The sequence below is a fragment of the Lycium barbarum genome, chromosome 1, assembly GCF_019175385.1.
Source record: "Lycium barbarum isolate Lr01 chromosome 1, ASM1917538v2, whole genome shotgun sequence".
Taxonomy (NCBI): domain Eukaryota; kingdom Viridiplantae; phylum Streptophyta; class Magnoliopsida; order Solanales; family Solanaceae; genus Lycium; species Lycium barbarum.
This window is the reverse complement of record NC_083337.1, coordinates 8,793,733-8,865,821: the sequence shown is the minus strand read 5'-3', so window position 1 is coordinate 8,865,821 and position 72,089 is coordinate 8,793,733. Positions and strand designations below refer to the sequence as shown.

The following is a 72,089-nucleotide window of genomic DNA, read 5'->3' as shown; positions in this document are numbered from 1 at the left end:
CGGGTTGGCCCAAACTGTGTCCACCCCTAGTCAGTATTCTTGATCCATAAATACTTCTATTTCTAGAGGCGAAATTTCAAGTGGGAGGATGTGTCTTCTGACTCCACCAGACAATAATACTGGAACTTAAAGCAGTTAAGATGATACAGAAGTATCTGAAAGGCACAATAGAATATTCCTTATCTTGTCAAGGAATTGGACCAGGCCACCCATATGGGTCAACTCGGATCCATGTCATATTAATAAGTTAATATTTAAATATATAATGGTTATATATTTGAAAGTAAATAAAATTGGGAAGGGATACAACGGTAAGAATCTTCTTAACTGTTGTATCGTCACTCCTTAACGCTTTTCTCCTTCTCAAAAGTTCACAGAAAACTTCTTCTCTCAAATTCCATAAGTTCTTCTAAAATTTTTTTGTGCAGATTTCTTCTCCAAAAAGTACAGGAACGACCTTTTGTAATAGGTACGACCTTAGACTGTGGCTATTTCGGTGTAGTTCGTATTTCATAAACATGTGATTATACTAGTCGACTAGTGAAACAAATATATAGATCTTGGAAGAACTGTGTGTTCTTCTATTTTTCTTTTAGATTTTAATAAGTAGACATCCACCAATGTGTCTACTGACCTCACGGTTATCATGTTACCATAAATGATTTCATTGGGCAAATTTGTTGAATCACCATTCTCATTCTTAGAGCCTGTTTGGATGGGCTTATGCCTATAAGCTAAAAAAAATAAGTTGGGGTAGTCTAATTTTTTTTTTTTGGCTTATAAGCTGCTTTAGATAAGCTAAGTCAAATGAGCCCAATTATTTTTTTGAGCTTATTTTAAGCATAAAATGACTTTAAGATGGCCAGCCAAACACTCAAAAAACTGAAAACAACTTATAAGCAACTTTTAAGCCAATCCAAACGGGCTCTTAGTCCCAATTCCATCAAAAAGTGTAGTCGGACGAATGAGATTTCTTTATTTTAATCGAGGCTCAAGTTCGAGTTTGAAAATGAAGATATCCCTAATAAGAAGTATTTCTCTCCTTTAATAAGCTTCATACGACGCAAATATGAATTAATCGGATTAGTTAATACACAATCCAGATAATTATTTGCACATAAGCTTTTAAACATGCTATTTAAAGCATAGTCAGTTTTTATGATGTATTTGAAGTTTAGCCAAATGGAATTATGCAAACTTCAGACCGCTTGTTTGTGCCTATGAGCCCGTTTGGATTGACTTATAAGTTGCTTATAAGTTGTTTTCAGCTTTTTTGAGTGTTTGGCTGACCAGCTTAAAGTCATTTTGTGCTTAAAATAAGCTCAAAAAAATAATTGGACCCATTTGACTTAGCTTATTTAAAGCAGCTTATAAGCTGAAAATAGCTTATAAGCCAAAAAAAATAAATTAGACTACCCCAACTTTTTTTTTTTTTAGCTTATAAGCTGTTTGCAGCTTATAGGCATAAGCCCATCCAAACAGGCTCTATATCTAATCCTTGAATATTAGGAATCTGAGATTCAAAGTTTGAAATTTGAATTTTAAATCTTTGAGTCCAAAGATAGGTTTGACCAGTTCTCGACTACGGACCTCCCAATTGAAGTTGAACTTTAAAGTGTGAAATGTAAATTTCATATCTTCAAATTTGGAATTAGATTTAGCCAGTTCCCATGTCCCAACTTAAAATTTTTCGATAAAAGATTCAACTTTCAGCCTGAAAGTATGAAGTTGGAAACTGGCCAAGCTGAACTTCAGACCTTTGTCTGTAAATTGAACTTTCTGAACTTAGGCTTGGTCAATTATCAATTTGAGACCTGACGGACTGAAATTGAAACTTCAAAACTAAGGTCTCAAATTTGATTCCGGCCCGAAAGTATGAAGTTTTTAAATTTTGGCCCGAAAGTCTGAAGTTGGAAACTGGTCAAGCTGAACTTAAGATGAAAGCCTAAAGTTTGAACTGTTTGAAGTTAGGCTTGACTGATTCTCCCTCTGGACTCGATGGGTTGAAGGTGAAACTTTACAACTGAGATCTCAAATTTGATTTCGAGATAGCTAAAATTTGAATAATTTATAAATTTTGACTACATCTTAAATATCGGTCCTTCAAAGGTTCAAGTAGCTATTTGTGCAGTTGACCCATAGAAAAGAAGTTCCTAGTGCCTCGTGCCAGAGAAGAAATTCAGATGGTCAACCAATCGGAATTTAGTAATCCTTCCGGTTATAAAAAAAAGTGTACATTTAATCTTTATTTTTTGATTAAAAAAGAGTATCAACTTACTAAATCAAAAAATAATTAACGTTACGTTTCCATATCTGCCCTTATTAAGTATTAAACAACCAAATCTCAACACCTATTTAATTAGGGGCATTTTTATCAAATTATTTATTTTTGCCCGAGAGTTACTAGTATTTTCTCTCTTTTTGAAACGGAGGGAGTAATTACTGTATATCCCAGTAGGTATTAGGTATTACAATATTCTTCTAATTGGCTTTACAATATTACAATATTCTTCTAATTGGCTTTACAATTCTACACACAAGGATCACCCAAATGACCATTTTCGAATTTACAGAGCTAACCTTCCGCACAAGCTGTTCTTATCTTATTCCTCAAGAAAATGAACCGACCACATTGAACAAATTCTGTGTTCTCAACACACACTAAACAAGAATAAAAATAAATCAGGTACATATAAGTACGTACATGTTAACAAATATTACTAGTACAAAATCCCCAGATCAAGCAATAATTAGTGTTGAGTAGAAAAAAACCAAAGTGATGGTCCTCCCAATATTGACAAAGTTAGGAACACTTGCTTTGAGAACTTTAAGCAAACCAATTGCTGCTAGGCTAAAGAAAGAGGCTGGTTTGCACCCCAAATTTCGTAATTTAATCATCAGCATTGCCCAAGTAAATCATAATAAACCATTCAATAATATTAATATGCAATAATAAATGTATTTTTTTTTTTTGTTATTTAAGTTTTGCCCCAAGTTCCGTAATTTAAAAATCACCATTTCCCAGGTAATCATAATAAACCTTTGAAACAATATTATGTAATAAATATTTTATTTTTTCTTATTTGTGATTCAAGTTTTGTTTTTCTTGTTTTTTGTCTTTCTGTATTTTGGTTGGGTTGATGACTGGATTAATCTAATACATGTAAATTTAAATCTAATTGGGGTTGATTAGATCAATCTTTTAAGCTATTTCGATAATAAGAGGATTTGCCTCATTCTTTATTCGATCTTGGGTCAACTGTGCTCAGAGGCGAAGCCAGGATTTTAGTTTATGGGTTCTGGATCATAATTTTCTTTGTTTACTGAGGTTTGGATGAATTATTTGTACATATTAAACGATCTTTTTAACGCAAATACAGAGTTGATGGGTTGATGATTGTATGTTAATTTGAATTGCTTGTGTGGTGATTTCCTTTCTGGAATCTCCAATTAAATTCTTGTTGTTTTTTCCTTTGTTGGTTCACTGTCAAGAGATTGTAGGTTTTAGAAGAGCTCAAAATGTAGAAGAATCATGCTGTTTCTCTGTTAATAGACAGGACTATATAGACTAATTTTCTTCCAGCGTGACATTCAATTATTTGTAGCTGAAATTAGAAATATAATGGTTTGGGGAGTTGTAGTTACCACCTTTTGTTGGTTCTGATCCACACTTGGCTTTTCCAGAAGGCTGGATCATCTTAGAAGGCTCAATGTTTTAAGTGGGGAATCAAGATTTTCATTAAGGGATTATAAAGTTTAATCATACGAGAAGCCAAGAGAATTCAACATCTACTATATATATACATAATTTTTTTTCAACCTTATCACATTACAGTTTAAAAAAACACAAAAGAAAAATCACTACAAAAAAAAAGGGTAATTTGTGGAGATTGAAAGTTGTAATTCGCAAGGGTTTTAGCCTCCTTAAGCAAGTAGTGGAGGATAAAATCCCCACAAATTGCAACTTTCAACCTCCGCAATTACCCTTTTTTTTTTGTAGTGAATCTAGCCAAAAATAAGAAAAAAAATAGACACTACGGGGTTTATGAGGAGGCGAAGCTAGGGGAAGGAGGGGTTCTATTGTAGTTTTCGATCGTCTCTGCCCGAGCAACGAGGAGTGCAGCGAGAATCCTATTGATTCTCCTATGCCATTGCTTGCTCTTATTTTTTTTGCCATCAAAGCAATATGACGAGAATTCCAGAAGTCACCCTCAAATCGTCACACAACTTGTCTTAGCGTAGTGATGTTAACATTGTCAGCTGCTACATTCCATAACAACTAATTCTTTCGAGTTATTATAATATATATAGAACCAATGCAGAAATTTAGTATAATCTATATGATGCTCATAAATCTATTATATAGCTAATAAAATTATTATAGACTACTTCTGGTAGTGTCATCTTCTTCCTTTTGGACGAACACCTGTTGTAATTAGATCTGAAACCATGTCAAATCTTAACTAAATTGCTTCAAATTTCAGTTATGAAATCCCTTCGACGTTGCAGTTCTTTTGAGATATCACCCACTCGAAATAGAGTTTGTTTACCATATTCCAAACTTTGATATTATTCAACCTTGAGAGCTGCTGTAAATCGATCCAAAATCATGTCAAATCTCAACGAAATTGCTTCAAATTTCATATATGAATTCTCCTCGATATTCCAGTTCTTTTAACGTTTCAACCACTTGAAACGGAGCTCGTTTGCACTAACGCAAGTTTTTGAACTAGAGTTTTGAAGCATTGTTAATGAAAGTCAATGCCAACTCCTCCTGCACGTTTTTCAGCAACCAATATATAAAATGAAGGAATGAGAGAATTAGGGAGTGAAGGAATGATTTTGGGGGAAGAAGAACATGGAAGAAGAAAGGGGGAAAGAAAGAGAAAAAGAGTTGTTTTGAAAAGTTTAAAGAGAGCCCCAATTTTTTTAAAATTACAAAGAGACCTCCCCGTGTTTGCTAGTGGCAGGATTAGTATTTTCTGGGGTAAAAAAATAGCAAAAAAATAAAAAAAGGGCCTAATCCCTAAAAAAAAAAAAAAGGGCTTAAGGGCCATGCCATCCAATTTTCCCAAATAACTAAGGGTGTGTTCGATATGGAAGAAAATATTACCAGAAATTATTTTTCAATTTTCTCATGTTCGCTTAGTCAAAATTTTTAAAAATAAATAAATATTTTCTTTAGAAAACAATGAGAAAAATGACTTTCCTGATACAAATAGGAAAAACAAGTCCCACAAGTGACATTCCATATTAATTGTCTCGTCCCACCCTATAACTCATCCCCACCCTCCGCCACCTCCAACCAACCACCACCTTGAGCGTTGCATCTCATCTTCACCCTCCGCTAAACCCTAAACCCACCCCACCCCACTACCCACCCCCACCATCCCAACCCAACCCCTCCACCACACCACACCACCACCCACTAGTCCACCACACCACCCACTACAACCCCATCACTCACCTACCATCTTCCCCCTTCCAAATTTTCTATTTCATATATTTTATTTTACTTTTATATAATTTTTATAAAAATTAAAAAATTTCCTTACCACCCATCACACTGCCCTGCTCCCCCCGCCTTTCAATTTTCTATTTCATATATTTTATTTTACTTTTATGAAAATTTTATAAGAAATGAGAATTTTTTTCTTACCCCTATCCCAACCCAACCCCCTGGGCTGGGTGGTGGTGTGGGGGTGGACGGTGGGACAAGTATTTTCTGAAAAATATTTTCCACTAATCAATGAAACATGAGAAAATAAATAAGAAATTCACTTATTTTTCAAGAACATTTTCAGAAAAACTCTTTCACGTAAACCATTTTCCATCATACCGAACATACCCGAAATCTTAAATAATTTGTAAAGTTAGACAACATCTTAAATATGTTCACTTGTCCCACCGCGGTACAGGAAATGAGATCTGTTACGCTCTTCCCCCTCGTGCTAGAGAAGGAGTTCAAAGAGTCAGCCAATCAGAATTACTACAAGTAGTCTACTTATTATTTTATTTCCTTATACAATATTCTCCTAGTAACTAGCTTTACAGTTTTCGAATTTCCAGAGCTAACCTTCTGCACACGCAGGAATAGCATTTAGCCTTTTCCTCAAGAAAATGAACCTACCACACTGGTCAAATACTTGGTTCTCAACCAACAAACAAGAATAATACTTAATCATATTATATAAATAAATACACGTATACAAATACTAGTACTAAATTCCAAGATCAAGAAGTAATTAGTGATGGTTCTCCCATTATTGAAGTTAGGAACACTTGCTTTGAAAACATTAAGCAAGCCAATTGCAGCTAGGCTAAAAAAAGAAGCTGGTTTGCACCCCAAATTTCGTAATTTAATTATCAGCATCGCCCAGGTAATCCAAAATAAACCCCTTCTTTAATATTTTATTGAATAAATGTTCTCTTTTTCTTGTTTGTGATTCAAGTTTTTTTTTTTTTTTTGGCTCTTTGCTTTACTGTATCTATCATCAAATGTATGTAAATTTAAACTAGTTGGGGTTGATTATATGAATCATTTTTCCCAGGTAATCCAAAATAAAACCCTTCAATAATATTATGTAATAATAAAATGTTTTCTTTTTCTTGTTTGTGATCAACTTTTTTTTTTTTGATGACTGGATTAATGAAATAAATGTAAATTTTAAACCAGTTGGGGTTGATTATATAAAATCTTTTGGCCCCAGGTAATCCAAAATAAAGCCCTTCAATAATATTATGTAAGAATAAAATGTTTTCTTTTTCTTGTTTGTGATCAAGTTTTTTTTTTTTGGTTGGATTGATGACTGGATTAATGAAATAAATGTAAATTTAAAACTAATTGGGGGTTGATTTTATGAATCTTAATAAGTGGATTCGATCTGGGGTCCACTGGCGGAGTCTGGAATTTCACTAAGGGTATTACAAAGAAGTAAAAGGGATTAAATATCTACTATATGTACATAAAAAAAAAATTGACCTTGTATATACCGTGTAATTTTTCATAATAAACCCTCCGTGAATATTATTGAATAAATGTTTTATTTTGGTTTGGCTGATATGATGACTAGATAATCAAATACATGTAAATTTTGTTCAAATTGGGGGTTGATTATATATGAATTTGTTTCATTATTTATTTGATCTTGGGTTGATGTTCAAATAGGAGTTTGGATGATTGTATATTAATGTGAGTTTATTCTGCCATGATTCCCTTTTGGAATGTCCAAATTAAATTCTTGTTAATTTTTTCTTGGTTGGTCTTGAGTTGTTCACTAGTCAAGAGATTGTAGGTTCTAGAAAAGCTCAAAATGTAGAAAAATCATGGTGTTCTTCTGTTAATGGCAAGGACCTATAGATTCTAGTTACATTCAATTGTTTGTAGAAGAACTGTTGGGGACTTTGCCACCTTTCTTGGTTGGTCTTGAGTTCTTCACTAGTCAAGAGATTGTAGAAGAGATCAAAATGTAGAAGAATCGTGGTGTTTTTCTGTTAATGGCGAGCACTTATAGATTCTAGTTTTGCTTCCAACGTGACATTCAATTATCCGCAGCAGAAATATAATGGACGGGGAGGTTACCACCTTTTGTTGGTTCTGAGCCTCTGATCCACATTTGAATTTTCCAAAGTATTGGATAATTTTAGAAGGCTCAATGCTTTAAAATGAGTCCGAGCAATATAGGTTTTAACACTTTGAAATTTTTCTTACACATGTCAACTAAGAGGAAATTTTTGTTCTGTGTCATTACAACATCTCATGCTCTAGCTAGCTACGAGTCGAGTTGATCATGGAAAGGGTTTTTATGAAGAGGGTATAAGTTTTGCTGTTTTTTTTTTTATTTGGTAGTACTATTAGTAAAGGCTAGTGTTAGTTTAAAAGAGTGTCCAATTCCAAAATGCTGGTTGGCTGCTCTTCGCTAGAGGCGGGGCGGAGCTAGGTAGAAGCAAGGGGGTTCATCCGACCCCCTTCGACGGAATATTACACTATATATACAAGGATTTCCCCCCCCCCCCCCCCCCCCCCCCCTTGACTTATTAGTGTGTTTACTTCATCATATTTTGAACCCACTTAGTGAAAATCCTGGCTCCGCCACTGGCTAGAGCTATACATTGAGTAATGGTCTTAAAAATGTGTCACGTTCTATCTTTCAAATGTTGGGGCATGTCTCTTCTCATGTTATTTTGCAGTGTAGACACATAGAATTGCAATGTCACCGAAAGAGTGCAAATCTTATTGCCATGCAGGGCCACCATTGCTTTGTTAGAATAACTCCAATTGCATATAACTGACTGCTATTAATTGTATATACACGAAAATGTAGAAACCAAAATGTGATCTAGACAATGACGGGAACATATTAACATAGTGATGACAAACTACAGTGACTAGCAGATGCAGTGGTTAAACATCACAAGTATGGTGGTCATTTTTGTGGAATATTGTGTCCATTGATGCTTGCAGTATCTCCATTAAGGGACTCTTATGTCATAGACGACTTTGCTGAATATGTCTCAATTTTGTGGTTATTACTGGATTGTATCATAGTTCATGAGTTTATCTGCAATTTGTTTTCCACGCAGTTCATTTCACATGTTTCTTTTTCCCATACCACTCCGTGTGGTTACACATGCAGAACTCCTGCATCCCTCTCTTAATATTTTCTAGATATGTTTCACTACATTCCGCTTGTTTCGTATCAGATGTGAATACTCTAGTAGCCTTCATCCTTTCAAAGTTATTCTCTATTTCTGTTTTTACTTTGAGTTGTTAAGAGTTTCTGCAAATATAAATCATCTTTCATTACATCCATTAACCAGGCGAATCACCGAATGACAACAACAATGCAAAGACGGATATATGGCCATGCAACTGATGTTGGAATACGACCTTTGAATGAAGAGAAAGCGGTTCAAGCAGCTGTTGATCTTCTGGGGGAATTTTTTGTTTTCTCGGTATTGTTTATTCTCCTACTTGATCTTTGGCAATAATGTCTTCATAGTTAGCTACCCTGATTCTTACCTATCACATGTGTTAATTTTTTGTGAAAGAGCAGACAGGCTTTGCTAAGTGATTAAATGACATAAATTCTAAGCATGTAAAAACTTTATATGTTCTCCCTCCTTATCCCAAAAAGAAAAAGGAACATGTTATGTTATCTCACTCAATTAAGGTAGAATCCATGATTTACGGACTAGCAATCAGTGCGGTTTTTTTTTTTTTTGATAATCCACTTAAGCCTCAAAGTTCACGATTAATAACATTTATCTCCCACTATAAGTTTGAGAATAACCTAATCCAATACAATCACTAAATCCTTCTCTGGAGAAATCCATTGACCCTTGATATACAAGCTTATAACCCTTGTGCGCAAGTTGCCTAGACCAATATGACTTCTAAATCTTTCTCTGTACAACTCCCTTATTGTTTATTCTACCAAAAAGCCAGCTGTGTACAGAAGGCACAAAGAGCCAAGAGACAAGACCACCTTATTTAGGAAATTCTCATACCTCAATATACATAGCAAAGCTTCGTGTATGTGCACAATATCCGAGTCTTGATAAGTGAAGAATTATTGCGTTGGCTGATTTGCTTCAAAGAAATTAAAGTCTCAGCTACCTGTTATGGCAAATTGGCAATACAGGTTTTGCCAGAGTTGTCTACGCTATTTCATGCATGTGCCGACGTTTAGAATCTCTAAATTAATTCCAAGATAGCATATGCAATAGACATTTATTTTGGAACTACATTATAATCTGATAGTGCAGTAATCCAATGCTTGTCAGTTGAGGAAGACACGAGAAGTGTTGGGAAGTTTTTAGGATTGGTTTTGGTTGTTTTTGAAGTTTTAACATTTCGATAAATGATTGGATTTATCTACTTGCTTGCCCAAAAATATTTGTTCAATGACCGCACTTAGTTCTTGAAAAAGAAAAAAGGCCCAAGTCTTGACAATTTTGTCTTGTTCCTGTACTTGCTGGCACAGTAAGAGTTGGCGCAAGGGTAATAGTTGCGCTGTATGACTTCCTGGTTATGGATCCAAGTCATGGAAACAACCTCTTTTAGAAATGCAAGGTAAGAGTGCGTACAAGAGACCCAGTTAGGCTCGGCCCTTTCCCGGGCATTGCACATAGCGAGAGTTTAGTGTCCAAGGATGCCCATCAGTTCTTTTTGCTACTAAAGCATGCATAGTATTGTATCACAATTTCTTACTTGGATGGTCAAGCAGTTTCTAAATTCTATGGAGCTAATGTGTTAATGAAAGGGGACAATGCAATGGAAAAGTTAATAGTCCAGCAGGCAACTGGCTGATGCTGCTATTATGTATCTCCTAACACCTGTTTCAGTTTTGTTGAATTACTTATTACATTTTTTGTCTTTCTGTTCAGTGGCATCCAATCACACACATGAATCCATGTTTTCAATCTCTTGAGACTTGTAGTTAACTTTTAACCCATAAAACATGACTTGCCTTTGCCATCGACTGCATATGAATCTTCTAATTAATGTTTGGGCAACTTTTGCAATGTGCCGAACAGGTCGCAGTTGCTGCTCTTGTATTTGAGGTGCAGAGGAGTGCTCGCTCAGAGGCTAAGAAGGAGGAACTTCGTAGGCAAGAAATGGAGGTAGTCCTATCATATTCTTCTTATTTTCTTCTCGGCAAACTCTTAAGTATGTCTTATCTAGTTATGACTGTTTCATTTTCACCTGCAAGTGTTTAACAATTGTCCTCTTGATTACCTTTACATTTCAAAAGAAAAAAAATTTGTCCCCTTGATGTTTCTCTTAAATATGTAATTTATCTTCTCTCTTTGAAGTTTTGCCTTTTAAATTCTAATCTTCCTAGATTAAATATGTGTTCAAGTTATATCTTAGTTGAACGGGTGTATTTCAGAAATTGAGGCAACGAGATGAAGCATTGGAAAAGGAGATGGAGGGCCTTAAAAGCAAAATTCAAGAGCTGGAACAGCTAGCTAGGGGAAAGGGAATTGCTGGTATGTTCAATTTCAGACTTCCTCATATTGGAGAAGGCAAGTCAGCGACACCAGCATGATCTGTTTGCTCAGTTTTGGCTACATAGGAATCATTTTTTTCCATTCTTTTGATCCAAGTCAAGGAAAGATCGGTCTAACCTTCTACCAACTCTCTGTAAATAAAGTTGAATCTTGAATTAGTCATTGTTACTTAGAACTTTGAATGCTAAAAATTGCCATTTTAGAATTTCGTGTATTTTTGCTCGATGTTAAATTTGGTGAAAGTAGCCTAAATTTTGCTGTGCCAACATTCGTTTCGTACCATGTCCTACTTAATTTACGATCATCTATCCAAATAAAAAAGTTGCTGTCAGACGACCTATGTAGCTCAGACACTTCAAAAATATCGCTGAATGTGTGTCGGATCCTCCAAAAGCGATGTATTTGTGGAGGATCCGACATGGATGCAACAACATTTTTGGAGGGTCCGAGCAACATAGCTGGCGACACACTTAAGAAACTATCATTTGTTTATAGAATGATAAGTTGTGAAACACGGGAAATTTGGAGAGTTTTTTCCAATCAGCATCTGATGTTGATGCTAGTGAAAAGTATGTCTAGATGCCCCCTTATCTGCAAAAATCATTATTGATTGTAGATATCAGTATCGATCCAAAAGGGAGGATCAAGAATTGACTATCATGGAATCTCGAAGACAATAGTGGGGAATACCCTTTATGCCTTCCTTGCCTTGTTCTTTCTCTCTTTTTATTATTCACACCACAAAAGGCCTTTCTGCTGATGGATCTGGATGCTGCTCATAAAGGGCTGAAAAAGAGACCAGTCTCTGATTACCACATCATCAAAAAAGAGTCCTATTCTGCACTTTGGTTCTTGATAAGAAGTGTCATGGGAATCATTTTTTGTTTTTGTTTTTTGATTTAGTGAAGTTGCAGCTCTTCAAGAGGGCCTTGGCAACAACTTGCAAGCTTATTACATTGCTTGTAGTAATAAATAAGGCTGTGTCAAGGAATCTGTCCCACTTGGTATTAGGCGTTTCACTAATTCAACTGTCAAAGACCTTTTGTTTATCTAAAAGAGAGGAATTTTTTTTATCTGCACTAGATATTAATATTAAATCGTAGTTCACGATTGTCAAATGATATTAAAAGACAACTATTCATTTATTTGGTGTAAACATCAGGCGCGGCTAATTTTTTTTTCCAAAGAGAGATTGTAATCTGTATTAAGAAAGGAATTTAACTTTCCCATAACACCAGTGAGAATCTCAACATGAGATATTGTAGTCCTTACACTTCATATTGGGAACAAGATTCTAATTTTGTCCTTATTCCTAGTGGGCGGAGCTACAAAGTGTCGATTTAGAACCTATAAAATTTAAATATTAGTTTAGTTGCTGACGGTCCCCCACCTAGGCCAGTCTCGGTAACTATATTTATTTTTAACTTTTAATTTAAATAAAATATATAACATAAAGGTATTATGGTATGATCTAAAAAATGATACAATCTATAACACTACTGTTGACCTATTAATCAAATGTAAGATAAAGTTTGTTTTATCGAATGCTTTGTGCAGCATACTGTCATTTTTTAATTTATTTATTTATAATGCATTTCTCATCCTCAAACCAAACTGAAATAGTTTAAAGCAAGCAGAGGCGAGATTTTTTAGTTATGATAAACCGAATCAAGTAAATTCATTTTATTTTTGGTTTTTATGCCACACACATTTAAGTTGTGATCATGCAACACAATTGTGGTGCAGCCATATTGTTAATGTCTTTTCATCCTTAATTAAAGTTTTCGATTTCGACTCTTCAAAGTAAAAGAGCTTTCTGATAGGGAATGCCTTACTTAAAAATTTAAATTAATCGAGTCAATAACTATTGAATATAGACTGCTTAAACGAGAAAATTGTAAAAACAAAATCTCATAACGATTGGTCTTGAACTTTTATCCTCACTTAATAATTCTTTTGAAAAAAGATCTGAACTTTAAAAAATTCATTGCCTATCAGGCAAAATTTTAGTTAAACATAAGTTAGTTTTGTGTATGAGGCAAGAGTTTAATACATTTCAATAAGTTATAGGGATAGAAGGTTGTGTAATGTGTTGTTACCTATTTGGCAGAATTTTTCAACAACATTGACTTATTTTCTTATTATTATTTAGCCAATGATCAAATTCAATTATATTTTTCCAACAATAATTTAACAACATATATTTCAATTAAAAAAGTGTACAATATTATTTTGTGAATTATAAAAATGACTCTTTATCAAGCGGAGAAAATAATTTAGAATAATTGAATAAAATCAATAACTTTTTTCAACATCATGATATATAAAATGAATATTAATAAATCTTATCCGTCTGTCATAACTTGTGAACACATGCAACTTTTACTATGAGTCAGAATTCACCGTCTCTGACCAAAATTTCTGCCTTATAAGGAAAACTAATTTACATCCAATGAACAACAAAAGTTTTATTTTCTAAAAACAATAGTTATTTTTAAGAAAATTAATTAAGTGGAGTCAAAAGTTTAAGGACCTGTTTGGCCATCAAAATTATTCAGTTTTTTCCGGAATTTTTTTTCACTTTTAAAAAAAATTAGTGTTTGGTTATAAAAATTTCAAATACAACTTGAAGTTGTATTTGTAATTTGAAAAACAAGAAAAACTTGTTTTTCACAGCCAAAACCTTGTTCAAAAAGTACATTTCAACAAAAAAAAGTATTATTTGCAAAAACTATGCCCAACTCCAACTCTAAGCCCCCGTTTGACCATAGAATTATTCACTTTATTCAGGAATCAGCATTTGGCCATGACAATTCCGAATACAACTCGAAGCTGTATTCCGAAATATCAAAAATCCAAAAAACTTGTTTTTCAATTCACCCCCCCCCCCCCCCCCCCCCTTTTTTTTTTTTTACTTTTTTACAACTACATTTCATCAAAAACTATGGCCAAATACAACTTCAACTCCAACTTCAAAATTTCATAAAAAAGTGATTTTTTTTTTGGTATCTATGGACAAACGGGGCCTAAAATTTACCAAAAAAAAGTGAAAAAGCTTTTGGTTTGTGTGGCCAAACGCCTACTAAGACGGGTCGGTCATCCTTGAATCTTGAGGGTGGGGTATAAAAGGAATTTAAAAAGTGAAGAGCATATATGCCTCTTGGCTCATGCTTTTGCCGCGTAGACATCTGATTAATTTGCTTTTATTCTTCTTTAGGTATACATACATTTTCCTTCATAGATAGGAACCACTAACCAGTCCTCTTCTACTTGTAAGTAAAGTAGAAGAAAGACCGAACAGCATTTCTATTATCTTATAAACTTATATTTCATTCGGTTCTTCTCTTCACCGACGAACAGCTAACTTGGTATAACTCCCCCTTTTTTTTTTTTTTTTTGGTTTACTTCTCTTTGTACTGATTTATGGCCACTTGTCTAGCTTTATCTGCTTTAAATATTTATAAAATTTTCAGTAGAATTTGATGCTTCTGATTTGGAAATTAGGGGATTTCAAGTTGTTGTTTTCCCACTTGGAGATCGTTTAGTTTTGTTGGGATTTTGTTATGATTCAGTTTTATTGTCTTACTTGGGTATAACCGGTGGTAGATCCAGGATTTTCAATCAGGGTGTTCGGAAAAATAACTGAACTAACTTTTGCATTTGTTTAGGGTGTTCAAAAGTGAATATATGTACATGAACACAGAAAATTTACTCTAAATATATAATGTAATTTTTTACCCAGGCTGAACACCCTGAGCCTTTACTACATCCGCCCCTGGGTATAGCCCTTTTTTGCCCCCCCCCCCCCCCACCCCCCACCATAAATTTCAGTAGAATCTGATGATGGAATTTGCTTCTGATTTAAAAATTAGGGGATTTTAAGTTGTTTTTTCCACCTCGAGATCGTTTAGTTTTGTTGGGTTTTTTTTTGTAGGATCGATTTTTATTGCTTGTTTTGAGGTCTTACTTACTTGGGTGTAACCCCTTTTTGTTCCCGGACTCTCCAAAAATGTTGCATTCTCCAAAAATAGACTACTTTTGGAGTATCCGACACGCGCCTCAGCGCCAGTCGACATATTGGTAAGAGTCCGGGCAACATAGGTTAGTAATGTGATTCACTCATTTATGGCGATTTCAAGTTGTTTTTTTCCACTTCGAAATCGTTTAGTTTTGTTGGGTTTATGTTATGATTGAGTTTTATTGCTTGTTTTGAGGTCTTACTTGGGTATAGCCCCTTTTTATTCCCTTTTTTTTGTTTATTTTTGGAATGCCAACTATTTTTCTTTTTCATTTTTATTCTGCTTTAAATATTCATAAATTGCAGTAGAATCTGGTGATGGAATTTGTTTCTGATTCTGAAATTAGGCGATTTTCAAGTTGTTGTTTTGGGGTTTTTAATAGGATCGATTTTTATTGGTCGTTTATTTTTGAGGTCTTACTTAATTGGGTGTAACCCCTTTTTGGTCACTTCTGTTAGTAACAACTATGCTGCTTGGACTCTTCAAAAATGTTGTCGCACCTGTGTCGGATTCTCCAAAAATACATACACTACTTTTGGAGTATGTGACATGCGCTTGTCAGACATTTTTGAAGAGTTCAGGCAACATAGGTTAGTAATGTGATTCACTCATTTATGGCAACTTGGGTACTGCTTTTTTCTGCTTTATATATTCATTTGATACTGCAATATTAGGAGATTTCGAGGTTTCCACCTCGATATTGTTAAGCTTTCTTGGGTTTTTAGTAGGTTCGAGATTTTTTTTTTTAAACATAGGAGTCAGGGGTGGATTTACATGGCGGTGAGGGTGGTCATCTGAACACCCTCGGCAAAAAAAATTACAGTGTCTATATAAGGTAAATTTTCGTGTTTATGTACATATATTGACTTTTGAACACCCTGAACAAATGCAAAAAGTTAGCTCAAGCAGTCCAGGTTGTTCAAAATTGTCTCTAGCATCCTACGTTCGATCCCCAGGGATAACATAGTTTTTTATTTGTCTTTTGTTGTTTTTTTTGAACCCCCTGAGTGAAAATACTGGATCCATCACCGATAGGGGTAGGGGATTTTTTTTTTTTTTTGTGGGGTGTGGGGGGAAGGGGGGTGATTGAACCCTCACCAACAAGGTGATAGTTATCTCCCGCTAGGATCGAGTTTTATTGGTTACTTTGAGGTCTTACTTGGGTATAATCCCCTTTTTGTTCTCTCTTTTTTTTTTTTTTTTTGGTTTACTTTTCAGATTTCTCATCTGTTTCTAATGTGATTCAGTGATTTATGCTGACTTCCCCATTTTTTTTTCCATTTTTATTCTGCTTATATATGTTATGAATTTCAGTAGAATCTGATGCTGCAACTTGCTTCTGATTTCGAAATTAGGGGATTTTAAGTTGGCGTTTTCCACCTCGAGATCATTTTTCTTTGTTGGGTTTTTGTTAGGATCGAATTTTATTGGTTGTTTTGAGGTCTTACTTTGGTATAACCCCATTTTTGGTCCCCTTTTTTGTTTAGTTTTTGAATTTTTCTTCTGTTTGTAATGTGATACCATGATTTATGGCGACTTGCCACCTTTTTCCGTTTTTATTCTACATTAAATATTCATCTGATGCTGCGTTTGCTTCTGATTCCGAAATTAGGGGATTTTAAGTTGTTATTTGTAGTCTATTTCAAAAACTTGGTGTAATTTTAAGTTGTTATTTGTAATTTTGATTATAACTTTTGGGTTTTGTGGGTTTTTCTTCTTTTTTATTTTTTTTGTAGCTTGAAGTTTTGGGTTTTTAACAGGAAATCTGTACTGTTATCTTGTTTGTTACTTTTGGCTTATGTGTGTTGCTGCTGGGTATGTTATTCAAGAGAAATTGAAAATTGGCTTATGTGTGTTGCTGCTGGGTATGTTATTCAAGAGAAATTGAAAATTAAATTGGGATGTATAGAGCTAAGTATATTTACTTGTTGTTTTTTGCAGGTGAGGAGTTGAGGGTATTCTTCTGTTTGATTGGATGAGGAAGGTTTCGAAGAGGGGTGCATGTAAGTCTGCATCGCACCAGCTCTTCAAGGACAGGGCAAAGAACCGTGTTGATGATCTGCAGGGTGTGTTAACTAATCTACAATCTGCAAGGAAGGAAAGCCGAACTTTTGATGTTGGATTGCTTGAAGAGCAAGTCCACCAGATGCTGCGTGAATGGAAATCCGAGCTCAATGAACCATCCCCGGCTTCTTCTTTCCAGGCAAGAACAAACATTTGCGTCCCTTTTATCTCTGAGCGCACCAAGAGGTTTTACAATTTTGTACCAGTCGATGGTGCGTTGTTGTTGTACCAGTCCATGCTGTGTGCCTTGCAGGAAAAAAAGGGCTAGTTACACATTTGGCTGGATGGCCAGAAATAATTACATTTGGTAGCCAATTTTACAAAAAGAATGCATTTACTGGCTACTATTATTTGGTGGGCGGCTATTTATGTAAATTTCTCAAAAACAAAATGCATGTTACTGTGTCTCCTTATTTGTAAGCCTGTGTGTTTCATGGTGTTGTGTCTCAAAACATGCTTGAGCATGTGCCTATAGAAAGTTCAGGCATATAGCAAGTGCAGATCAGTCTCACTATGTTAGTCAAAAGACAGTATTTATGAGTATTATAGGCTCAAGATTCTGTTTAGTTAGGTCACTTATAAGATTTAATAGTATGTAAATGTATTCATCTCCTCTGCATTGCCATGATCAATACTACTATCGGAGTGAAACAATGGATCTAAAGAAGAAGAGAGGCTAGACTGTATTAGTAACAAGCAAACCTTGTATGTGTATCTCCAAACATTTTGGAGATAAATATCAATTAGAAGGTCTGAGACGACCCAGACAGCACTTGATCATATCATGGATCTGATTTGGTCTTGAGCATGTACTTGTAAGAATGGAAATCTTTGTTTTGTAATGGATAGTTGCAACTCCGTAAAAAAGAATTCAGTCAAATTTTTCTTATATTGAACCATTTCTACATCATATATGTGTATGTGTAAATACAGGTAATGTGTGTGTATATATATATGTATATGTATATATATATATATTATGTGAATTTATTTTTCCTATCTCCTTTGTGGCTGTTTCGTTAATGTGAACGTAATATTGTTGTAAGTAGGTTTTTGTCTTTGAGTATTGGCGGTGTAGAGGTATGCAAATATGTGTTTTACATTATGGGTGCCTTTGCAGGGAGGAAGTCGTGTTTCATCATCAGCAGATATCTATAAACTGCTATTGGGTGAGGAAGAAGATGATGCCACCAGTGGATTAGCTGCACCTAAACCTGAGCCTGATGCTCAAAAAGTTAGTGTTACGGGTTTTCAAGAGGTATTTTACCTGTAATTTCATCTTCTGATTGGTATCATCTCGTGACAGATTGTTCTTTTTGTAGATTAGTTTGAGGATGACTTGATTGATGTTTGATGTTTAGAACTGGTAATTACAAGGAGGTTGCTGCTTCTCTTTGGGAAACCTCCACAGTTGATAAACTTTATATATTAAATAAACGGGACCAGATAATTTCTTTGTTCTTGGATGCTTCTCCAGATTGTTCTTTTCCCTTAAGGATCATTTTTGGTTTGTCAACTAATACACCTTTTATTCAAATTTACTTAAACCCATTTTTCCAATCTGAAAAGTTTTCCTTCTTCAAAAAAAGTTTTCCTTCTTCAGGAATTCAAAAACTGATAATGGTTATATTATCTTAATGTTGACATGACAATTTAAACTTTTGACAAGAATTCAACTACTCTAGTTCAATTTTAGATGACATGTTCTCTTTGTTAGATGTCCCAAGTTGGTCGACACACTTCTAATAATAATGTTATTTTTAATCTTTCATAAATTTCAGCTTATCAAATTTAAGCTTCATTATATTAAAGTTTTCTTCTACCACTAGTAACACTTGGAAAGAGTGTATTTTTTTTTTTTAATTGTCCAAGAATGTTTTTATAAATAAACATAAGAATGTTTTTATAAACAAACATAAGTTTATAATTTCAATCATCCTAATATTCTATATAAAAAATTTTTTTTAGATAGAATAACTTCGACTTTGGTTTCTCTATCAGCTATTACAATAGCATTTTTGTCCATCACTAGTAATACTTGGAAAAAATCACATTGACATCTTGTATCAGTGCCCTATCAAACTTTAACAAAAATTAGAACTATGAGAGTACTGTTTTAAATTAATCTAAAAATGAGTGCTATATACTTCCTTTGGCCTTTGGGGAGAAATGATGCTCTAATTTGGTTTGAAGTTCATGTCTATCATGGATCTTGTCTTGCTTGAAGTTCTCTTAAATGATGCTTTACTCGGCCAATCTTTTGTGATCTTTTTCCTTGATCATTATCCTCTACTGCATGTTTCTCATTTATGTAAATAGCCTCCTGACCCTTCTTTATATAGTTCTTGTATATCTCCTTTGTTGGTTGATTTCTAGCAAGTGAATGGCCTATTGCAATCTTTTCTTTTTCAGCTGGTTTAGCGTCCCTGTTAAGATGATCAATTAATCCTTACCTGTTAAGCAATTTGTTTGCTGTAGGGTTACAATGTAACTCAGGTGCTGCACGAGCAAGGTTTCCAGTTGGTTGATCAATGCAACAAAGGCTTGCCTTTAATGGTTAATAACGCAGGAGTTAACAATCTCGGCATTGCAACACAATTGGATTATCATTCTTTCGATTTGCATCAGGAATACGATCAGCAGTACTTACCTGGTTTTGATGCTTTAAATCTTTGCCTAGAGGATGCTATGCCTCCTATTCATATTAGTCCTCCTCCCTCTGCTTTCTTGGGGCCGAAATGTGCACTTTGGGATTGTCCTCGACCTGCGATGGGGTCCGACTGGTGTCAGAAGTCTCAAGACTACTGCAGTGACTATCATGCTTCTCTTGCACCTAATGAAGGCTATCCTGGGAGACCTCCAGTTGTTCGGCCAACGGGTATTGGGTTAAAGGATAATTTGCTTTTTCAAGCTCTTAGTGCAAAGGCACATGGAAAAGACGTTGGAGTTCCCGAGTGTGAGGGTGCTGCCACGGCAAAGTCCCCCTGGAATGCACCTGGTGAGAGTGCTCTGCATATATTTATTTCTGATTGGTGAATTCTCATGATGCTGGTTCAGATTCTTTTTGGGATAATTACATTTTTGGACCACTCAAAAAAATAATAGTCAGCAAATGTATAGGTTTTGTATATTAAGTATAAATATACATATAATATACATAAATATACATAATCAGTGTATATCTTTTGTTTGTTTTGGCTAGCACCTGTAATTAATTTGGTCTGATGGGCCAAAAATGACAAAAGCCCTAGGTTTTTTATTTGTGTTTTTATATTTACTTATAAAGTCTGATATGCGTTGGTTTGTTTATGCTTCTGCAGAGCTCTTTGATCTTAAGGTTGTTGAAGGTGAAACTATTAGGGAGTGGCTTTTCTTTGATAAGCCTCGCAGAGCATTTGAAAGTGGAAATAGGAAGCAGAGGTCATTACCAGACTATAATGGACGGGGTTGGCATGAGTCAAGGAAGCAAATGATGAATGAATTCGGGGGGCTGAAGAGATCCTACTACATGGATCCACAACCGATGAAAAATCTTGAATGGCATCTTTACGAGTATGAGATCAACAAGTATGATGCATGTGCCTTGTACAGATTGGAACTGAAACTTGTTGATGGGAAAAAAAGCCCCAAAGGGAAGTTAACCAATGTCTCAGTTGCTGATCTGCAAAAGCAAATGGGAAGACTGACTGCTGAATTTCCTTTGGACAATAAGCGAACCGTTAAGGGCAGAGCAAAGGCCAATATGAAAAATGTGGGAAACATTCATGCTGCTCCGGTTCCAATTGTTCCAACTTGTGAAGGGTTTGATTATGGGACCACCGATCCTTACAATTATCTTGTAGACGATCTGGATGGCTACTTCGTAACATAATTATATACATTCGATTACGCTGAAGAGGCGTTTTGCCATTGTATTATACACCAGTTTCATCTTAGACTCGAACATTCGGTTGTAGATGTGTTACCTGGGTTCTGTTTGTTTATCAGTCGGGGTCAACCGGATGCCTCCTGTTTTCGTGGGCTTATGGTCAATGCTTCATTGTCATCTGAGACGCGGTCCTATCTAACTATGGAGCAATTTAACTGCATGAAAATGAAAACCTGTTTACTTGTTTGCGAATTACATACTTTGGTGCCAAGTCGACACTAAATGTATTTATGTTATAGTGTCGGATTTGATGAGCACATCTAATGGTCATTTTCTTCAAGGTCTACTGTTTTATATGTAATGGGTGCCATTGTAGTTATGATTTAGTCGGATGGATAATGCTACATGTATGGTTCGAGGCTCTCTTTGGTGTACAACATTCCCAATCAGGCACTCAGATACTCTCTGTGACAACCCTATAAGCACCTTCACATAAAAGATAGATTCTTGTGCAATTTCTTTCTATATGTTTGAGCCATGGTAAGCGTTGAGCTATCCAATGTGTATGCTGATAGGAGGTAATAAGTATTCAGTGGAATAATCATGGTGTGAGGAAATTTGTTTAGTTACGTCCACCTATTTTGTGCTGAGCAAAGCTAATAACAAGGCCAAGACAATTTGCAAACAAGAGTATGGAAGGACAAAATATGTAATGGATGCAAAGTTGAGCAATTTCAAACAATACATAGATAATTTGGACCTGTTCATTTCTAGAAATGAAAGAGATCTCTTTCTTACTTAAAAAATGAAAGGAAAGAGTCGGTGAAAAAATGAAATAACTTTTAGTAAATAGTGAATGAATTCATGGCTCTTTCTCACTGTTGCTTTAAGGAAAATGGGATTTTCTGAACTATTTGTAGACATTTAATGAGTTTAATGTTGATAATCTCAAAGATTGATCCCAGAGCTTGAATTCTGGATTCACCTCTGAGGAAATGAATTGTCTCGCTTTAGCTAAGTATGATGATGATGAATTGATGGAAGCTGAAATTTTCTTTGACTCACATTCTCTTCCTAGAGATCCTTACAGGCAAACAAACTGGGGCAGACATTCTTCTCTTTATGAATAGTTTAGTCACTTCTCTTAACTATATAGAGAAGATTTTCTCCCTAGGTAATCTAGTATAGACTCCGCAACATTATCCTTTATGCAATATCATCTTCAAATTTTTGAGGAGGTTAGTACATATTACCCTCCGTTGTATTTACCTTTTGGATATTAATATACGAGCTAGGGTACAAAGCCTAACCTCTAGCACTCCGGGTTAGTATAGCCTGGATGATGGTTGTCTTTAAAAAGATGGTAAATGACTCGTTTTTCTGTTCTACAGATGATGATGGGTACATTTTAAGATGGCGTTTGAACTAGATAATAATTAGTTTTTGATTATTTTATTTCCTGAAAACAATGTTGATGTCTAGATATGAATTATAAGTTTATCTACCTTGAATGATTATCTGGTTAGCTTTATAACCATGTTAAGCACAACAAGAGTTTGTTTTTTGTCTGATCTTGGTCCTTGTATAGAACTTTGGCATTACATCTAAATATATATCCTCATGAGGCCTTTTTAAGTCTATAACAGAAACCAGACCAGCCAACTTCAAGCTTCTAGTACTGCTAATTGCTAAATGACTCAACTTGATTCTTGATTTCAAATTCTTTCAGGATCTTAATAATTTTAGTTGCAAAAGAAAAATTTTACCCACCTAGTCGTTACCGTTTGCAGCTGCGAAAATTTCATCCACCTAGTAACCGTCGCAGCTGTGTACTCAATTTATAGCAAGTACATCATGTATACACACCGATTATACACCTATTATACTAGTAGCTTCCTAAAAAATAAAATCAGGATTATTTTTTATTGTAGGCTTTGTTGGGCTAATGAGGAGTGTTAAAATCCCTTTGTTTCACTTTTGGAGGGGAAGGTTGTACAGAGTTGAAGAGGATCCTAAATACAAACAACAAAATGTGAATTCTTGATCAAAAGACACATTATGTTGTTACCTTTGTGGCACTCGTTGCTTTGGAAAAGGCATCAACTTTCAGATATGCTTTAAGACACAACAAAATAATGCAACATTTACTTAGGCAGAAATGAATCTACTTGACATTAGGTAAATACGTCGTTAAGCCATTTTCATAGAAACGGCTATACTTGCAGAAGCAGAATATAAACAAGATAGGTTCTGCATCTATTTCAAACTATTTGAACTCAAAAAGCCTCTTAAATGGAGCTATTTATGGGACTCCACGAGGACTTGACAAGTTTAGGTTCTTCTGAGACAGTGAGACAGCGGAATTATTGCCAAAACTGAAGACAAAGCTTAAGGCAGCTTTTAAAACATTTCTGGCTACTCAAACCATCTGCACAGTCCTTAAGTAGTTCATTAGGATCTATAAGAAACATCTTCCTCTTCGTAGTTGTTGACTCGTTCACACTCGTCGATCCATTCACTGTATCTGTAAGTTACCAACAAAGAGACATGAGGTAAGCAAAGAGGAAAGATACAAGATGCGGATTTAGATTTACAGTAAATGTATCCGAATTTGGTATAAAAATATATATACTTCGTAAAATTGTTCAACTATATATATATCAGTAGAGGGGGCTACCACACACACTGCTATTTTACTATATCCACCACTGAAGAAATCAACGGCAAGGTTAGGTGCACTTACATATCAATGGGCTCTGTTAGTGCTGCAACGAGAAAAACACCAAAAAAAAAATAAAAAAATGTCAGCCAACCCAATACAATCCACACGGAAATTTAAAACATCAATTGAATGCTCAATATGTTAGGAAGTTATACTTTCCGAGCAGGTCTTAAATGAGATATTAAAAGCAAGACAAATGCAGGCCAAGGACAGAATCTTTTGCCAACACAAACTCGGCACAAGCGGATGCAATGCAGTCTTATCAGACAGAGGGCAGATTCTTTCGAATCACATTCTGTTATGTAAACTAGAAAATACTCTTCATTGAACACATCGATAAAGATCAGTCTTCTAAGTTAGTCCCATTTCATCTGACAACTTTTTCATAGTAGGTCAAAAGTTATGCAATATATTTTAATCATCTAATCAAATGTCATAACTAAACATAAGCGAAGAAAAAATAATAGATACAAAAGAAACCAAAAGTATAGATATACCTGTGACAGTGGTGCTGAAGCTCTCTTGGCAGATCCTGCAATTTGCCTCGCCAATCAAGTTTTTCATATCACTGATTACCAGGAAAGACAAAATTGTCAATAAGATTGAGCCAAAAGCAATTACATGTTAAATTAATTGCGGACCAAGAATGAGAAGCAATCCATGTTTTTTCATGATAAGTTAAAATTTTCTAAACACACCGATGGATGCAACTGAACACTTCCATGTAAAAAATAGCGTATGGCATGTATAAAGCTGGCTGACAAAACGTATTCCAGTCCTTCTATTTATTGATTTTTTGGCTGGTGGAAGAAGGGGGAGGGGGATGATATAAATGGGATAATTACATTTTTGGACCGTTCTAAAGCATAATAGCCGGTAAATGTACATGTTTTGTATATTCAATATAAATATACATACAATATAAATAAATATACATAATCAGTGTATAGGTTATGTATTTTTTGGTTAGTGTCCGTAATTAATTTTGGCCGACGGGCCAAAAATCAAAAAAGCCCAATATAATTCAGCAGGAACTTCCTAAAGGACTGTTTTAAAAGTTATCATCTGACAATGTAGAAAGTGGGTAGCAGGCGGAGAGGGAAAAGCTCAATCTATCCAATGCCTATGAAGAAAAACAACTTGGACATGAAAATGTAATATAATTAACTTACATGCGACATTCCACGCTGGTGCCATGGCTACAGAAAGGACAGCTGAAAACAGTATCAAGTTTGTCCATCCTCTTCTTTGGAGGTGGCTTTGACTTTGACTTCCTCTTCCCCATAGCTCAAATTACTGTAAAGTGCAAGAAAAAACACAAGTCAGCTGCAAGAACAATAGTACATAAAAAGATAATTATTAATAGGAAGTCTGAGTACTTAGCTGTTCTATAACCAATGTTAATTAATTCCATTTTGACCGATGAAAACCATGATCTTTTAAGATATTATAATTCATTACACCAAGATAACAAATCAATGCCTAGACTGATACGGTAGTAGTGCCAAAGTTTGCAAGGAATTAGTTATATATCCCGAGTGATTTTAAGTACATGAGACCTTGAAGAACATTCAGCTTATCAAAAACCCTACAGCAAGGACATTCACGAAAAGTGCAATAAGAACCTCAAATTGTTGGACCCTCTTTTGAAACCTTGTGTGCATCAGGGGGTGGATTCACATGGAGGGGTGGTGGGTTCACGTGAACCCATTCTCCCCCTCTAAAGCATCTTTAGCCCAACTATTTTTCTTAGTATACTGGTAGTTTACATGTGTGAACCCAAGCACAAAAGAACACTTTGGTGAAGCAGTGCTAAGTGCACCATTACTTTTCTAGGTCAGGGGTTCGATTCCCAGTTGCCCTCTTTACTTTTATACTGAAAGTTACCCTTTTCTTAAGTAGTCACACGTTTCTGTTTCTTTTGTTTTTTCCTTTTCTTTCTTGGTTACCGTTTTCTGTTTCAGTTATTATTTTAAGTTACAAAATTCCCAAAAAGAAACAAATACTCATTCTCAAACACCCTTTCTCTATTGGTCTTCAATGAGTCCTCCCTTGACTCTCGAGATGATTTTTCAATGAAAGCAAATCGTGAACGCTTTAAGGACAAAGGTCACACTTCTTCCCCAATTTCTTTTATCAATCACTTCCCTTTTTCTTTTTCTTAATTGTTTTTTGGAAGGTCAAAGCGTAAAGCTCTTGGTTTCCAACTTGATAGTTCGTTTTGCATGCTAAAAAATGTTATAGCAAGTTTCTCAAGTTGAAGGGGATTAAGGATCTTGCTAAAATAATAGTAGGGATAAAATTGGATCAGAATTGGTCATTTACTTATTTACTTATGAAATTGACTTTAATTTTCCATGTTGTTACCACAAGCGTCGAAACAACATTCTCATCAATGAAGTACATAAAAATGATTTGTGTAATAGGATGAATGATGACGAATGGTTGTTTAATTTGCTATGCATAGAACATAAGATATTTAAATATGAAAATAATGATGCTATTATTTATATGAAAACTCGACGACGAGAATCGTAAAATGAATGCTCGTTTGCTTGCTCGTCAACTTGTTTTTACATAAAATTTATATAATCAAACCAAACGTCTATCTTTAAAGTTACCAGTTTCAGGAAAAAAGAACAAGAAAAAACTAAACGTCTATCTTAAAGGTAATGATGCACCCATCCTTTCGAAATCCTTTAATTAAGTACAAAAAAAGTAAGCTTTTCGAAACCAAACTGCCACATAAAACTACAAGCATCTGCAGAGAAGGAAAAAAAATTGATTTTTAGGAAAACTAAATGCAACAATAAGCTTAAATGACAAGATTTCAAAGCACCCAACAAGTAAAAGATTTTTCTGCAACACCAAGATGTCTTTTCCGAGCAATTTACAGCTGAAAATCGGTCATCAGAGCTTCATAAAACAAAATAAATCAACAGTTTTTCCAAGAAAGGATTTACTAGTGCTTATTACAGATAAAGGATACTTTTTAATAGCATCAAAAGGTTAATCAATTATCAAAGAAAAGATTCATTACAGATAATAAGGTACTTTTTAATAGCATGAAAAGGTTAATCAAACATAGCAATCAACAGTTTTTCCAAGAAAAGATTTATTACAGATAAAAGGGTACTTTTTAATATTATCATAAGGTTAATCCAAACATATCAACCAACAGATTTTCAAAGAAAATATTTATTACAGATAAAAGGGTACTTTTTAATAACATCAAAAGGTTAATCAAACATATCAATAAACAGATTTTCAAAGAAAAGATTTATTACAGATAAAAGGGTACCATTTAATAACATAAAAAGGTTAATCAAACAACAGATTTTCAAAGAAAAGATTTATTACAGATAAAAGGGTACCATTTAACAACATAAAAAGGTTAATCAAGCATATCAAACAACAGATTTTCAAAGAAAAGATTTACTGCAGTTAAAAGGGTACTTTTTAATAACATCATAAGGTTAATCAAGCATATCAATCAACAGTTTTTTCAAAGAAAATATTTATTACAGATAAAAGGGTACTTTATAATATTATCAAAAGGTTAATCAAACCTATCAATCAACAGATCCAGATTTTCTATACACATATATGCAAATCAAGAACATAGAGAAAATTTAAAAATCGTAAGAGAAAGATACCTGAGATCAAAATCGCCTTTCTTTTTTTAATCTGCAAGACAAAAAATTGAATCTTTAATAAAAAATAAAATCATATGGAGGATTGAAATAAAAATTTAATAAAAAGGGGTTGCAGAGAAAAGGGGAATTACCACTGTTGACCTCTAAAGAAGCAAAAAGACAGATATCAATTTTATGGCATTTTGTACCACAAACAGAATTTATTTATACCTTCTCATTTTCTTTATTTTTTCTTTTTTGTCGAAAGAAAGTGCATCACAAAAATTAGTGGGAGAGTATAAATGGTATAAGGAAGAGTAATAATTGAAACATGATAATTGGTTCTAGTTTCTCTCAATCTTAATTGCGAAAGAAAATAAAAGGAAAAAAGATATTTTGCAAATAACACATGGTTGTTTGTTTTAATTCTTGTTATTCGTCACTTAAGATGATATTAGATATATTGTGGACGAGAGATAGTTTAGCTATCATCAAATTGTGTGGCAACGTAAGCAACAATAATAGAACGAAAGAGCAGACGAAAGACTAGATTCAGAATTTAAATTGAAATTAACCGCTATAAAAATAATTATTAATGCTGGAAGTTATTAAGAGGGAGCAGTAGATCGTCCGCTAAGAGTCAGCTCAGTACATTTATATCAGAACTTCTGTTGATTATTAATTCAATTTTTGAAATCCTTAGCAGTAAAAGAATGAAATGACATATTTAATTATATATATGTCCTTCTATGAAAGAGTTTAGGCATGTTTCATGTTGTACTGTGCTCTATAAAATAGTTTCTAAGGTTCTCACTAAGAGAATGCATGGGGTTATGGAGTGTTTAGTAGACCCTAGTCAACCAGCCTTTATTCGTGGAAGGGTTATTACTAATAATATTCTCTTAAGTCGTGAATTGTTCAAGAAGATCGAGAGCAAGGACATGTCCCTTAGGTGTATGCTTGAGATTGATATGTAAAAAGCATATGATTCATTGGAATGGGTGTACACACATAATTTTTGACCTCCAGTAATTTTATTTAATTATTCGGAGTTCTTGGATCTCAAACAGAGTGAAATATGTATTTTTATAAAGCAAAATGATTTTTACAAAATTATTTCGATAATATTTTACCATTTCATTAGGTAAAATAATTTCAAATATATATTGTAAGTCATTTAAAGTAGTTTACATATTTTTTCATCAATACTAAATTGTTTGTCAAAATTAATTCAAAATGGTTCAAAACAATTATGCAATTAATTGTTTAAATTATTAGATATCAAATTGACAATTATTTTACTCTGTTGATTCAAGAAAATTGATTAATTAAATGACATAATCATTTTACCTCTCAATTTCAAATTGCATTTGCATTTTTTGTGATTCAAATTGATTACAATTAATCATTTGCTTAATTGTGGTTACATCTGAAATTATTTGCCATATGTTAATTATGGTTATTGAAATGACCAATTGCATGATTTAAGTCAATTAAGGTTATAATTGTAATTAGCGGTCACCTTATGCATATGGCCGTGTTTGAAAGGAATTAATTGGTTGATTAGTTTTAATTTGGTCATAATAGAAAGGTTATTAAATGTTGAGCTTTTAATTTTGTCTATTTGTTGAATTGACATATTTTACCCTCCCCATATACACCCGGATATACTTGAATATACGTGTATATACATGTATACCGTGCATATGGGTATATATTGTTTGGGTCCCCCTTCCTTTCCTTTTAAATTTTGGCCAGACCCAGACCATATCGGACTAGACCCGACCCAAACACACCTATAAGCATGAAATACACCAAACATGTCACGCCCCAAATCGGGGAACGTGCAGACACATACTATTTCTCACCTCAGTAGGCGAACTCGTCCTTTATCCAACCAATCATCAATAATCATGAATAAAAGAATGAAAAGCCCAAGAATAATATGATAAGTCTGACATAATATAAAATACTACATAATATAAAATATTAAGTGCGGAAGATAAACAAATCCCAAATCGCGGTCTGATCAATACAAGAGCTACTAAATACTACTACAAGTTTGAATAGTCAATACATCATCTGAAATACATATTGTCTCGAAATATAAATGGGACAATAAAGAAGATAAAGTCTCGGGCTGCATAGATCATCAGTAGCTCACCCTCAAAACTCTAGGAGTGTCGCCTCGGGATCATTCGCGAGGTATGGAAGTCTTCCCAACAGCGAACTCTGCACACATAAAAAGAATACAACAAGGTAGCATCAGTACAAAACACGGTACTGAGTAAGCATCATAAGCCGAAAACAGTTAGATCACGCATGCAAACAAGGAAACAGAAAGATAATCATGCTCACAGACAAATACATATCAACAACCCAAGAAGTACAATCAATCACCAAACAATGTCTCAATATTTCACAAGTCCAAACATAACCAAATACTCACCCAATAACTCAACTATCACTGAAGATCAATATTAATCCAAATGACAGTAAGGACATATACTATGAATGCATGTGTAATGCAATGCAATGATACACACATGCTCCGGGGGGATGATGTCCACCTCTCGACAGTCATGACCTATGGGGGACCGCTAAGTCCATGTACCGTCATTCCGTATCACACAACCTAGAATGACTTCTCCATCCAAATCGTTGCTAACCACTCTGTATTACAAAACATAGAGATGGCTACGCAAATATAGCAATGTCGTATGAATCATACTTACCTCCGTCGTCAACATCTTCCAATATCAAGACCAAAATCTATATATTATGGATATGAGAAAGTATGTGATGCAATGAGAGTATCATAAATAACATATGGATTCCAGTCAATTCATATTAGTACAGCCATCATAGTACAAGTATCACATGAATCCATTCCTTCTAACCAGTCTTTCATAATACGTAAAAACCACCAATTTACATAATAAAAGTCAAGCATATCCTAGGGATTCTATAGGCCACGTGCCCGAACACACAAGTCACACCACAGTACCAACCTAAGAAGTTTATCCCAACTTCATACCCGAAGGTTCACATGATGTCTCCAACAATTCCCTAATACTACATACGAGTCGCTAACCAAAGTCTAACCAACAAGGTAAGCCATAACCTACTTGGAGTGCCGAACAGGAATCCCAACAAATCACACGAGCGCCTTGCCCTTCCTCAATGCCTCCAAATACCCAGGGTCTATTTATAACGTAATTTAGATTAGAAATAATAAAGAACAGTACCCATATTGCTAGGCTTATAATTTGGTCAACTTAAGCCTGTGGAATTTGGGGAAACGGGCCCACAAGGGCAAAACGGGAAATTTAAAAGTGAAACATGCAATTCAAGTCTAAGTGATAAAAAATCACCAATCAATTTCTAAAACAACTCAATATTAAGCTAAAATCATATTTAAAGAGAAACACCCAATTTTGGGTATGAACCCTAATTCTCAAATTCACAAATTGATTACTGATAATGAAGGAATCATGTTTATAATGCTATTACCCATCAATTACATACTAGTATAAGCTTATTCCATCAACAAATCAAGGTTTAATAACCAAAAGTTCATTTAAGAAAGAATCCCCAAGAACCCTCTTTAATCCTTATGTTATGGGAAAACTCTAGCATGAATTAAGGAGTTTCTAAGGTGGATTATGAATCATAAATGAAAAATAGGGTTAGATGAACTTACCTCAATGAAGAATTGTCTTAGAATCTCTTGTCTTTCTTCCAAGATAGCTCTAGAACTGAGGGTAATGAATGAGGAGTGATAGGGTTTGGAAAAGAATTTAAGTCATTTAAGTTCCCGTCGACTGCTACAACGGTCTGCAGCCCACTACGGCGGAACCGCTGTGGCGGTGACAGCGGTCACTCACAATTTTGCTACGCCGCTATAATGGCAGGGCTATCGCGATCCTGGTGTTTCCATGGCGATGCATCAGACACCAGAAAGTTACCCAGTTTCACAAGTCTCAACTCGAAATTCGTCTTTCACCCGAGGCCCTACAGATACAAAAAAAACATGCATTCATACATAAAAACGTGTTATGAACTCACCCGTGGCCTCGGATTTCCCAATGGGGGTCTTGTTGACCAAGTCAACCCCCAATACCCCAAAACCAACTTTCCAACCCAAATCCCAAAACACACTCTAATTTGTTAGGAAGCGAACCGAATATACCGATAAGTCAAAAATGTCCATCCGGACCTCTCAGAATAGATGGATTTCTGAAAAAGGTCCGTTACCCAAAAGTTAACTTTGGGTCAAACATTTTTCGCTTTAAGGTTTATTATCACAAAAACCAATTTAATTTTCATCTGATGACCTCGAAAATCGTACTACCTAATCTCGCAAGTCTAATATAAGCTAAGAAGTCTGGATAGATAGTCAACAAGGTTAGAAGTACCACAACGGCCAAACGGGTCATTACAAAACAGACTTCTAAGGTCTTATTTGTTGAGACTAGGGTTTCCAAGGTGAAACCCTAGCGCCGCTGCCCCATTCCTTTCTTTCTTATCCATCATCGCTACCATTTTTGGCTACAAATTAGATGTACTATGCTTTTCACAGGCCTGCATGACGTATTGAGGCAAATATTAATCCTTAGTCCTACATCGAAATTTAAGGTTTAGGTTCTCAGATTTGGGGTTCTATATAAAGAACCCCATATCTCACAACATACACACACTGATTTATACTCACACAAAAGAAAACTCAAATTACCTAGGGTTTTAGCCTTTAGGCAGAGACCTTTAACTATTTGAGTTTAGTTAAAAGTTTAATTGTTCTATTCTTTGTTTTGTGGCTGAGCATTAGTGTTTGGAGCAACAAGGATCCAACAATTCCATTCTCGACCAAGGCAGCACTTAAAAAAGGTAAATAATCCTCCTTTCAGTCCTGTTTTTCCTTGATTTGTTTATGTTTGTATATTTATTTAGTTTTTATGTAAAAGTTTTAGGTAATAGGGCTTTGCATGTCTGCTTAGAATATTTCCCTGTTTTAGTTTGTGATTTAGTTGATTTATGAGTCTTAAGTTAAGTCTAGGTGATGTTAGTTGTTAATATAGACCAGTTTATGAATTACATATGATGGTTTGTTGTTTTGCTGATGTATCAATGTGATATATATCAACCTAATATGAGTCAAAATGAGTCTTTCTGATTATTGGTATGCTTATAAGTTTTATTCAAAGTGAAAATTGTCCAATTATGTGCTTGTTTGAAGTGGTTCAATCCATGGTCAGTTATATCCCATAATAAACTTATGTTTGATTCATGTTTAGCCTATTGATTCAAATAAGATACCACCTAGATGCTTTGACTATCACTCATATGTGCATTTGTGGAAAAGTTCCTTTGCTAGCAGGTTTACTTGGGTCTTGGTTTAGTTGTGACCCTTTGGAATACTGTTTTGTTTGTGTTTCTCATATAATGTTGATAAGTGAGTCTAGACATGAGCATGTCATATATTGGTGCTAATATGATCCCATGGTTTGACTAAGTGACCCTGTTTTGAGTTCAATTTGAGCCTTGTGCATGTATATATGCTATCCTGCCTTAGTCTTTATATTAAGTCCTTCAAGGTGTTTGGTCTCATGTTCACTATATCAAATTTATCCCTCCATATATGTAAGCATGTGAGTCATTTAGCTTAGACTGAACTGAAGACATCTTTAACTGAAAACATTCTTTCAAAAATGCGAAAGAGGATCTGTTTAAGTCACTTAAAGTTAAAAGATTGAGAGGTTGTCACTTGGGAATGACAAGGAATGGATGTGACTTACCTAGGGCTAGAAAAAAGTAAGGAAAGGATTTGAGTTTACTAAAACTCAGCCCAGTACTATTAATTTTAGGCTGCTGGGGTTCCTCTATGTTGAGTTATGTCTCATGGGACCCTCTAAGACTTTGATGAGAGAAGAAAAAGGGCCTTGGGTAAAAAGGATAATTTGTTAAGTGACATGGTTGTAAGGTCAGGACCATAGTTGTTTGGTTCTGTGTCTTCTTGGTTTTCTGTACGCATCTTATTCTTGATATCCTGAATATTGCCAAGGTCATTTCCAAGTTTTGTTGTCTATGTACTTGGCCAGAAAGAGGACATTTCTTGTTTTAGATAATGACTTGAGTCTTGAATATTGATTATATATGACCCTACTGCTGTAACACTTACCTTTCTTCATGTTTATCCACATAGTTGCATTGACACTGCCATTTGAGTAATAGTGTGCTTCTTTTGCTGAGTTTGTTTGAAATAAAGGTTCTATGGAAGGTGATTCATCTAGGAGGCTGTTTAGGTGACTGTGTCTTCAAGTATGAATCTTTGCATATCCTTTCCCCTCATTCCCTTTGATCTCATATGCTGTCTGAAAAATATGTATATTGGTTTGAGATTTTCTGTTGGTGTTTAGAACAAATAGCTAACCTACATGACCTGTTGTGGTTTTTGCTTTGCTATGGTCCATTTTCTTGCCTTTATAATTTGTATGTTTCCTCTGTACCTCAATCTAGGATCCTATGATGACATTATTCTTTAGATTTTGGCTTATCTTGAAGTAGAATACTCATGCCATGGCCTGAATAAATGGTGATTGATTTAAGGAGTGTAACTGGTGTTACGACTTTCATATCTCATCTAGAGGAGTTGTAGTTGTGCTGTTCTTCATGGGTATGTTGGATATTGTGGTCAGGGTTATGTCCTTTTAGTGAAAATCACTTGCTTAAAATCAGATCTTTAAAAAGGGGATTTAAGACCATGAACATATGTATAAAGAAAGCTTTTTCTATTAAAAGGTTGTTAGGAGGATAATTGAAGTGCCAAAAGTGTTTGTTATTGCATAGTATACATAGGATATATATATATATATATGGTATACACACAGTTTATAGATTCCTTGTGTACATAAAGTGGTATATCTTGTATATCGATGGAATATCTTTCGAATTTGGACTTAAAGATTTCTGTGGATAATGGTTTGTGCTTGTTTTCCTTTATTTTACTCCAAATTGGGCTTACTTCCTTTGTTTTTCTATCATCATTACCGAATTGGGCTTTGTCCCTTTATGTTGTCTTATCTGGGCCCATGCTCTCTGAATTCTTTGCTGTTTGGGCCTTTATCTCTTACTTGTTTACCTTGCTAAGTGTAAGAAATATACTTGATGTGTATATACGTATACATGCCTATACAATTGTGTTTTCTTTCTTAAACTCTTGTTAATAAATTTGCTAAGTCTAGGTGTTCTCTAATCGCCATTTTCCTTTTCTCCCTTCTTTGTTGCATGGAACCCATCTGTAACACCTCGTACCTCCTAACTGAGTTACATTCATGATTCGAGACTTAGAAACCATGACGGGAAGTGTTTGGATTAAAATTCCCCTTGGAATGGTAAAAGTACTTTTTACGTCAAAATATACGGGTCGTACATTTATGTACGGGCCGTACTTCTTGGTCGTACAATTTATACGGGACGTACTTTAAAGTACGGGCTGTACTTTTCATCACGTACCTCACAGACTAAAAATCGTGGTTTCTGGAATTTGACACATGAGGTACACCTAGATTATACGGGCATACATTTTGCCCGTACTTTCCCCGCTTCAGCAGATAGTATAAATTCGAGACTTCAGTTTTGAATCCCACTTTTCATATTCTCAAGCCCTAGCATGAAGTTCTTTTCCTCCTACCATCAAGATACATTGAGGTAAGCCTATTCCAAGCCTTTCAAGTGAATTCTAACATGTATCCATGATTTCTAAACAAGAATCCATTGTTCCTAACCTAGGGTTTTCAACAAACCCATCTAAGGGATTCAAGATTAAGGCTTTTGGATTCTTTTCCGAGTTCAGCCCATTAGTTACAAGTTTTGGAGCATTAATAGGTATGTAGGGTTTCTATCTACGAGTAGGAACAACATTGTTCTTCCCCACGCCACGTTCTTCCATGATTATAAGAAAGTTTACCAAAACTAGGGTTCTAGACATGTTCATGATAACCCTAAGTACATGTACCATGATATACCATGTATGCTTTAATAGTTCGTTATTGTGTGCTTAATATTCCCTTTTGGTTATTGAGAATCTGTCCGTAATCTATGAAAACCCATACTTTGCATTTCATAGGTTCTTAAATGCAAGATATGAACTTTTGTGTTTATTTTCATGAGCTTCTACATGCTTCCGTGTTTTCATACAAGTTATACTATATTATAATACAATCACAAATCATGTTTACAATCATGTTTATATAATTCATGGGATACTAAGCCAATTATATCCATGTTCATGTTTTGGTAGTTGCACAGATTACCGAGAAGGTTTAATACCTGAAACTACGTATGTCAGCGTAGGATAAAGATCGCTCCGCCCAGTTAGGACTATTCCTTCATTTTTACCCATTGCGGGTTATTGGATCCATTCATGTCATGTTCATGTCTCGTACCCCGGCAAGGTATGAGATGGCTTGGCTGATCAGGCAGAGATTAGATGCCATGTTCTTACGTGGTGGTTACATGTCGGTTATACGAATGCTCTCCCATAGAAACCATAACTTCCAATTCCATAAATTAGCTAGTTATTAGGAAGGAATCATGCAATAACAGATTCTAATCATCAATTCCATGCTTAATGAAGCTAACCCAATCAATAAATCAAGATTTAATAGTCTCGAATGAAGAACACACCAAAACCTATTTCAATCCACCATTTCTTAAGAAAATGTCACGCCCCAAAACCTACCCTAGACGTGACCGGCATCCGACGTCATGAACAACATCGAAAGAATCTAAACAACACAATAATAATACTTGAACCCGCCAGGTTCAACATTCGCCTCCAACAATTTATAAATTAAATGTAAAAAATCATGAATACATGAATTAAGTCAGCGGAAGTCTTTATAATTTAAATGATTCACCCCAAAACATGATAGTGTGCCCGAAAGAGTTAAACAACAACTCTTCTTCTACCCACATTCGAATGTATACTAAGGAGCTTCTAAGAATAAGTAGTAAATGTCTAACCCATCGGGACGCAGCCCGAAAACTAAAATACATAAATGGAATTAAATAAATAGAGTGTCCCACGAACGAATGTGTGGGCTCACCAAATCAGCCGTAACAGCAAGTCCTTCCTACACGCCTGGAGTATCAAGAACCTGCTCTTCTCCGTTACCTAACATACCATAAAGACAACAATGGTATGCCTGAGTACTTCGTACTCAGTGAGTGCCTCGGGGACAATGAGTGATAAGAAAATAGAGTACATAATACATAAAGAAATTAGTCTTGCTAGTCAGGTGAGAGCGATGTAAGAATAGTTATTCGGTTTATGTATCTCAATAATAAGTATCAAAACCCATTTATAAGCCTCTTGTTAAGTTACAACTTCAAATGTGCCTTTTTAATCAATTAAGATAGTCATCAACAATTCCATAAGAGAATATGAATGTCACACATGCCAATACAGGCCCAAGAATCAAGCATATCGCGTATAGCGCACCACACCGGAACATATAATTCTCGGTGGCTATCCTTCCTCCCGAATAGCTAGGCATAAATCACACCGGACTATGTAGTACGCGGTGGCTATCCTTCCTCCCGAATAGCTAGGCATAAATCACACCCCGGGTAGCGAACCCAGCGGTGGCCACTCTTCCTCCCGAATGGCTAGGCAATGACACACTAGGATTCATAGTGGCTATCCTTCCTCCCGAGTAGCTAGGCCAAACACAACAACAAAGTTCATAGCATAGAAGCCGATTCACAATTTGTCTCAAAGTAGTCACACCATCAAATAGCATTAAAGTTCATTATGCCATTACAAAATAAATAAGTCATTCCAATCAATGTTTTGAAAACGTACAACTTCTTTACAAAGATTTTCATGTCCCAATTCACCAACGAGAATGTCATTACCAACTCTTAACTAGCATTACTAAGTATCTCTCATAGAGGAAAACATTTATAATAGCTTATACATATATAGGGTTTGTTACAATCTAGGTTTAATGTGGGTTTGTCCCCTCACACACATTAACCACCTTTTAGACATGAATTAGAGTTCAAGGAAACATGAAAAGATTGTTTTTCCTTTCATTCATTAAAGAATCTTGAATAAAATTTATACTTCCAACAATAGTTTCAAAAAGTGATTTTCATTCAAAATAAGTTTTTAAAAGAGAGACATACCTTAATTTGTTAAACAAGGTTTAACAAATCACTTTTCTAATAAAGAACACCCAAACCCTAGCTTGAATCACTTTGGGAAGAATTATGTTGCAAACCCTAGGTTTTGGTCACACAATCATGTTAAGAATCATGGGTTTGATGTTAGAAAGGGATTAGGAACTTGAATTCAACCTAGAATCATGATAAAACTTACCTTGTAGGGTTCTTAAGGCTTGGGACTTGTTCTTCCTGACTTTAGGGTGATTTTTCGTGACTAGGGGTGTTAGGGAAATAAACCTCAAGCTTAAATATAACTTAAAACGCGAAATCCCAATTTTTTGACCTGAAACCGGCCATGTTATGCGATGGGCGCGCGACGCACATGCAGCGCACGACCATCTGCAGGTCAATATTCAGAGAAGGGGTTTTGTGCGATCGGCGCGTGACGCGGGGCCATCGCACGCGCCCTCACAAGCGGCATGTGTCGGTTCTGCACAATGTTCGGTAAAATAGGCATAACTTCTTGTACGTAACTTTGATTGGGCTGGGAGACCTACCGTTGGAAAGATATTTCAAAGGGATACAACTTTCATGAAGGAAGTTTTCCAAATTCGCAACACATTTTCATGAAAATCGCCCAGAAGACAGATCTACCAAAACTTAGGCGAATTTAAGAGGCCTTAAGAACTTCATTAGTTGGTTTGACTTCAAAACGACCATCTTCCACCCGAATTCATCAAGAATGGATTCATACAGATATAATATCATCTTAATACTAGATTTTTTACACATTCACACCTAGTTCAAGTTTACGAGGTGTTACAGAAAACTAGCATGCTTAATAGATTCCTAAAGTGAATAATGTAACATGGAATGGAAAGGAAGGTGAAGAAACTTACCACAATGATCTTCTATGAATAACAACCTTGAATGGTCTTGCTTATCGACAATCCCACTAAGGCACCTGCCACAATGATCTTCTATGAATAACAACCTTGAATGCTCCCAAATAGGTCTAAAGTCGTAGTGGTAATGAATGAAGGACTTAGGGCTTTTAACACACATTTAATGAATCTAACTGCCCGTCACCCCCTTCCGCCCCCCCTTCAGCACTTCAGCGATCCCGCTTCCGCGGTCCCGTGACCGCTTCTGCGGTCCACCAGAATAACACATGGCTGCTATAGTGGCAGGGTGACCGCTGGAGCGGTACCGTTGTCATGGTCCTGGTGCCACCATAGCGGGCACCAGACACTAGAAACTCCTAAGTTTCACTAATTCAGGCCGAAATCCCGACTATCACCCGAGGCCATCTGCTCACATACCATATATGTAGACATACATAAAAACACGCTACGAACACACTCGTGGCCTCAAAATTTCTAACGGAGGTTTCGTTGACCTAGTGAACCCCCAATACCTCAAAACTAATTAATAAACCTGAATCAGGAGCGTAACCGCACACAGGATCAGCTAAGATAAAACAAATTGTGAAGCGTAACCACACACACAATGAATAGTAGTGAATGCGTTCAAAGACTCAAAAAGGTGCGCGAGAGAAGACAATTTATATATGCAGTCGCAAATAATCAAAGTGGTAAATAAGCGACAACGGGTTCTAGCACGGTCGCTTTTATTGACTTATACTGGGCTAAAATTAAATCTTGGATAGAACGCGTTTATTTTACTAGCTTAATTACTTAAAATTAGTTTAGAAATGTAACTTACATTATCAGCTTAGGAGCGTAATCACACACAAAGCTTCTTTTAAATTATTAAGAGTTGAGACCAAGAAGCATATCCTCATACATGGCTAAACTAAAATTGATTGCACTCTTCTAATAATTTTGAGTTAAGAATAGATTCAAGGAGGGTAACCTCACATGAGACTCTTTAAATTTGTTGATTTGCGCTAGCTAAGAAGCGTAACCACACACATGGCCCACACATTTTATTAGAAAGTAATGGAGCGTAACAACACACATGACCCATTTGAGTTGTTAATTGATGTTTAACCAAGGATCGTAACCGAACACATGGTCAACATTTTAAATGCACCTAAGAGCATTTGTCGTTAAAAGGATTTGGTTTGTTTCTTAAATACGAGACTATTATTATTTGGTTAATTTTCACTCTTTTGACAATGAGTTTTGAGTAAATTCGCAACCCATCTGGCTTCCTTATAATTATTTTTTCCAACTTTGTTTTTTCAATAACAACGAGATTTGAAATAATTCGTACCCATCCCACTCAAACTCACAATTAATTTACAACTAAGAGTTAAATAAAATCACAGGTTCAAAGTATTGTTGTCATATCCCCATAGAGCTCATTTAAGATCATAACTCAAACTCTCAAAACATCTATCTTCCAAAATGACTTTTCTACCCTCAAAGATGCAACATATAGTTAAATAAGGATGCACATGTTAATCCAAGAAATGAGTACCTGACGCGACCTCTATGCCTAGTCCACTAAGCCAAATGCAAGTGATGCAAACAAAGCGTAACCTACTAGGGATAATCATTGCTTATGGCTTGTTCTGTTAGGTTTAACATCCTGAAAGAGAAGGTGTTTAGACTGGCTTACCCGAGCGGACAACTCGTGCCGAAGGAGTGTCAGATTGCTGGTAGCAGATTTTTCTGGCTTTACTGGTGGTCCAACCCCGCCTAGCATGTGTGACTAATAAACTTGAACCAGGAGCGTAACCGCACACAGGATCATCTAAGACAGAATGTTTTGTGAAGCGTAACCGCACACACAGTGAACAGTAGTAAATGTGTTGAGAGACTCAGAGAGGTGCGTGAGAGAAGAAAATTTATATATGCAGTCACATATTATCAAAGCAGTAAATAAGCGACAAAGAGTACATTAGGCCAACAAACATAGTACATATCCAAGAAATAAAGAGAGTCAAATACAAGTCAATATATAAAGCTCGAATTCTGACTGTTCCCAGCAGAGTTGCCATAGATGTCACACCTCTTTTTCGTCCCGAAGGACACATGTTTTATCCTTAAAGGGTTTTTCCAATTGAAGTGACGTTTTGAAAATGGGTTATTTATTTGTTCAGAGTCGCCACTTGCGAATGATTTTTTGTGTTCCAAGTTACTTTACGAATCCCTAATCAAAAGGAAATGACTCTATTTATTGTTGGTTCGCGAAAACAAAAGACCGGGTAAGAATTTCTATTGACCTAGAAGAAGGTATTAGGCATTCCCAAGGTCCTAGCACCTTCACGTTTATTGAGTTATACTTGGTTAAAATTAAATCTTGGATAGAGCGCATTTCTTTTACTCACTTAATTACTTAAAATTAGTTTAGAAACGCGACTTACATTATCAACTTAGGAGCGTAACCGGACACAAAGCTTCTTTTAGATTATTAAGAGTTGACCAAGGAGCGTATCTGCACACATGGCTAAACTCAAATTCATTGCACTCTTCTAATAATTTTGAGTTAAAAATAGAGTGAAGGAGGGTAATCCCACATGAGGCTCTTTGAATTTGTTGATTTGCGCTAGCCAATTAGTAGCGTAACCACACACATGGCCCACACATTTTATTAGAAAGTCATGGAGTGTAACCACACACATGACCCTTTTGAGTTGTTAATTTATGTTTAACCAAGGATCGTAACCGAACACATGGTCGACATTTTAAGCGCACCTAAGAGCATTTGTCGTGAAAAGGATTTGGTTTGCCTCTTAAATCCGAGACTATTATTATTTGGTTAATTTTCACTCTTTTCACAACGGGATTTGAGTAAATTCGCAACCTTTCTCGCTTCCTTATAATTGTTTTTTTCAACTCTTTTTTTTCCCAATAACAACGAGATTTGAAATAATTCGTAACCCATCCCACTCAAACTCACAATAAATTAACACTAAGTGTTAAATAAAATCACAGGTTCAAAGTATTGTCGTCATATCCCCCAAGAGTTCATTTAAGATCATAACTAAAATCGATGTTTCTTTTAACTCAATTCTCATTGATAATAAATAATCAAATCGCCTAACCCACTAGTTGTCCAATTAGACACTCAAGTTAAACTTAAAGTTTTTCCTATACAGGTTGGAAGTGAAACTATAATTTTTGTAATGTGGTTTCTTGATTAGGTTGTTTTGGTTGGTTTGGTTGTTATCTTAAATCAGTTACAAAGTACTTTTTTTTTTTTTTGTGAGTGTTCATCAGTTCTATAAAGTTTTAGTTTTTCGTGACAATTATTTGTCTCATACGAGGACAAAAAACAAAAGGATACTCAAAATCTATTCTTTCCATTGTCACCTTTTTTCTTCAAAATCTCCTATTCCTTTTAAGTTTTTCCATTATTTTCCTTTTCAAGTATCTGCTCTCAAAATATCTATCTGCCAAAATAACATTTCTACCCCCCCCCCCCCCCCCTTTTTTTTTAATAAGCCATCACCATTAGGCTGTGGACCTAAGGCGTGGGGAGTTTGGCTTGACCCCTACCATGTTAATATAATTAATAAGATTAGAGAAAAGACATCATTTGATCCCTGAATTTGGCACGAAAACTTAGTTTAGCAACTCAACTTAAGTTGTATTTATTTACCCCCTTAACAACTTTCAAGTTAATTAAATACCCCCCTTAGTGGTGTGGACCAGTTGAGATCTAGGTGTTGTTTACCACTAGCCTGGTGATTGGTCCACGTCATTAAATATTTTTTAATTATTTAATTTATTTCTTTCTTCTTCATTCTTTCCCTATTTTATTATTTTATTAAACAATAATTAAAAAAAAAAAGATGGACCCATAGCCGCCGTTCTCCTCCTCCTAAACTCCCCACCTCCACACCGCCACCGCTACCACACCCCCACTATTTCTCTAAATAATCCTTTGCATTCGTCGTAAAACCCACATTGAGAATAACCCGATATCATTGAATTCCACGACACTATATCCCTTCAAGAACCTCATCAAACACACTTTTCGCCAATACCATATCACCCGTCTTCAAATAAGAAGTGATCAGACCATTCAATACGAACACATCCGAATCGAACCCAGTTTTAACAACATAACAATGAATCATTTTAACCAAAATAGAGTCCCCCAACACACCAGAAACAACTTTCAACACACAAGTAACCGTAAAATTATCAGGTTTCACATCAAAATTCTTAGACAAAAATGAAGAAAACAACTTGAGTGTTTCTACATGGTAGTTCTGTGAAGAGTAACCAATTAAAAGGGCATTCCAAGAAAATGTATTTCTCTCAGGTATTTCGTCGAACACATGGTGGGCTTCTTTTAAGTGTTTGGTTTTTGAGTAGAAATAGATGAGCTTTGAAGCAAGGTAGTTGTTGGGGATGGTTGAGGTTAGAACAAGACGAGCATGAAGTTGTTTGCCTTGGCGAATTAGGTGATGTTCTTTGCATAGTTGTAACCCCACCACCACCGCCGCTGTCACCACACCACCACCATAACCACCGCCTCCTTAAATCAAACCAATGAAAAATCCCATCTTTCAATTTCATATTCGCTTATAATAACTACTAGAAACCCATAATTTATTGTTGTTAAACTGCCCTTCAAATGGACTTATGCAACAACAATGAAGAAATTGCACGAACTGCCCTTCAAATATGCTCAGCAATGAAGAAAATGCACGAACTGCCCATCAAGACAAAGAAAGGAGATATTTTTTTAAAAAAAAAGGAAGAAAGAAGATGAGGAAGGTAGTAGCAACGATTTGGAGGATGGGGAAGAAGGAGAGGGAGGGCGGGGGGTGGGGTTAGAAGAAGAAGAAGAGAAAAGAAAAAAAAAGGAAAAATAAAATATTAAAAAAGTATAATTAAGTATAATAAATTGTCATCCAATTAGAAGAGGACATATGTACAGCTGGAATCATTTTTGGTGTTTTTTTCCCCTTCCACGCGCTTTTGAGAAAGTCATCACACTTTCTTTTAATTAATTTGAAAGTTGTTAAGGGGGGTAAATAAATACAACTTAAGTTGAGTTGCTAAACTAAGTTTTCGTGCCAAGTTCAGGGGTCAAATGATGTCTTTTCTCATAAGATTACAATGATTAGAGGGGGACATGGAACCTTGCCTCTAATCTACAAAAGAAGATTGAAAGCCAATCTTAAGGAAAGAGGCAACCTATACAAATCTCTTTCCGTAATACAAAAGGTTTATTAACTAACAAAGAAATTAGATTTCTCAAATCTTCGTCTAAAAGTAGGTAATTGCCATTGATGCAGTTGAGCCAATCCCTTTGCCTCGCCAGGTAAACTGTCGTGAGAGTGATATAAGGACCTGATTCTACTTGATGAAGCAAGTTTAGCTAAGTAGTCTGTCACAGAATTTGCTTCTCTGAAACAGTGCAGGAATTCAATATTAGTGCCCTCTACATTCTTTAGGATCTTGTTGATTATGTGCTTGAGCTTCAAGTTTTCGGAATTTTGTTTTGTGAGCATGTTGGCAATGATTTGTGAGTCAAGTTCCATTTGAATATCATTTATGCCATTAATTTTGCACCAGGAGCTTCCAAACTCGACAGCCAAAGCTTCTGCAAGGTTACTGCTTCCACATTCGACTGGAATAGAAAATGCCATGACCAGTTTTCCGTGTTCATCTCGAATAATCCCTCCAATTCCAGCTCTTTTGGATGTTTTGCAGAAGCTGCCATCGGTATTGATTTTTATCTTACCAGGCTTCGGCTTTTTCCAACAGATAAGAGTACATTTTTGCACTGGTTTAATTCTTTCTGCGGTCGCACAGGTACTGATCCAGTTGCCACCAAAGTCTATGTTTGGGACAGCAACGTTTAGAGCAGTTTTAATGTTCCATACGGTCTGATTTTCCATCCTATATAGTGAGAATTTTTTTTGCTCTCCAAACCTGCAAGAACTCCAATTTTTCCAAATTTCCCAGCATATCATAATAGGAGCAATTTTATAAATAATTTTGTGTACCTTGTTTTTGGCTGTTTGGTTCCACCATTGTTGTAGCAGTCCGTTAATAGGAATATGCTGATGATTAATGCCCAAAGGGGCTCCAATAAATCTCCAAATATGATTAGCTGCTTGTCCCTCCACAAATACATGTTGAATGGAATCATTTTCAGGAATAGTACAACATATACAAGTAGGGAAGCCTTGTTTTCCAAATTTAGCCACTGCTTCATTAAAAGGAAACTTCTTATGGATCAATCTCCAAGTAAGAAAGGATATTTTAAATGGGATAGAACTATGCCAGATATTATCTAAAAAAGGCATCTTAGTTCTATATCTTCTTGTTAGGTGCCACGCAGAAGTGTTTGAAAAGAAACCATTCTGTGTTTTATCCCATATAGCATAATCGTCTCTGTCTTCTTGACCAGTGTCAATTGTGCTAATGTGAAGAGCAATATCTCCAGGCAACATATTATACAACTTAGTCATGTTCCATCTATGGTTTATCAGGAAGTGTTTGACCATGACTTTGTTGCCACCACCAGTTCTATAATCAGAGAAGTAGTCAGCTAAAGGACCAAAACCAAGCCAATTATCCCACCAGAAATTGCATTCTCCTTTATTGATTATAGTCAAATAAGGATGCACATAGTGGTGCAATATATGACTACCTGACGCGGCCTCTTTGCCATGCCACACTAATTCAAATTCAAGTGATGCAAACAAAGCGTAACCTACTAGGGTTTCATTGCTTGTGGCTTTTTCTGCTAGTTTTAACATCCTGAAGGAGAAGGTGTCTAGACTGGCTTACCCGAGCAGACAACTCGAGCGGGGGGAGTGTCAGATTGCCGGTAGCAGTGGTTTTTTGGCTTTACTGGTGGTTCAACCTGGCCTAACATATGTGACTAATAAACCAAAACCAAGAGCGTAATCGCACACAAAGTGAACAGTAGTGTTAGAGATTCAGAGGTGTCGCGAGAGGACAATTTGTATATACAATTACATATTATCAGAGCATTAAATAAGAGACAAAGAGCATATTAGGCCAACAAACAAAATACACATCCAAGAAATAAAGAGAGTCAAATACAAGTCAATATATAAATCTCGAATTCTGATTGTCCCCGGCTGAGTCGCCAGAGATGTCACACCCCCTTTTTTGTCCCCAAGGACACGTGTTGTATTGTTAAAGAGTTTTCCAATTGAAGTGACGTTTTGAAAATGGATTATCTATTTGTTCATAGTCGCTACTTGGAATTGAGATTTGGTATTCCAAGTCACCTTATGAATCCTTAATCAAAAGGAAATGACTTTATTTATTATTGGTCTTCGAAAACAAAAGACCGGGTAAGAAATTTTGTTGACCTAGAAGAAGGTATTAGGCATTCCCGAGTCCCCTGGTTATATCACGGTCGCTTTATTGACTTATACTTGGCTAAAATTAAATCTTGGATAAGACACATTTATTTTACTTGCTTAATTACTTCAAATTAGTTTAGAAACGTGACTTACATTATCGGCTTAGGAGTGTAACCGCACACAAAGCTTCTTTTAAATTATTAAGAGTTGACCAAGGAGTGTATTCGCACACATGGCTAAACTCAAATTGATTTCTCTCTTCTAATAATTTTGAGTTAATAATAGAGTCAAGGAGGGTAACCCCGCATGAGATTCTTTGAATTTGTCGATTTGCATTTGCCAAGGAGTGTAACCACACACATGGCCCACATATTTTATTAGAAAGTCATGGAGCGTAACCATACACATGAACCTTTTGAGTTGTTAATTGGTGTTTAACCAAGGACTGTAATCGAACACATGGTCAACATTTTAAGCGCACCTAAGAGAATCTATCATGAAAAGGATTTGGTTTGTCTCTTAAATACGAGACTATTATTATTTGGTTAATTTTCAATCTTTTCACAAAGGGTTTTGAGTAAATTCGCAACCCATCTCGCTTCCTTATAGTTATTTTTTTCAACTCTTTTTTTTTTCAATAACAACGAGATTTGAAATAATTCGTAAACCATCCCACTCAAACTTACAATTAATTAACAACTAAGCGTTAAATAAAATCAAAGGTTCAAAGTATTGTCGTCATATCCCTAAAGAGCTCATTTAAGATCATAACTCAAACCAACGTTTCTTTTAACTCAATTCACATTGATAATAAATAATCAGATCGCCCCCACTAATTGGCCAATTAGATACTCAAGTTAAACTTAAAGTTTTTCCTATACATGTTGGAAGTGTAACCATAATTTTTGTAACGTGGTTTCTTGATTAGGTTGTTTTTCTTGGTTTGTTGTTATCTTAAATCAGTTACAAAGTACTTATTTTTTTTTGTGTGTTCATCAGTTATATAGAGTTGTAGTTTTTCGTGACAATTGTTTATCTTGTACGAGGACAAAAAACAAAAGGAAACTCAAAATCTGTTCTTTCCATTGTAACCTTTTTTCCTCAAAATCTCCTATTCCTTTCAAGTTTTTCCATCATTTTCCTTTTCAAGTATCTACTCTCAAAACATCTATCTGCCAAAATAACCTTTCTACCATCAAAGATGCAACATATAGTCACTTAAGGATGCACATGAAATCTTGAATCCTTTAGATGGGTTTTCTTGAAGACCCTTAGTAAGAAATAATGAATTCTTATTTAGGAATCATGGATACATGTTAGAATTCACTAAAAAGGCTTGGAATGGACTTACCTTGACGTAGTAGGATGAAGAGAGGAGAAACCTTCGTTCTAGGGCTCAGAGAGAATGAAAAATATGAAAAAAAGAATTGAAAACGCGTTTATATACTGTTCAGTTGTTTGGCCGATATACGGTACCTTTTATGGTCCGTAAAAAATTTACGGTCCGTGAAAGGTGACCGTAAATCGATTACAGAAACTTGGTAATTTTCCTCCATATTTACGGTACAAACGGTTCGTAAAAATTATACGAACCGTAAAACCCTATCGTAAATCAATTACAATGAGCTGGGTTTTCTAGGGTTCATCTATGGTCCATTTTATGGTCCGTAAAACCTGATGTAAAATTGGGATCGCTGAACTGAAATGAATTTTAATCCCAACACTCCCCGTCTTGGCTTCCTAAGTCCTGAATCATGAACGTAACTTAGTTTAAAGATATGAAGCGTTACATAAAGATAGGACCTTTTATGCCATAGCACCTTTGAATTTATCGATCAAATAAGAACTTGTAGGAACCTCGACTTTTTGACCTCGAACAAGAACTCCGCCGATGACCTCGACTTTACCCCGGAAATGGCGGTTTCTCGGTGGTTTAGTTTACTAGCTGTTTTCATGGTTATTAAGGTGGTGAAACAGTAGTTGAGGACTTGTTTCAATGGAGGTTGTGATTCCTGTTAATCAAATTGTAATCTAGTTACATAAACTAAAGAACAGTGTGTTTATTTCGAGCCCACAGAAAACTGTGTTTCCTTAAAGAATTTAATCCCCTCACTGTTGCCAAGGTTTGGATCAATTCTTCCCAGAATAGAATGAAATTCTATTCTGTAATACCGACAATGGAAATTGCAGAATTTCAGCGAACTCAACGAATGGTAGTAATCACACGACACGTACTGATTTTTGGTTTTGAAAAGAATGCAGTATGAGGGGAAAGGAGATTGCGTTTTTCAGAGAACAAAAATGTTTTCAGTTTTTTAGTGTATAAAACAAATGAGGCGATGCCTCTGAAAATTTATAGCCTGTTATTTTGATCTGAACAGGTATGAAAGTGCCTGTTCGGTGAAGGAGATGACTGTTGGTCATCGTTATGTCCGTTGGAAAAAATAAATTTCGTTGAAAAAATAATTCCGCAAATTTAATGAATTAAGTTAATTTCGCGTGAATTAACTAATTTCCGGATTAGAAACATTAAGTGACGAAAATGGAAATAAAATAAATTTGGTCCAAAAAAATTATCAATCCGAAGCCGAGCGACGACGACGGCGCGAGGAGTGGTCCTCTTCTCAACCCTTTATGAGCTAGAGAATGTGTTGTTTAATATAAGCACACACATAACACTTTCAACCACCAATGTGGGAGAAGTGTTCACTTGAAAAGTTATTTTTTCAAACTTTCATTTCCCTCCATTTTCCAATTCATACTTCACCTTTAAAGTCCCTCACTTAATGCATTTGTGGACTTTAAACTTAACAGAGGTTTTGGGTGGTCATCATGGTGGTGGAGATACGATGGTGTGGGGAAATGGGTGAAGACGAGTGGAGAAAAGAAAAAATGGGTTCCTCTCGTGCTCTATTTTTTTTCTCTCTTTATGGTGTATTTTTATATCTATCTCCTACTGTGTTCTTCTTCTGAGTGTGTGATCTAATAATGGAATCCCCCCCCCCGCTATTTCTTCCTGGTGAAGAGGAAAACCCCAAACCAGTCTATCCTTCCGTCATTTTTCCTCTATTCGTATCCACTGTTTTGTGGATTGTGTAAATTTGTATGTATTGTATGTGTTTGTTTGGTGGAGGTGTATGTGTATGTCTTGTCTATTAGGATGATAATTTTTTTTTTCTATTTTTGCTAGCTGCGGCTGATTTTTATTAGGTGTAGGTTCTCCTCTATGTTATGTTTTCTATTTATAGGTTATCCATTTTTGGTAAGTTGCCTGAAAAGCCCTTGTGTGGATAAGAGTAAATGGCATTGGAATATTCCTTGGAAATATCTAAAGTAATACTACTACTATCCTAAACTAAAATAGCATTATTAAAGTACTAATCACTCAAAATTTATTTACTAAAACCTCTAACTCGTAAAACATATTTTTTGTAACTTCTTCTTCTTTTTCTTTTCAAATGAAAACAAATCTTATATTAAAAAAATGCAACTCTTTTTCTTGCGGTTTTCAAATTCTCTAATGAAATTTACTAAGAATAAAATAAAAGTCAAGATGTTAAGATTAAGCCTAAAAGAAATATTTAACTCTAAAACAGTGTAAAATCTAAGGAATGGTAAAAAATTACGTGTCTAGATCTTGGATCTTTGTTGATTGGCTAATGATGTGTATGAAAACTGTTTTCTATTCTGTTTTTATAAATGGCTAACCAACTAAATCTTTTGAAGCAAAGAAAGGACTTAGACAAGAAGATAATACCCTATTTTCTTACCTTTTTGTTTTGCTCATGGAGGATTTGGATAGGGCACAAAAATAATTGAGTAAGCAGTCTCAGTTTCAGTTTCATCCAAGGTGTAGTAGATTCAATATTATTCAACTAGGATTTGCAAATGATTTGCTCTAATTTTGTTGAGGTGATGTTTCCTCTGTGCGTTTGCTATTTGATACATTTCAAAGCTTCTCTAAGGCCTCTGTTTGAATGCTAACTTGTCCTAAAGCTTAATATCTTGTGGGGGAGTCTCTCCTTTGGTGCAACAATAAAATCAAGACATTTTAGGATTAATTATTAGGAGTGTTTTACCTACTAGATATTTGGGTGTCCCGGGGTGACAAATGAATGGGTTGGGTCAAAACGGATTAAGTCAATAGTTGAGTCATGACCCAACCAGCCCAAAAAATCCTTGGGTCAAAATGGGTTGGGTCATAATGGGTTAAAGTAACGGGTTATAACCTAACCCGCCCAAATCAACCAAGTTTGCCGTTCTATACCAAGCTACTCAGTAGAAGTTAAAAACAAAATAAAACGTTCAGATTAGTAGCACTGTATTGGCAATTTGATTTATCATTCATGCAGTTATTTGATGTAATTTGCAAAAAGAACTCTAAATATTACTTTGACATTAGTAGTTTTTCAATCTCAGATAGTTTATAATATCAGAATTTTTATTTAAAACAATTAATTTAATTTAATTCAGCTATAACAATAGGCCCTTTGTTGTAGATAAACTGACCCTTTCAGAAACTTGTCTTCTTGTCTATCTATAGTAGATTGGAAAAAAGGACGAAAATATGATCAAAATATGGTAAAATATATATTTAAAAGGCATAATACATAAATAGGTCCTTAAACTTAGCCTCGACTTAAAGAGTTGAACACGTAAATACAAGTGTGTGACATATAAATTTTGGAGGTGTCAAGATGATCATTTTGTAAGTTGGCGTGTTCAACTGACAAAGTAGAGAGAAGTTGAGGTGCCTACTTGTGCACCCCCAAAGTTAGAGGGCATACTTGATAGTTGAGGCCAAGTTTGAGAGTTTGTTTATATATTATGCTTATTTAAAATATTACTTTTAGAAAGTGCATTTGTTATTTACAAAACTACATAATCAACAATTTAATAATTACTCTTGCTCGATATGCCTAGTCTTCTATGTTAATTAGAATAAAATTTATTCAATTTAAATTTGTCTTCTGAAAATAAGTTAAAAATTTAAATAAAAGCAGAAAATACTAAGACTTGTTTTTAATTCACAATTAAAATTTAATTTAAAACTTTCTAAGGTTAACACAATTAAAATTTACTGTTGCTATATAGGTGATGCCACATAATAAAGACTATATATATTACTATTACTACTATATATAAGGGAAAATATCAATTTTTTGTAGTCCTCACATGATCTTTTTTGCCTCTTTTTACCCCTAATTAAATTTTTATGACTTTGTGAATGGTCACACAATTTGATAAATTTTGTGAACTTTAGAACTTATTTTATGCCACCAAAAATGATGTCATGGAAAAGTTTATTGTGGCCCCCACAAAGCATATTCATATATTTTTGAGTCTTTTATGAGGAAATATTATTAAACTTGTTTAAAATTATATTTTCCTTAAGAATTTATTATAGACAAGTAAAAAATTTATCATGTCATTCAAATTCTATATTATATAGGCTTAATTATTGAATTAAAATATGATTCTTATAATACTATTTATTCTGAAAATGTTTGAAAAAACACTACAGTTAAAGAACATAAAGTTTGATTTACAAATAGTAACAATACTAGACAATTACGAAAAGTACATTTTTTTTATTTTTTTAATATTAAAATGTTTTGCAAAATACCGGATAATTAATATTTTATATAATTTAAGACAAAATAGTTAAATTTAACATGAAAAAATTGTTACAAATGTAGATTTCATAAAATGGTTCATTAAATTAAGAAAAAGAAAAAAAATGCAATTTAGCATGCATCTTTTGGAAGGAAAAAGAAATTTTAGTAAGATAATTTTATTGACTTTTCAGTATTTTTTGTGTGATTTAATTTGAAAGAACATCTACAAAAATATCTTGTAATATCAAGGCTTTTAATTATTCATATTTGTTTATAAGTTAACTTTATTTATTTCATCATACAACAATATTTTCGCGTTAAATATTTTTGACATTAATTGAATACTGCAATATCTTTTGATAAAAAATAAGTTAGCCAGTATGACTTCAATTCAAAGAAACAAATGAAATTAATTTAACATATAAAAAGCTCATTTGGATCATCGAAAACTTTAATCTAAAAAAATTTAAGTAAATAAAAATCAAAAGAGCTTTCAATTGTTTGATTTTTTTTCCTAAAGATTCTAATATATATGCTAAGAAAAATGTTTTCCTTTAACTTTCAGATACGTTGTTGTACTTTAATATTTTAGAAGTGTTTTAAAGTGTCAAATTGATGTTACAAAACTAAATAAGCAAGAGCAGAAAAAAATTAAAAAATATCTACAAGTTTAATTTCTAACGTCAAGCCCGGGCCAAATGACACTAGTCTTAGAAATGACGAATTACACTAAGTTGACATCATTCTCTAAAGCAAGTTTTATGTCCGAAACTTTCTGCAAAGACACAACAGTTGACTTTGGATCCCGCCACATCACATTTTTCATTTCCTTTATAAGCTATTGACCTGTTGAGTTGGGTTATTTTCCAACCCAACGGGTTACATCACCCTAAACCCATCTCAACCCAACATTTTCAGCGAGTCCAATTGGGTCATACATATTTTGACCCGTTGATTTTTGGAATAACTACGTGATATAGCAAACATATAGTGGGTATTGACATTTAGTAGCTATAGTTTGATTTAATTACTTCTCATAGCAAACATTTGTGTATTAATACCATTTAGTAACTACATATATATATATACACACACAAAATAGAATACTCATCTCACTATTCACTTCCAACCCATCCCTCCCATTTCTCTCCCCCCTCTTCTCCCCACTGCTCCGCCGCTGGCCACCACCGCCGCCGGAGCTCCGGCGAAAATGCCATGCCCTTTTTTCCACTGTCCGGCGAAAATGCCGTGCATCTTCTCCGGCGAAAATGCCAAAATGCCGTTCGGAATACAACAGATACAACACATCTGAGCATTGTTGGAAGCAAAAAAGAAACAAAACTAAGATCTATGCCGGAAAAGAAGAAAAAAACTCAGAACGGCGTCGGAGAAAAAATGTCCAGATGCACGCTGTATTCGCCGGAATTTTTTCCGGTCAGATCTGTATCGCCGGAATTTTTTCCGATCAGATCTGGAAAAAATCCAAAATTTCGCTTTATTTTGTTGTATATTTACCGTGTATACAATGTTTTTCGCTTGTATTTGTTGTATACATACCGGAAAATATGACATCTTTGTTAATTTTTTGGTGTATGAATGTTTTATACTGTATTTTTTGCCTGTATCTGCTGTATACATACCGGAAAATATGATGTATTTGTGTAATTATTGGTGTATATGTATTCAATTTTTACTTGTTGTATTCATAAATACAACAGTCAATTTATGAATACAGATAGTTATTTCATGAATACAGTGGAAAAAAATTGTTGTATTCATGAATACAGCTAAAAATAAAATAAAAAATTGAATACACATGTGGGAGCTAGGCTGATTTGCTACAGAATGTAAATATTGAAACATTAGCTATGCAGTTTGATTAAACCCCAAATGTTTGCTATTTATGTAAAATGCCCATTTTTGGAACTAACCCAACCCGTTCAGCCTTGGGCGGGTTGGGCTAGTGACACAATTTTGGCTCTAAATTGCCACCCCCTAGGTGTTCTTTTAAGCACTAAGACAGTGTCTATTGAGCAATTATTGTTAGCAGAATCAAAAACTGGATCACCAAATTCCTATCATATGCCAGTAGGGCCCAATTGGTCAAATCTGTTCTCCTCTCCATTTAAGTGTTTTTGGACCAATATATGTTCTTCCAAAAAAGTAGTCAAGATGATTGAAGCAACTTGTAGGAGCTTTATGTGGATTGGTGGGGCTGTCGCATCTAAGAGAATCCACGACTTTCCTAGCACAAAAAAAAAAAAGTTGAACCAAACTAGTAAAAAAAAAAAAACACATTAATAGGTTTCACGTACGAATTTCGTACGTGAAAGGACCAAATTGCAAAAATGCACCTTGGGCCTTTCACGCACGAAATTCGTGCGTGAAGCAGCTCTGTTTTTTTTTTTTTTTTTTTGTGTTACCTTTCAAATCACATTTTTTTCCCATACTTTGAGCAAAGATTAGTCATATTTCAAAACCCCAAAATATCAATATTTTATATAAAACTTAATATCTTTTTTTGCGTACAATAATATCGGCTCATTACATCAAGTCCACCTAAACGTTTGGATCGTCGTTTTAGGGGTTCTAAAGTGCCCCGAAGTAAATTTTGAAGCTTGTCATATTTATAGGGTTTTGATTTAAGTGTTTTATTATATTTGAATGTACAAATATAAATATTTGATTTAATAATAATTCATCCAATACGAGAGGTTTATACTAATTAAAATAAAATTTATTCCATTTAATTACAATACTAATTCAAAGCAATACAATAATAAATTACAATAATAATACAATCTTCAAGTTCTAGAGGCTCTATTACTTCGAGACGTGCTTGTACTACCACGACCTTGTTGCCCACACGAACGCTTGTCATGGCCATATTGCTTACATGTAGAACACTTGCGAGAATAAATTCTTTCACTAACATCCATTTGATTGGGTCTACGACTCCGTGAGTTAATGCACAATTTCCTGATGTAATCCTTGTTAGCAACCATCGAAAAGGGCTCGTTTGGCCAATAAGCTTCATTACCAAGTGGGTGGAATTGGCCAGAATATGCTCTAAGGTAACTGTGGACCTTGTATACCCTCGCCACATAACTTGTTACCATTTTTCTCATTCTCTCGAAGCACTTGACAGCATGAGAACACGGCATGTGGCACGTTTGCCACTTACCGCAAGTGCATGTTCTTGTTGCCTCATAAACGGTATGCACGTTTCCACCCTTACCGTTGCGATAACCCGTCCTAACTTCGTACACATGTTGAATTGGGTCATACTCGGTCATTTGGTGATGCTCACCTTTTTTTCTATAATGCTCCATATTTTTTTTCAAAACTTACTTCGGGGCACTTTAGAACCCCTAAAACGACGATCCAAACGTTTAGGTGGACTTGATGTAATGAGCCGATATTATTGTACGCAAAAAAAGATATTAAGTTTTATATAAAATATTGATATTTTGGGGTTTTGAAATATGACTAATCTTTGACCAAAGTATGGAAAAAAATATGATTTGAAAGGTAACACACAAAAAAAAAAAAAACAGAGCTGCTTCACGCACGAATTTCGTGCGTGAAACCTATTAATGTGTTTTTTTTTTTTTTGTACTAGTTTGGTTCAACTTTTTTTTTTTGTGCTAGAAAAGTCGCGGATTCTATCTAAGAAAGCTTTACTAGCTTGAGACAAAAATTGTCTCCCTAAAACTGTTGGAGGGCTAAACATTTTGGATACCTTTACCTGGAACAAAGCATCTGCTAGTAAATTGTTTTGAAATATTTGCTCTAAGAAGGAGAAGTGGTGGGTCAAATGGATTCATTGTTATTATGGGAGAAATAGAGATTTTTTGGCTAATGTTCCTAAACAAGCTTCATGTATTATTTGAAAAGTATTCCAGGCTACTAAATATATTTTTCAAGCAGGACATACAATGGATCAGATCTTAGATATGCAGAAGTTCTCACCAAACAGTTCTATCTCAGATTAAAGGACAGTTTCAAAATGTTTCATGGAAGAAGCTGATTTGCAACAATCTTGACCTATCTAGATGGATCTTCATGCTACAAGTGGTAGCACACCATATACTACAAATTAAAGATAGATTATTCAAATGAGGTGTTACACTAAATTAGATTTGTCCAATGTGTAAAGTAGCTGATGAGAAAATTTCTCATTTGTCCTTTTCCTATGATGTTTCAAGTATTATCTGGCAGAAACTACTCCAATGTATGAACATTTCAAGAGAATCTATGTGTTGGGATGATGAACTGAAGTGATTAGAACAAATGACAAAGGACAAAACTCCTAAAGCAGTAATCCACAGAATGATGCTACTAGTAGCAGTGTACCATATTTGGAGAGAAAGGAATATGAGAGCATTTCAACACAAGAAATAGAAACTTAGTATTTTGATCAAGATGATCATCCAGAAAATTCATATCAAAGCTATCAATAGTGTCCACCTTGTTGGCTGGAGCAATAACACTTCTATTCAGTTTGAGCCTGTAGTGATTTACTTTGTTTTGTTGTTTAAGTTGTTTTTTTGAGCCTGAACTAATTTACTGGGACTATGTCCAGTAGTTAATTCTTTTTTATGTACTTAAACATTTCACTTTGTTAACAATACAAGTGTGTGTGTGTGCGTGTGTCATTATAGTTGATATTACTGTAACCGCATTGTCCATTACATACAACCTAACCACATGGCTATATATGGAAGAGTACATTTTTATGGTAAATAAAATAATTGATCACCAACTCCATTCTGTACAGAAAAAAAGTTTAATATTGACAGATCCAATATCAGTATGTCAGTTTTCTGCTTAACTATCTCAAACTATTACATCCTGTATAAAAAAATTAGTTTGTCAAATGTTTTAGCTAGCTCTTTATTGATCCTCCGTAACATACCTCTTGAACGATTTTCTTAACAATAATCTTTGGGTCTGTATGTTTGACTTGAACTATTCTTTGGTTCCTTTAAATCAATAGAAAGGTAAAAACAAGCGGTCATTGTCGAATGTATTAAAACATGTAGTGGAACCATGGAATTCAAATTGAGAGATCCAAAAGTCTTTTAGCGGGGCAAATAAACGGACTTACAAATTCGGATCCATTCTCGACCCGAATCCCAAAAATTCTCCTCCGCCGCGGTAACATTTCCTCCGGCAAGATCCAGCTTTTACCATTCAGTGAAAAAGCTAAAGTAGAAGGAAAGGAAAAAAAAAAAATGAAGGCTTCATTGGGGAATAATGCTACAAGGAAAAAGCTAGCAGATATTAGCAACATACCGGAAGAAATGCGATTCACTAGCCAAAATGAGAAGGCAGAACGTAGCTCAGTTTGTTCGAAAGAGTTCTTAGACAAGCTCCAGAAGGAGAATATGGCATTGATGAAGATTGTAGCAGAAAAAAACAAAATCATTGAATTAGCTGGAGCTGAGATACAGAAGATGAGAATTAATCTGCAACAAATGCAGAAAAAGAATCATGAGCTTGCGCAATCAAACAGTCAAATGCTTGCGGAATTAAATTCAGCTAAAGATAGGCTCAAAGCAGTACAGCATGAGCTCGGATGTAAAAATGGTTTAATTAAAGCTAAAAAGCTTGAAGCAGAGGAGATAGCAAAACAAAAAATGTACCAGCAGTTGAATGATGAGGTGAAACCCGTTAAGTGTGAAGAGGCGGCTGATTCATCTTTAGGAAATGGTGATAACGATAGACCTGCAAAATTCAAAAGGAAGCCTCAGTCAAAGAGTTTGGACTCTAATAAACAAGTTCAACCCCAGGATATGGCTGAAAATAAAAGGCCTTGTGTAAGACGACAATCTGCTCGGTTTAAACGTGAAGCACCTGAACATACAACAACAACAACATCTACATCTCAATCCCAAGCAACGAAGCATGATGAAAATTATTCTGAGGCAGAAGACAAATGCCCACCAATGGTTAATCTAGTCCAGCAAAATGGTTCTGACTTAGAAAGCAATCCTGCATTGAGGTTTGAACCTATAGAGTTTGGACGGTCATCTTTGAGTAGGCCACTCAGGCACGCAGCTAAAAAAGTTCAGTCTTACAAGGAAATTCCTGTGAACATAAAAATGCGCAGACCAGTTTGAACAACCATAATCTTTTTACTGACCTATTTGCTGTAGGAGCTATTGCTGAGTGATAAAATACTTAATGGCATCTTTTGTTAGGTTGTCTTTTGTAACTTCGATTGAACCTTTTCTCGGTTTAAACATGTCATGACAAGCGTATTTCGTGAGTAAATGCTTGTAATCAATATCTTGCCTACTGTATATACTGATTAAACGCATCGTCTACTGTGTTTGATAAGTGATGAATTAGCTTGACCCATTTACTTTATCTGATCATACCCTGACAAAAAAAAAAAAAAGCGGTCATTGTCATTCTCAGGGCGGCCATAGGGTGAAGCCTCTAAAGCAAGAGCTTTAGGACTCCAATTTTTGGGGCTCCATTTTGTACAAATATAATTACATAGCTTTTGTAAAAAAAAGTACTACTGCATTGTTCCATTGAAAAGAAAAGATAACTTTTTAGACATTTGATTTGACAAAAACAGGGCCCACATAAGCTTTTCCAACATGTATAGCGGAAGATGTGACAATGTAATTATTATTTTCTCTTTTACCGTTTCAATCAAAGATTGTGGCAGACCTTTTACTTCCTTTCTTGATTTTTACAAATATTATTCTTTCTTCTTTTTCTAATACAACGTAAACACTACAAACTTCACCTTCATTCACTTTCTTTGTTCCTCCAAAATATTTTCTTCTTTCAAATAATGGGGATTCTACAGACAATTAACAGTATGTAGAAAATAAGTGTTAGAGAAAACTAAGTATTATATGATCATCACAGAATTTGTAGTACACTTTATGATGATATTACAAATGAGGATGCTTAAATAATGCAAAAATGTCAAGAAGAAAATTGAGTTATCAACCTCAAACTTACTTTTTTAAAAAGTATGAATTAAAAAAGATAGATTGTCCGCCTAAAGTAATCTGAAATATTTTCCTCTTGTCCTCATCTTCAAATATGTCCAACATCACTTAATAGTTCATCACTTTTTCTTGGATTTATTAGATCTTGTTGAAGTTGTTAACATTGTCATATGATTCTGCTTTGCCAGTTGCATCGGTAGGTGTCTTGAAACAAAAGCCTCTGCCACCTTACCATCCCAACTATTTTTTTCTTAAGGATTCTTTTTGTTATTGCGTTGTTGCCTTGGAGAAATTCATTCTTGGAAGGCATTGAACGAAAAAAGAGTCAAACAAGTTGTTTATCTTTTCTTTGAGCATTTCATCGGCTATTGTGAGGCGGAGCCAAAATTTAAAATTTATGAATTCACTATTCTAAGTTCTTTTACGTTTAATTTAATTATTTACAAATATTCAATGAATTTCTTAAGACAAATATATGTGTTAGATCAAAGTTAGTGGATTCGGTCGAACCCATAATGTACACTATGTCACGATCCAAATCGCAAGTTGTGGTGGCACCTAAACTATCCCCCCGAGTAGGCGAACTAGATTCCCAAAATCTATTTAAATAAGTGAAAATTTTAAATAAGAATCAGTTATCAAATCTTAAATACTTCTCATAACTAGAAATATCCCAACATCCCCAAAATCTGGTCAAAGGGTACAAGAGCGCTAAACATAGTCTGAAAATACCCGAAGGCTACATACTGTCTATCGAATACAAAAATAGAATTAGATAAAGAGGGTCCTTCAGAGGCCACGAATGACCAAGTAGTTCACCCTGAATGACCGAAGGATGTCACCCTTGCGTATCAGCCACAGGGCGTAGAACTGGAGCCTGGATCGTACTCTGCACTCAACAAAAAGTGCAGCAAGAGTAGTATCAGTACAACACTAGTACCGGTAAGTATCATAAGCTGACAATTATTAGACAACGCATGAAGAAGTGGAAACTAACAAGTAGCACATAGAGCAACAGGTATAGTCATGTATCATATACAAGTAAAGTGTAAAGGAATCATTAAATCAACCCAGACATATATAGCTCACTATTTGATCAGTCAAGTATATGATGGATGAATGCAATGCAATAGTCACCTCTCTCACTCCACTCTCGTAAACACATGCTAAGGGCAATGCTTCAAAGCCATGACCCATGGGAGACCCGCGAAGTTCATGTACCAATCGTGCTCTCCGGCAGAAACCTCGGAGGCTATCAATCGCTCTCAATCTCCGGCAAAGACCTTAGAGTCTCTCTATCACTCTCAATCTCCGGCAAAGACCTCGGAGTCTCTCTGTCACTCTCAATCTCCGATAAAGACCTCGAAGTCTCTCAATCACTGACTTCACCATCAGGACAACATAAGAGTATTGTGGAATACCATGCATGATATCAGTCTCAATAATATCACCAACATACAATCAACAAGAACAAGTCATATTACTGTTCAAGATTTAATTATCAATATTACACTTCCCTTTCATGTGATGAGTGAGCTAGTATATGACAGATATCCAAGTAGGTGATAATCACATAAAATAACACATATGGCGACAAGCCCACATAACAGCTGACAGAACTAACATAATTGGAATTCACCTCCACTTCATGCCCGAAGTCCTATCATGCTATCCCTGTCACTTTCTACAATTACATATGATTCTCAGATCAGAGTCTAACTAAAGTAAGTCATAACCTACCTCAATGCCGAGCGGGTGCCACGAAATATCAAACAATGCCTTCCCTTTGCGTAGAGCCTTTGAACGATCAAAGTCTATCAAATATACGATCTACGTTAGAATACGAATCAAAGAATACTCATATTGCTATACTTATATTTGAAACTCAAAATCTAACCCCGAAAAGTGACCCTGGGCCAACAAGGGAAAAATTGGAATTTTATTGAAAAGTCATTTCACCCATAACCTAAGGGTGATATATGCAGAAAATTAGTCAATTTCATCCCTAAATTGACTCTCAAATCATTAATTCTCATTTCTTAAGATTAGGGCTAAAAACCATCAATTACCCCAAAAATCTTAACTTATAATAAAAATCTCACTTTCCACAACTCAAATACCATGAATTTAAAGGAGTTCATATAATCCAATACACCTATTATTCAATTTCATAACCCAATATGCCAAAATTAAAGTGCAATGTGATAGCATAAGAGAAATCCGAAAACCGAACAAAAGTGACGTAACAGAAACTTCAAACCATTAGCAATTATATAGAACCCATTAACAAATCATACATTTAATCATTTTTCCCAATGATTAGCTCATTATTACGTTCATCATTAGCCTATTATCCGTTCATAATCATTACCCAAATCATACTCCAATCTTTAGCACCATTATCTATTCATAATCATTACCCAAATCCTACTCCAATAATTAAAACCATTATCACCTAATAATTAAGCCTTATCAAATATGTATATGAAACATACCGAGAGCCTCTTCCACAAAAATGCTCTCTGTTGCTGCCTCCGTCAAGTTTTCTCCGGTCTTTTCTTCTTCTTTTTTCCGTGCCAAATGTATGTACATAAATTATATTTGAACCATAGGATACTAAGATGAATGGGTCATAAGAAGTGGTCTGGCCCAATAACTTATCTCAATAATTTCCCCAGTTCACTTATTCACTTAACCATTTTGCTTGCTTTAAAATTTATGCACTCCGTCAAATACTTTATTTACCAACTTATACCTTATATGGGTGCAAATAATAATTCTATGAATAAGCTATTCACACGCATTAAATAAATATATTTCAAAATAATCTGTAAATTTGAAACTCAAAAACTCGCCCCGAAAAGTGACCTCGGGCCCACAAGGGCAAAATTGAAATCTTATTGAAAAATCATTTCACCCATAACTTAAGGCTGATATATCCAGAAAATTAGTCAATTTCATTCCTAAATGGACTCTCAAATCATTAATTCTTATTTCTTAAGACTAGGGCTCAAAACCATCAATTACCCAAAAAATCGTAACTTATAATAAAAATCTCACTTTTCGCAACTCAAATACCATGAATTTAAAGGAGTTCATATAATCCAATACACCTATTATTCAATTTCATAAACCCAATATGCCAAAATTAAAGTGCAATGTGATAGCATAAGAGAAATCCGAAAATCGAATAAAGGTGACGTAACAGAAACTTCAAACCATTAGCAATTATATAGAACACATTAACCAATCATCAATTTAATCATTTTTCCCAATGATTATCTCATTATTACGTTTATCATTAGCCCATTATCCATTCATAATCATGACCCAAATCATATTCCAATCTTTAGCACCATTATCTATTCATAATCATTACCCAAATCGTACTCTAATGGTTAGCACCATTATTACCTAATAATTAAGCCTTATCAAATATGTATATGAAACATACTATGTATATGAAACATACTGGGTTCCTCTTCCACAAAAATGCTCTCTGTTGCCGCCTCCGTCAAGTTTTCTCCTTTTGTTTCTTCCTTTTTTTTATGCCAAATGTTATGTACATAAATTATATTTGAACCCTAGAATACAAAGATAAATGGGTCATAAGAAGTGGGTCTGGCCCAATAACTTATCTGAATAATTTCCCCAGTTCACTTAACCACTTTGCTTGCTTTAAAATTTACGCACTCCGTCAAATACTTTATTTACCAACTTATACCTTATATGGGTGCAAATAATATTCCTATGAATAAGCTACTCACACCCATTAAATAAATATATTACAAAATAATCCGTCAATTTGAAACTCAAAATCTCACCCCGAAAAGTGACCCCGGGCCCAAAAGGGCGAAATTGGAATTTTATTGAAAAATCATTTCACCCATAACCTAAGGGTGACATATCCAGAAAATTAGTCAATTTCATCACTAAATGGATTCTCAAATCATTAATTCTCATTTCTTAAGACTAGGGCTCAAAACCATCAATTACCCTAAAAATCTTAACTTAGAATAAAAACCTCACTTTCCACAACTCAAATACCATGATTTAAAGGAGTTCATATAATCCAATACACCTATTATTCAATTTCAAAAACCCAATATGCCAAAATTAAAGTGCAATGTGATAGCATAAGAGAAATCCAAAAATCGAACAAAAGTGACGTAACAGAAACTTCAAACCATTAGCAATTATATATAACCCATTAACCAATCATCCATTTAATCATTTTTCCCAATGATTAGCTTATTATTACGTTTATCATTAGACCATTATCCATTCATAATCATTACCCAAATCATACTCAAATCTTTAGCACCATTATCTATTCATAATCATTACCCAAATCATACTCCAATGATTAGCACCATTATCACCTAATAATTAAGCCTTATCAAATATGTATATGAAACATACCAGGTACCTCTTCCATAAAAATGCTCTCTGTTGCCGCCTCCCTCATGGTTTCTCCTTTCGTTTCTTCCTTTTTTTCATGCCAAATGTATGTACATAAATTATATTCAAACCCTAGGATACTAAGATGAATGGGTTGGGTCATAAGAAGTGGGTCTGGCCCAATAACTTATCTCAATAATTTCTCTAATGCACTTAACCACTTTGCTTGCTTTAAAATTTACGCACTCCGTCAAATACTTTATTTACCAACTTATACCTTATATGGGTGCAAATAATATTTTTATGAATAAGGTATTCACACACACATTAAATACATATATTCAAAAATAATCCGTCAATTTGAAACTCAAAAACTCACCCCGAAAATTGACCCCGAGCCCACAAGGGCAAAATTGGAAGTTTATTGAAAAATCATTTCTCCCATAACCTAAGGGTGATATATTCAGAAAATTAGTCAATTTCATCCCTAAATGGACTCTCAAATCATTAATTCTCATTTCTCAAGACTAGGGCTCAAAATCATCCATTACCCCAAAAATCTTAACTTATAATAAAAACCTCACTTTTCACAACTCAAATACTATGAATTTAAAGGAGTTCATATAATCCAATACACCTATTATTCAATTTCATAAACCCAATATGCCAAAATTAAAGTGCAATGAGATAGCATAAGAGAAATCCGAAAACCGAACAAAAGTAACGTAACAGAAACTTCAAACCATTAGCAATTATATAGAACTCATTAACCAATCATACATTTAATCATTTTCCCAATGATTAGCTCATTATTACGTTTATCATTAGCCCATTATCCATTCATAAACATGACCCAAATCATACTCCAATCTTTAGCACCATTATCTTTTCATAATCATTACCCAAATCATACTCCAATAATTAGCACCATTATCAACTAATTAAGCCTTATCAAATATGTATATGAAACATACCGGGTGCCTCTTCCACAAAAATGCTCTCTGTTGCCGCCTCCGTCAAGTTTTCTCCTTTCGTTTCTTCCTTTTTTTCATGCCAAATGTATGTACATAAATTGTGTTCGAACCCTAGGATACTATGATGAATGGGTCATAAGAAGTGGGTCAGGCCCAATAACTTATCTCAATAATTTTCCCAGTTCACTTAACCACTTTGCTTACTTTAAAATTTACGCACTCCGTCAATTACTTTATTTACCAACTTATACCTTATGTGGGTGCAAATAATATTCCTATGAATAGGCTATTCACACACATTAAATAAATATATTCCAAAATAATCCGTCAATTTGAAACTTAAAAACTGGCCCCGAAAAGTGACCACAGGCCCACAAGGGTAAAATTGGAATTTTATTGAAAAAACATTTCACCCATAACCTAAGGGTGATATATCCAGAAAAGTATTCAATTTCATCCCTAAATAAACTCTCAAATCATTAATTCTCATTTCTTAAGACTAGGGCTCAAAACCATCGATTACCCCAAAAATCTTAACTTAGAATAAAAATGTCACTTTTCACAACTCAAATACCATAATTTAAAGAAGTTCATATAATCCATTACACCTATTATTCAATTTCATAAACCCAATATGCCAAAATTAAAGTGCCATGTGATAGCATAAGAGAAATCCGAAAATCGAACAAAAGTGACGTAACAGAAACATCAAACCATTAGCAATTATATAGAACACATTACCCAATCATCCATTTAATCATTTTCCCAATGATTAGCTCATTATTACGTTTATCATTAGCCCATTATCCATTCATAATCATGACCCAAATCATACTCCAATCTTTGCACCATTATCTATTCATAATCATTACCCAAATCATACTCTAATCATTATCACCATTATCACTTAATAATTAAGACTTATCAAATATGTATATGAAACATACTTGGTGCCTCTTCCACAAAAATGCTCTCTGTTGCCGCCTCCGTCAAGTTTTCTCCTTTCGTTTCTTCCTTTTTTTCATGCCAAATTTATGTACATAAATTATATTCGAACCCTAGGATACTAAGATGAATGGTTTGGGTCATAAGAAGTGGGTCTGGCCCTGTCACGACCCAATCTAGCTAAGTTTCGTGGACACCTACCTTTCCCACCTCGGTAGGCGAACCCTTATCCTAATAATCTCAAATACATAAAATAATAAATAAGTAAGCGGAAGAAATAGAAATACATAAGTCTGACATAATAATAGATAGAACATGCGGAATACATCAAACCTCCGTAGATATCTGTCTAGTCATACAAGAGCAACTAACTAGATACTACGAGTTCTGAAAATAACAAAATACATCAAATGTTTGAATATGTCTTGGAATACAAAATAAGACATAGAATAAGGAAAGAATCTTCAAGGCGGCAGACGTCCTGGAGTTCACCCTGAAAGACTCTAAGCAGCAGATTTCGAAACTCAATCAGCCACGAGAAACGGAGGTAGATCCCATCTGGAACTCTGCATTTATGAAATAATGCAGCAAGTGCAGGTCAGTACAAACAACAAATACTGGTAGGCATCATAGGCTGACTAAGCTTAGCTAACACATATCAAGTCAATAAAGTAAGATAAACAGGTAATCAATCAAGGTATAAGTCAAACACAAGCCAGAAATCAAGTACATGTCATCACCTAAGTTATAGCATCTAAACCCAATTATATCAAGTCTCAAATACTCAGTCCGAATCCGTATATCACAAGAACATCACAAGAATATCACAACAGAAGCCAAGTGCAATGCAATGCAATAACGTATGAAATGTATATCCAATGCAATGCTGTGTACACATGTACTCCGGACGAAAATATTGATGTCTCGGTAGCACAACCCATGGGGAACACGCGAAGTCCATGTACCTCACGGCTCCGGAAAAACCTCGGCAACCGCTTCCTCACGATTCTAGTAAAAACCTTGGCAATCGCTACGCACAACCTCGATTCCGAACAACCATCGGATATCGGTCCTCACATCACTTTCATCCAACTGAGCGCAGCTCATCACAATGTGTCCTCAAGTATCATCAGTATATCATGAAGGATGAGAATGCGTGCAATGTATGAATTCAATGTCAATAATCAGATCAATATCACAAGTACCACGCATGGGTACACTAACAATATCATGAAAAAGGCTACACAAGCCATATAGAACACTATCCTCGTATCAAACATCAACAAGTAAGATACTACAAAATCATGATCAAGATATATCAATAGTCTCCAATATCTACTATCACCATGTGGCATCAAGCCAATAACAATAGAACAAATCAAGTCACAACACAACGGGGTGGCTAGCCCCAATCACACAACATGGCCCAACCTAAGACAGTATCCAACCCAACTTCATACCCGAAGGTTTACATGCTTTCTCCGACAATATCGTCTAAATATGTGCTTCGCTAAACGAAGTCTCACCATAGGGTAAACCGCAACCTACCTGGAAGGCCGAATAACAATATCACCAACAATCACACCTTAGCCTTTCCTTTCCCTTAAGCCTCGAGATCAAGAAAGTCTAAGCATATTTGAATCATAGAATTAGAATCAAGAAGAACATCAGACAAACCCTACTTCTAGGGGTGTACAAGGACCAGGTTGGTTCGGATTTTTTAAACACCAAACCAAACCAATTGCGATGGGTTTTTAAATTTATACACCAAACCAAACCAATAAAATTCAGATTTTTCAACCTCGAGTTTTCTCGGGTTTTTTCAGGTTTTTTTCCAGAATAGTCTTGATACAAAACATATAACTTTTACTTCAAATATTTCTTTAGTCCTAGTAAGATACAACTATATAATTAAGGTGTTTCATAAGAAAATGCCACAAAATGTGAGAAGAGTGATGACATTGTATTAAAATATTCAACAAAAGATAATAAAATCGGTTAAAATAAATATTGCTAATTGATAAGGCATAAAGAAAATGATCATAATCTAAAAATACTAAGTCATGTTAAAATAAGTACGGCTAATAAGTATTAATTACATGACAAGAAAAAAAACTTAAGTTATGTATTTTCACTCTCTAAACCAATTATGCAAAACCAAAGAATAGATATCCAACATTATTGTCATTCCTGGTGGTAAATTGAATTTCTTTTGTTAGTATTAGTGTTGAGTTAGTTTTTGTTTGGATTTTATATGAGTTACTAACATCAATAGGATATAAAACTTATTGACATGCAAAATTCTAAGTTCAAGGTTGAATAATATGATAATAGATAAAAAAAAAACTATGAAAAAATTTAAGAAATATTTATAAATTACATTACAAATAATATTTTTATGTACAAAATATTTTAAATATTGAATACATGTAATGTCGGGTTGGTTTGGTTCGGTTTGACTTTTTTTAGCTAAAACCAAACCAATTATGGTCGGGTTTTTTTTTTTCAACACCAAGCCAAGTCAAACCAAACCACTAGTCGGTTTTTTTCTCGGTTTGACTCGGTTTATCGGTTTAATGCGGTTTGTCGGTTTATTTTGTACACCCCTACCTACTTCTATTCAAGACCTAAATCCCCAACCTATGGAATAGGGTTTATGAACTAGAAGGGTGAAATTAGGAATCTAAAGGTCCCAACATGAAATTAAACCTCTAAGTGATCAATTCCCTTCAATAGCAAGCTAGAATAATCAACAAATCATTCAATTTCAGATTCTAGGCAAAAACCCCAAATTTGGGTGTAAACCTTAATTTCCAATTCCACCAATTAGCCTCTAATTAGGAAGAAGTTATGAAATAAAGGATTTTAATCACCAATTCAATGCTTAAGGAAACTAACTCAACCAACAAATCATGATTTAGAAGCCTAGAAGAATATTCATTAAACTTCTTCTTAATCTTTAATCACTTAATGAACTATCAAGATAAAGGGATTCTAAGATGATTAGGGATAATGGAATAGCAAAGGGATTAGAAGGACTTACCACCAAGAATCTTCTCCAAGAGTACTCTAGATTTGCTCCTGATAGCTCAGATTTCGGAATAGTACTAAATGAGGGACTTAGGGCATTTAACACTTCATTTAATGAACTACCTGCCCGTCACCCGCTTCCACGATAAGATTACCGCTCCAGCGGCGCCGCTCCTGCTGTCCCATGACCGCTACAGCGGTCATGCCCAAATGGCACAAGCCGCTTAAGCGGCAGGGTGCCCGCTATAGCGGTACCGCTATCGGGGTACTGGTGTCGCCAAAGCGGGCACCAGACACTAGAAAAGATTCCAAGTTTTCATAACTCAATCCGAATTTTCGACTAACTCTCGAGGCCATCTGCTCACAAACCACATACATAGACACACATAAAAACTCGCTACGAACGCACTCGTAGCCTCAAAATTCTCAACGGAGGTCTCGTTGACCGATTCAACCCCCGACACCTCAATTCGAACTTCCAACCCAAGTCTCAAAATGCACCCGATTGTATTGGGAATCGAACCAGATATGCACACAAGTTCTAAATGACCATCCAAACCTCTCGGAATCGACGGATTATCAAAAAAGGTATGTTTACCCAAAAGTCAACTTTGAGTCAACTCTTTTTTGCTTAAAACTATTTATTCCCAAAAGTCACCAAATCGACCCCGAACACCTCAGGAAGCGAGTCAACGGTCCCCTCGGATCAAAAGTGAGCTAATCAAGCTCGGGGAAGGGTCCAAAGTGCCGAAAAGACGATAACGACTAAGCGGATCGTTACAGGCCCAATAACTTGTCTCAATAATTTCCCCAGTCCACTTAACCACTTTGCTTGCTTTAAAATTTACGCACTCTGTCAAATACTTTATTTACCAACTTATACCTTATATGGGTGCAAATAATATTTCTATGAATAAGCTATTCACACACATTAAATAAGTAAATTCCAAAATAATTCGTCAATTTGAAACTCAAAAGCTCACCCCAAAAATTGACCCCGGGCCAACAAGGGAAAAATTGGAAGTTTATTGAAAAATCATTTCTCCCATAACCTAAGGGTGATATATCCAGAAAATTAGTCAATTTCATCCCTAAATGGACTCTCAAATCATTAATTCTCATATCTTAAGACTAGGGCTCAAAACCATCCATAACCCCAAAAATCTTCCATTACCCCAAAAAATCTTAACTTATAGTAAAAATCTCATTTTCCACAACTCAAATACCATGAATTTAAAGAATTTCATATAATCCAGTACATTTATTATTCAATTGCATAAACCTAATATGCCAAAATTAAAGTGCAATGTGATAGCATAAGAGAAATCTGAAAACCGAACAAAAGTCACGTAACAGAAACTTCAAACCATTAGCAATTATATAGAACCATTAACCAATCATCTATTTAATCATTTTTGCCAATGATTAGCTGATTATTACGTTTATCATTAGCCCATTATCCATTCATAATCATTACCCAAATCATACTCCAATCTTCAGCACCATTATCTATTCATAAGCATTACCCAAATCATACTCCAATGATTAGCACCATTATCACCTAATAATTAAGCCTTATCAAATATGTATATGAAACAGACCGGGTGCCTCTTCCACAAAAATGCTCTCTGTTGCCGCCTCAGCCAAGTTTTCTCCTTTAGTTTTTTTTTTTCATATCAAATGTATGTACATAAATTATATTCGAACCCTAGGATACTAAGATGAATCGGTTGGGTCATAACAAGTAGGCCTGGCCCAATAACTTATCTCCATAATTTCCGCAGTTCACTTATTCACTTAACCACTTTGCTTTCTTTAAAATTTACGCACTCCGTCAAATACTTTATTTACCAGCTTATACCTTAGATGGGTGCAAATAATATTCCTATGAATAAGCCATTCACACACATTAAATAAATATATTCCAAAATAATACGTCAATTTAATAACCGCGTCGCCCATTCCCGCAATTCATAAATATTGAAAAGGATTACGAGAAGGGTATTTTGGGTAAAACAGGATAAGAAGCCTAAAACGATCGAACGGTTCGTTAAAGACTAGCTCCAATTCGAGCACACAATTGCCAGTCTAACTCCATCTACGTACATAGTATAAGAACATGTGTGAATGCAGTTTTTGAGTAGCAGGTATGAATTATTTGTACGGAAAAAGGCTAGATATGCCCGTCGTTTAAACGTTGTCCCAAACTTGCCCTTACCGTTATGTTTTGGACCTACTTGTGCCCTGCATATAATGGAAACCCGCAAAATATACTGGAGGGCATATTTGTTCAATTTTTCACAGTATAGGGTTATACTTGATCCATTGAAGTTCCTAAACCACATATTTCACCAACAATTCTCAGATTGTTTTTTTGTAGTGCACTTTATGCTAGCTAATGTTTTTTTGTACTGCATTTTGAAACTCAACACTTATCGTGCAACTCCACACTTTGTTGTCTTACTCTTTCACTTGCTTATGAAATGTCGGAAGCTTCGAGTTGTTCAAATAGTCGGGGAAGTGGAGTTATTGCACTCCGTCTCACATCATGGACTCCAAATAATTATGGGGGACATTTTTTCAGGTGTCATAAGTCTGATGTAAATTACACTTTTTTCTTGTGATTTTTATTTGCGGTAGATCTGTAATGCTTTTTTATGCTAATGTTTATGTTTTGTTGCTGCAGATCTTTTTCCTCATGATTTTTGTTGCATGATCGTGTAGATATTGGGACTCGAAAGATGAAAATTTTTCAGAAAGAACTATCCAGGTCATCAACAAATCAAAAAATTAAAAAGATATGCTCTCATTAGTGAAAACAATCTTTTGAAAAGGAAAAATGGTTCTCTTATCAGTGAAAACAATCTTTTGAAGGAAAAATAAACTCTCTGCAGCTTGAAACTTTAAAGGAAGTAGTGATTGAGTTTGAGACAAATTCTTCTACTATCAATATTGAGGATTTTAAGGAAGGTAGGGACTTAGTAGCTCAATTGATTGGCTACCTGAACTTTCACCTTGTTGGTGAGGGTTCAAATCCTCACATTGTAATCCCCTCCCCATTTTCCCTTTCCCTACCCACTATGTAATAAAATAATATTTTATTTAAAAAAAAAAGGATTTTAAGGAAGTTGTTGTTGAGGTTGAAGCTTCTTCTTCTATTGACGGAAGACTTGGGAATATGAAGGGGAAAATCTATCTTATGTTATTGGGTTGCCTTGTTTGATTTGCGGTTAGTTACATATTAAGAGGGAAGACTTCAAAAAATGGATGTAATTGCATTTGATTTTTTAGTTGTATAATTTAGATGTAATATAATGGTGGATGGATTGTAATTGCAATTGTTTTTTTTTTTAATGTTTTGGAATGCAATGATATTTTGTGCCATATTGTTGTTTTTGTGGCATAATAATCAGGAATTTCAATAGATTAAACATGTCCTTATGCTGTGAGAAACTGAACAAATATGACCTCTAATATATTTTAGTTAAATTAAGGGCACGAGTAGGTCCAAAACATATCGGTAAGAGCACGTCTGGAACAACTTTTAAACGAGGGAAAAAACGCGTAATATCATATAATCAAAGGGCAGATCCGACCCTTTTCGTCATTTGTATAGGCATGGGTTAGGCTAAATTATCGAATATAATACAAAGATGTATATATCCTCCATGTGTCCCTTTAATTGGGGGTCCTACTAGTCAGCTAGACAGATGTCACGCCCCGAACCAGGGCCTGGGTGTAACACGACACTCGGTACCTAACTGTATGTGACCGAGCAAACCATAGGATGGCTGAATCAACATGTGATATCAAAACATGCAATAATAAGGAATAAACTAACACATGTTGATCTACTAAAAAGTCTGGCTATCTATATAAATGCGAAAATACTGGTTTAAGTCTGAACATCTGAATAAATAGCTAACAAGGCTAAAACATAAAAGTCTGCTAAGATCTGACTAACTAAACTATATCTATGAAGCCTCTAAAGATAACTGTCTAACTGCTAGGAAAACTGAAGCAGGATACACCCCGGAGGAACTGGGGCTCACCAATAGCTTATAAAAGCGAGTCCTAACTAGCTAGATCGTCAACCTGTATATCGTTGCATGCATCCTCCCAAGCAATAAATGGGACATCAGTACATTTTAATTGTACTGGTATGTAAAGCAATTGAAAGAAAGAATATAAGTACTGAAACAAAAACTGAACTAAACAGGAAAGCAAGAGTCTGAAGTGCTCCCTTGTTCTGAATGAAGAATCACTTGTAAAACTGTAAATATAACTGTGGCCTAGGGCCCAAATAATGTGCACAAAAACTGTGGCCTTAGGCCCAAGCAATATTTATGCATAAATTGTGGCCTAAGGCCCAAAA

General features: G+C 35.0%; 4 protein-coding genes and 1 long non-coding RNA gene across 5 annotated transcripts; 3 read left to right on the top strand and 2 right to left on the bottom strand.

Moving 5' to 3' along the window:
- The first annotated feature begins 6,021 nt into the window (after positions 1-6,021).
- On the top strand, positions 6,022-11,248 carry LOC132631216 (OPA3-like protein). Its single transcript, XM_060346815.1, has 4 exons — positions 6,022-6,380; positions 8,821-8,955; positions 10,540-10,626; positions 10,896-11,248. Exons 1-4 carry the CDS (start codon positions 6,252-6,254, stop codon positions 11,052-11,054), a joined length of 510 nt encoding a protein of 169 aa, XP_060202798.1. The 5' UTR covers positions 6,022-6,251; the 3' UTR covers positions 11,055-11,248.
- Positions 11,249-14,239: 2,991 nt separating this feature from the next.
- Positions 14,240-21,482, top strand: LOC132631208 (transcription factor VOZ1). Its single transcript, XM_060346804.1, has 5 exons — positions 14,240-14,384; positions 16,977-17,238; positions 18,220-18,357; positions 19,578-20,097; positions 20,420-21,482. Exons 2-5 carry the CDS (start codon positions 17,011-17,013, stop codon positions 20,968-20,970), a joined length of 1,437 nt encoding a protein of 478 aa, XP_060202787.1. The 5' UTR covers positions 14,240-14,384; positions 16,977-17,010; the 3' UTR covers positions 20,971-21,482.
- A 1,618-nt stretch (positions 21,483-23,100) lies between these two features.
- LOC132631201 (transcription elongation factor 1 homolog) lies at positions 23,101-27,599 on the bottom strand. Its single transcript, XM_060346796.1, has 6 exons — positions 27,477-27,599; positions 27,346-27,376; positions 24,862-24,985; positions 24,187-24,257; positions 23,711-23,732; positions 23,101-23,491 (listed from the first exon to the last, which is right to left on the bottom strand). The coding sequence occupies exons 3-6, from the start codon at positions 24,972-24,974 to the stop codon at positions 23,419-23,421; spliced, it is 279 nt and encodes a 92-aa protein (XP_060202779.1). The 5' UTR covers positions 24,975-24,985; positions 27,346-27,376; positions 27,477-27,599; the 3' UTR covers positions 23,101-23,418.
- Positions 27,600-56,354: 28,755 nt separating this feature from the next.
- LOC132631197 (SHUGOSHIN 2-like) lies at positions 56,355-57,787 on the top strand. Its single transcript, XM_060346792.1, has one exon. It carries the CDS (start codon positions 56,625-56,627, stop codon positions 57,510-57,512), a length of 888 nt encoding a protein of 295 aa, XP_060202775.1. The 5' UTR covers positions 56,355-56,624; the 3' UTR covers positions 57,513-57,787.
- A 1,179-nt stretch (positions 57,788-58,966) lies between these two features.
- LOC132626860 (uncharacterized) lies at positions 58,967-62,861 on the bottom strand. Its single transcript, XR_009577693.1, has 3 exons — positions 62,787-62,861; positions 60,105-60,178; positions 58,967-59,253 (listed from the first exon to the last, which is right to left on the bottom strand). It is a non-coding gene; the product is annotated as an uncharacterized LOC132626860 (long non-coding RNA).
- Between the last annotated feature and the right edge of the window lie 9,228 nt (positions 62,862-72,089).

Excerpts from the sequence above, each read along its gene's own strand:
- LOC132631201 (XM_060346796.1), bottom strand. The coding sequence starts at position 24,974 with ATGGGGAAGAGGAAGTCAAAGTCAAAGCCACCTCCAAAGAAGAGGATG. Across the intron at positions 24,258-24,861 it reads ACCAGCGTGGAATGTCGCAT|TGATATGAAAAACTTGATTG; the intron begins GTAAGTTAATTA and ends CCTGGTAATCAG. Across the intron at positions 23,733-24,186 it reads CTTCAGCACCACTGTCACAG|CACTAACAGAGCCCATTGAT; the intron begins GTATATCTATAC and ends TTCTCGTTGCAG.
- LOC132631197 (XM_060346792.1), top strand. The coding sequence starts at position 56,625 with ATGAAGGCTTCATTGGGGAATAATGCTACAAGGAAAAAGCTAGCAGAT.
- LOC132631208 (XM_060346804.1), top strand. The coding sequence starts at position 17,011 with ATGAGGAAGGTTTCGAAGAGGGGTGCATGTAAGTCTGCATCGCACCAG. Across the intron at positions 17,239-18,219 it reads CCCCGGCTTCTTCTTTCCAG|GGAGGAAGTCGTGTTTCATC; the intron begins GCAAGAACAAAC and ends GTGCCTTTGCAG. Across the intron at positions 18,358-19,577 it reads GTGTTACGGGTTTTCAAGAG|GGTTACAATGTAACTCAGGT; the intron begins GTATTTTACCTG and ends TGTTTGCTGTAG.
- LOC132631216 (XM_060346815.1), top strand. The coding sequence starts at position 6,252 with ATGGTTCTCCCATTATTGAAGTTAGGAACACTTGCTTTGAAAACATTA. Across the intron at positions 6,381-8,820 it reads TAATTATCAGCATCGCCCAG|GCGAATCACCGAATGACAAC; the intron begins GTAATCCAAAAT and ends TCCATTAACCAG. Across the intron at positions 8,956-10,539 it reads GGGAATTTTTTGTTTTCTCG|GTCGCAGTTGCTGCTCTTGT; the intron begins GTATTGTTTATT and ends TGTGCCGAACAG.